This window comes from Bufo bufo, chromosome 5, assembly GCF_905171765.1.
Source record: "Bufo bufo chromosome 5, aBufBuf1.1, whole genome shotgun sequence".
NCBI classification, from domain to species: Eukaryota; Metazoa; Chordata; class Amphibia; order Anura; family Bufonidae; genus Bufo; species Bufo bufo.
Window position 1 is genome coordinate 399,525,704 of NC_053393.1, and position 72,089 is coordinate 399,597,792.

Genomic DNA, 72,089 nt, shown 5'->3' on the forward strand with positions numbered 1-72,089 from the left:
AGTCTCAGTGCTCTTACCGTAAAGAATCCTTTTCTATGTCTGTGTACCAACCTTCTTTCCTCGAGGCGCAGAGGATGTCTTCTTGTCACAGTCACAGTCCTGGGGATAAATAAATGATGGGAGAGATCTCTCTACGGACCCCTGATATATTTATACATAGTAATTAAATCTCCCCTCAGTCATCTTTTTTCTAAAGTGAATAACCCTAATTTTGATAATCTTTCAGGGTACTGTAATTCCCTTATTCCCGTAATTACTTTAGTTGCCCTCCTCTGAACCCTCTCCAGCTCTGCTATGTCTGCCTTGTTCACAGGAGCCCAGAACTGTACACAGTACTCCATGTGTGGTCTGACCAGTGATTTGTAAAGTGGCAGGACTATGTTCTTATCACGGGCATCTATGCACCTTTTGATGCAGCCCATTATCTTATTGGCCTTGGCAGCAGCTGCCTGACACTGGTTTTTGCAGCTTAGTTTGCTGTTTATTAAAATTCCTAGATCCTTTCCCATGTCAGTGTTACCCAGTGTTTTACCATTCAGTATGTACGGGTGACTTGTATTATTCCTTCCCATGTGCATAACTTTACATTTGTCAGTGTTAAACCTCATCTTCCACTTCTCTGCCCAAGCCTCCAATCTATCCAGATCCCTCTGTAGTAGTATACTGTCCTCTTCCGTGTCAATTACTTTACACAGTTTAGTGTCATTTTCAAAAAATGTCATTTTACTGTGCAAGCCTTCTACAAGATCATTGATAAATATATTGAGGACGATAGGGCCCAATACTGACCCCTGAGGTACTCCACTAGTGACAGTGGCCCAATCTGAGTGTGTACCGTTAATGACCACCCTTTGTTTTCTATCACTCAGCCAGTTACTTACCCACATACAGACATTTTCTCCCAGTCCAAGCATGCTCATTTTATATACTAACCTTTAATGTGGTACAGTGTCAAATGCTTTGGAGAAGTCCAGATATACGACATCCATTGATACGCCGCTTTTAAGTCTAGAACTTACCTCCTCATAGAAACTGATTAAAATTGTTTGACATGACCGATCCCTTATGAAGCCATGCTGATATGGAGTTATTTGCTTATTTTTATTGAGGTGCTCCAAGATAGCATCTCTTAGAAAACCTTCAAACAGTTTACCCACGACAGATGTTAAACTTACCGGCCTATAGTTTCCGGGCTCTGTTTTTGGACCCTTTTTGAATATTGCCACCACATTTGCTATACGCCAATCCTGTGGAACACTCCCTGTCACTATAGAGTCTTTAAATATCAGAAATAAGAGTCTGGCTATGACAATACTTAAATCTCTTAGGATACAGGGGTGTGTGCCATCCGGTCCTGGTGATTTGTCTATTTTAATCTTTTAAAGATGCCGCTGTACTTCTTCTTGGGTCAGACAGGACACTTTTAATGGGGAATTTACTATTACATTCTGCATTTCATCTGACTATATGTCTATTTTCTTCAGTGAATACAGTGGAGAAAAAAATATTTAATAGCTTTGCTTTCTCCTCATCGCCCTCTGCAACTCCCCCCTCATCACTCTGTAGAGGGCCGACACCATTTATATAATTGAAGAACATTTTAGGGTTAGTTTTACTCTCTTTGGCAATTAATCTCTCGGTCTCTAGTTTGGCTGCTTTTATTTGTTTTTTACATATTCTATTCTTTTCCTTTTAGTTTTTCAGTGCTTCCTCACTATCGTCCTGTTTTAATGATTTAAATGCTTTCTTTTTGTCATTTATTGCCTTATTTGCAGTTCTATTTATCCACATTGGTTTCTTCTTGCTCCTTAACCTTTTATTCCCATAAGGTATGTACCTCTCCCAATTAGATTTTAGGATGCTTTTAAAAATTCCATTTTGTGGCTGTATTTTTATTTTTGAGGACTTTGTCCCAGTTAGTTAGGCCTATTTAGCTTTTTTGAAGTTTGGTATTTTTGTTCCTCCCTGAAGAAACACTCTTTTGAATGATAATTGGAAGGTTATTACTTTATGGTCACTATTTCCCTGGTGTCTCCCAATCTGCACATCTGTTGTTCTGTCAGGTCTATTGGTTAATACTAAGTCCAGTATGGCCGTCCCTCTAGTCGAGTCCTGAACCAGTTGGTAAAGGTAATTGTCTTCGGTTATTGCCAAGAACCTTTTTCCTTTATAAGATATACAGGTTTCAGTTTCCCAGTCTATATCTGGGTAGTTGAAGTCCCCCATAATAACCACCTCATTATGATTTGCCGCCTCGTCTATTTGGTTTAGTAGCAGATTTTCTATGGACTCTGGTATATTAGGTGGCTTATAATAAACTCCTATTAGTATTTTATTATTGTTTTTAGCTCCATGTATCTCTACCCACAGTGACTCCACATGTTCATGTCCTTCACTTATATATTCCCGGAGTGTAGGCTTTAGACAGGACTTTACATAAAGGCATACTCTTCCTCCTCTCCGGTTTTGGCGATCCTTTCTAAACAGACTGTAACCTTGTACATTAACTGCCCAGTCATAGCTATCATCCAGCCATGTTTCCGTTATTCCCACTATGTCATAGTCCTTCGCACACATCACTAATTCCAGTTCACCAGTTTTATTAGTCAGGCTTCTGGCATTAGTATACATACATTTAAGAGGTTTATGCATATTTTTTACCCTACACCTTTCCTTCTGAACTGTTCTAGTCCCTCCTTCCATTCCTCCTCAGTCCCACTACCTTGCCCCCGGTCTCTATCTGCACTATCTTCCCCTCCTATAACGTAATTACCCTCCCCCCCAGTCCCTAGTTTAAACACTCCTCCAATCTTCTAGTCATCTTCTCCCCCAACACAACTGCCCCATCGAGGTGCAGTTGTGATAATTGTCAATACTCACCCCTTTTCTTGCCTGTTTCTTCCAGCGAAATGCTCCTCCCCACTGCTGTTTTTTTTCCTGGCTGCAGTGGTGAAATTCCATGCCCATAGGTAATAACTGCAGCCAATCCACTGGCCTTAGCAGTGACATACCATGTACTGCTAAGGTCAGTGATTGGTTTCAGCGGTGACTTTTGATCATGGAACATGACTGCTGCAGCCAGAAAAATGATGTCAGAGGTGGGGAGGACCAGTGCTCAGCACTGGAAGGGGCAGTGAGAAAAGGGGTGAGTATTTATTCTTCTATCAATTTATCACATTTACAGGGGCTGCTCAATTTACTTTAAAGGTATTGTCTCACTTTAGCAAGTGGCATTTATCATGTAGAGAAAGTTAATACAAGGCACAAGTGTCAGACTGGGGTACCTAGGGCCCACCAGTGTAACTGATTCTGGGGGCCCATTTAACCACTTCAGCCCCCCTAGCTTAAACACCCTTAATGACCAGGCCACTTTTTACACTTCTGACCTACACTACTTTGACCGTTTATTGTTCGGTCATGCAACTTACCACCCAAATTAATTTTACCTCCTTTTCTTCTCACTAATAGAGCTTTCATTTAGTGGTATTTCATTGCTGCTGACATTTTTACTTTTTTTGTTATTAATCGAAATTTTAACGATTAATGACATTTTTCACTTTCAGTTGTAAAATTTTGCAAAAAAAACGACATCCATATATAAATTTTTCTCTAAATTTATTGTTCTACATGTCTTTGATAAAAAAAAAATGTTTGGGTAAAAAAAAAATGGTTTGGGTAAAAGTTATAGCGTTTACAAACTATGGTACAAAAATGTGAATTTCCGCTTTTTGAAGCAGCTCTGACTTTCTGAGCACCTGTCATGTTTCCTGAGGTTCTACAATGCCCAGACAGTAGAAAAACCCCACAAATGACCCCATTTCGGAAAGTAGACACCCTAAGGTATTCGCTGATGGGCATAATGAGTTCATAGAACTTTTTATTTTTTGTCACAAGTTAGCGGAAAATTATGTTTTTTTTTTCTTTTTTTTTTTTTCTTACAAAGTCTCATATTCCACTAACTTGTGACAAAAAATAAAAACTTCCATGAACTCACTATGCCCATCACGAAATACCCTGGGGTGTCTTCTTTCCAAAATGGGGTCACTTGTGGGGTAGTTATACTGCCCCGGCATTTTAGGAGCCCAAATGCGAAGTAGTTTGAAATCAAAATCTGTAAAAAAGGTGCTCTTTGGAATGTGGGCCCCTTTGCCCACCTAGGCTGCAAAAAAGTGTCACACATCTGGTATTGCCGTACTCAGGAGAAGTTGGGCAATGTGTTTTGGGGTGTCATTTTACATATACCCATGCTGGGTGAGATAAATATCTCGGTCAAATGCCAACTTTGTATAAATAAAATGGGAAAAGTTGTCTTTTGCCAAGATATTTATCTCACCCAGCATGGGTATATGTAAAAAGACACCCCAAAACACATTGCCCAACTTTTCCTGAGTACGGTGATACCAGATGTGTGACACTTTTTTGCAGCCTAGGTTTGCAAAGGGGCCCACATTCCAAAGAGCACCTTTCGGATTTCACCGGCCATTTTTTAGGTATTTCGTGATGGGCATAGTGAGTTCATGGAAGTTTTTATTTTTTGTCACAAGTTAGTGGAATATGAGACTTTGTAAGAAAAAAAATATATAAAATCATCATTTTCCGCTAACTTGTGACAAAAAATAAAAAATTCTAGGAACTCGCCATGCCCCTCACGGAATACCTTGGGGTGTCTTCTTTCCAAAATGGGGTCACTTGTGGGGTAGTTATACTGCCCTGGCATTCTAGGGGCCCTAATGTGTGGCAAGTAGGTAAATGACCTGTGAAATCCTAAAGGTGCTCTTTGGAATGTGGGCCCCTTTGCCCACCTAGGCTGCAAAAAAGTGTCACACATGTGGTATTGCCGTATTCAGGAGAAGTTGGGCAATGTGTTTTGGGGTGTCTTTTTACATATACTCATGCTGGGTGAGAGAAATATCTCAGCAAAAGACAACTTTTCCCATTTTTTATACAAAGTTGGCATTTGACCAAGATATTTCTCTCACCCAGCATGGGTATATGTAAAATGACACCCCAAAAGACATTGCCCAACTTCTCCTGAGTACGGCAATACCAGATGTGTGACACTTTTTTGCAGCCTAGATGCGCAAAGGGGCCCATATTCCTTTTATGAGGGCATTTTCAGACATTTGGATCCCAGACTTCTTCTCACGCTTTAGGGCCCCTAAAATGCCAGGGCAGTATAAATACCCCAAATGTGACCCCATTTTGGAAAGAAGACACCCCAAGGCATTCAATGAGGGGCATGGCGAGTTCATAGAATTTTTTTTTTTTGGCGCAAGTTAGCGGAAAATGATTATTTTTTCTTTTTCCTCACAAAGTCTCCCTTTCCGCTAACTTGGGACAAAAATTTCAATCTTTCATGGACTCAATATGCCCCTCACGGAATACCTTGGGGTGTCTTCTTTCCGAAATGGGGTCACATGTGGGGTATTTATACTGCCCTGGCATTCTAGGGGCCCTAAAGCGTGAGAAGAAGTCTGGAATATAAATGTCTAAAAAATTTTACGCATTTGGATTCTGTGAGGGGTATGGTGAGTTCATGTGAGATTTTATTTTTTGACACAAGCTAGTGGAATATGAGACTTTGTAAGAAAAAAAAAATATTCTGCTAACTTGGGCCCAAAAAATGTCTGAATGGAGCCTTACAGGGGGGGTGATCAATGACAGGGGGGTGATCAATGACAGGGGGGTGATCAGGGAGTCTATATGGGGTGATCACCCCCCTATAAGGCTCCATTCAGATGTCCGTATGTGTTTTGCGGATCCGATCCATGTATCCGTGGATCCGTAAAAAACATACGGACATCTGAATGGAGCCTTACAGGGGGGTGATCAATGACAGGGGGGTGATCAGGGAATCTATATGGGGTGATCACCCCCCTGTCATTGATCACCCCCCTATAAGGCTCCATTCAGATGTCCGTATGTGTTTTGCGGATCCGATCCATGTATCCGTGGATCTGTAAAAATCATACGGACGTCTGAATGGAGCCTTACAGGGGGGTGATCAATGACAGGGGGGTGATCAGGGAGTCTATATGGGGTGATCACCCCCCTGTCATTGATCACCCCCCTATAAGGCTCCATTCAGATGTCCGTATGTGTTTTGCGGATCCGATCCATGTATCCGTGGATCCGTAAAAATCATACGGACGTCTGAATGGAGCCTTACAGCGGGGGTGATCAATGACAGGGGGTGATCAGGGAGTTTATATGGGGTGATCACCCCCCTGTCATTGATCACCCCCCTCTAAGGCTCCATTCAGACGTCCGTATGTGTTTTGCGGATCCGATCCATGTATCCGTGGATCCGTAAAAATCATACGGACGTCTGAATGGAGCCTTACAGGGGGGTGATCAATGACAGGGGGGTGATCAATGACAGGGGGGTTATCAGGGAGTCTATATGGGGTGATCAGTGGTTCATAAGGGGTTAATAAGTGACGGGGGGGTGTGGTGTAGTGTAGTGTAGTGGTGTTTGGTGCTACTTTACTGAGCTGCCTGTGTCCTCTGGTGGTCGATCCAAGCAAAAGGGACCACCAGAGGACCAGGTAGCAGGTATATTAGACGCTGTTATCAAAACAGCATCTAATATACCTGTTAGGGGTTAAAGAAAATCGCATCTCCAGCCTGCCAGCGAACGATCGCCGCTGGCAGGCTGGAGATCCACTCGCTTACCTTCCGATCCTGTGAACGCGCACGCCTGTGTGCGCGCGTTCACAGGAAATCTCGGCTATCGCGAGAGGACGCGTATATGCGTCCACCCAGAAGAGCAGGGCCGCCGCCAGGACGCAATCCTGCGTACGGCGGTCCTGAGCAGGTTAAGGGCTCCTGCACACAAACTTTTTTTTTTTCCTTGTCCGTACCATTTTTTTCTTTGTGATCTGTATGTGAAACCACTCACTTCAATGGGGCCGCAAAAAACGGAAATGACTCCATGTGCATTCCATGTCTGAATTTCCACTTGGTCGTTACGCAAAATTATAGAACATGACCTATTATTGTCGGCATTACAGACACGGATAGGACTGTTCTATTAGAGGCCAGCTACTTTCACTTGCAGCGTTTTGGTGTCCGTCTGACGAAACTGAGCCAAACTGATCCGTTCTGACACACAATGTAAGTCAATGGGAACGGATCCGTTTTCTATGACACAATCTGGCACAATAGAAAACGGATCCGTCCTACATTGACTTTCAATGGTGTTCAAGACAGATCCGTCTTGGCTATGTTAAAGATAATACAAACGGATCCGTTCTGAACGGATGCAGACGGTTTTATTATCTGAACGGATCCGTCTGTTCAGATCCAGGATGGATCTGCACCAAACGTGAGTGTAAAAGTAGCCTTATGTGGAATGCACACACCCAGTTTCCATGTTTTGTAGATCCGCAATTTGCGGACTGCAAAACATCCAACAATCGTGTTCATGAGCCCTTACAGTGATAACAGAAATATTAAAGATGAAGTATGATGGTAGACATTCACAGCAAAATGCACAAACATACATGCGTCAGAATTTAGGCTACTCTTACACTTGCAGTAGCAGGGTCCGTTAGGATGTTCCGGCGGGGAAACAGGCTGCCGCATCCGTGCTAACGCTAGCCCACCATGCCGCTGGAAGTCCGCTGTCATTTTTAATTATATTAATTTAATTAAATCCGTAGTTTCAGGTGCTGCACATCTCGTATCATCTGAAGGCAATCGTCTATGCTGTGAAGATACGAGATGTGCAGCACCTGAAACTACGGATACTAGAAGCCTGTGCTAGCATTTCTCCTGCGGTGTTGCTATCAGTGTGTGAAGAGTGGGAGAAAAGGGTTGTATTGACAATCCAACACAATGGGCAGCACATTGAACACATTTTATAAGTAGTCAGAAACTTGTAAATAACTCATGAAAGAATAAAGTTACGTTAAAACCAAGCACACCATTGTTTTTCTTGTGAAATTACCAATAAGTTTGATGTGTCAAATGACCCTCTTCCTATTGAAAAAACAAAAGTTGGATTCAAAATGGCCGACTTCAAAATGGCCGCCATGGTCACCACCCATCTTGAAAAGTTTCCCCCCTCACATATACTAATGTGCCACAAACAGGAAGTTAATATCACCAACCATTCCAATTTTATTAAGGTGTATCCATATAAATGGCCCACCCTGTATAACACAAGGCGTAAAACCGAATGCGTGAAAAAATATTCAGAGCACTATATCACCCCAATTACAGAATCAATGCATTATAGAATTACGTATGTATAAAACAATGTGGACACACCAATAGCTGTAGTATTAGACATCTTTTTTATTACCCCAATTACAGAATCAAGGCATTATAGAATTTCTTATCAATAACACAATGTGGACACCCCTATAGCAGGAGTATTAGGCCTCTTTTACACGGGCGTCATGTTTTTGGCCCGGAAAAGATGTGTGTGCGTCACGGAAAAATGGGCGATTTTTTTCCGCGCGAGTGCAAAACATTTTACTGCGTTTTGCACGCGCTTGAGAAAAATCAGAAGTTCGGGTTTGGGTTAGGTGTTGTGTAGATTGTATTATTGTCACGGATGATGTTGCAGATAGCTGGAACTTATGAATAAACGTCCGACTGGCTTGATCCCAAACTAAGGAGCATATAGGTGAGCCCTATAAAACCCTAAGAGCTCTCCCTGACTGCTATGCCCATGCAAGGGTCTCTATGGTAGACGATTGCATGCCCACGTACCTAGACTGTGTGACACCTAAAAGCCCTATAACAGTGAGGGGACACGACCACCGGCTCCCTGCACTTAATACGGAAGGAGTCAGGGTCACCTAGATACAAGCCAGCAAGGAAACACAATACATAAAAGACTTATCTGAGTAAACAGTAGCAGCAGCCTCCAGCAGTGAACACTTCATCCAGGAAGTAGTATAAACCGCAAAGTGAGGCAGTATGGGAGGGAATATAAAAGGGAGACAATTAGTCTAAATAGGTGACACCTGGGAGAAGGAAAGGAGATGACAAAATGAAACCAAAACAAAGAACATCATGCAAGAGGTAGAGAAGGACGTCTGCCAGACCTTCTCACAGAACTGGCGGTCACAGTACCCCTCCCTCTACGGGTGGACTCCGGACACTCAGAGCCCACCTTCTCAGGATGAGACTTATGGAAAGCCCTGATGAGACGAGTGGCCTTAATGTCCGCCACTGGGACCCACATCCTTTCCTCAGGACCATAACCCTCCCAATGAACGAGGTACTGGAGAGAACCGCGGATAATGCGAGAATCCACAATCCTAGAGATCTGAAATTCAAGATTACCATCAACAACAATCGGAGGAGGAGGCAAAGAGGAGGGTACAGTGGGTTGGACATAAGGTTTTAATAGGGACCTGTGAAAAACATTATGGATCTTCCAAGTCTGAGGAAGATCATGACGGAAGGCAACGGGATTGATGACGGACAAGATCTTGTAAGGCCCAATAAACTTAGGACCCAACTTCCAGGAGGGAACCTTCAGTTTGATATTCTTTGTAGACAACCACACTAGATCACCCACATTCAGGTCCGAGCCAGGCACGCGTCTCTTATCCGCGACACGCTTATATCTCTCACTCATCCTCTTCAGATTACCCTGAATCTTTTGCCAAATAAATGACAAAGACGAGGAAAATCTCTCCTCATCAGGTAAACCAGAAGACCCCTCTCCAGAGAATGTCCCAAACTGCGGATGAAACCCATATGCACCAAAAAATGGTGACTTATCAGAGGACTCCTGGCGACGGTTATTTAAAGCAAACTCAGCAAGGGACAAAAAAGAATACCAATCCTCCTGATTCTCCACCACAAAACAGCGCAGATACAGTACAGACCAAAAGTTTGGACACACCTTCTCATTCAAAGAGTTTTCTTTATTTTCATGACTATGAAGGCATCAAAACTATGAATTAACACATGTGGAATTATATACATAACAAACAAGTGTGAAACAACTGAAAATATGTCATATTCTAGGTTCTTCAAAGTAGCCACCTTTTGCTTTGATTACTGCTTTGCACACTCTTGGCATTCTCTTGATGAGCTTCAAGAGGTAGTCCCCTGAAATGGTCTTCCAACAGTCTTGAAGGAGTTCCCAGAGATGCTTAGCACTTGTTGGCCCTTTTGCCTTCACTCTGCGGTCCAGCTCACCCCAAACCATCTCGATTGGGTTCAGGTCCGGTGACTGTGGAGGCCAGGTCATCTGGCGCAGCACCCCATCACTCTCCTTCATGGTCAAATAGCCCTTACTTTCAAAGTTTTCCCAATTTTTCGGCTGACTGACTGACCTTCATTTCTTAAAGTAATGATGGCCACTCGTTTTTCTTTACTTAGCTGCTTTTTTCTTGCCATAAAACAAATTCTAACAGTCTATTCAGTAGGACTATCAGCTGTGTATCCACCTGACTTCTCCTCAAAGCAACTGATGGTCCCAACCCCATTTATAAGGCAAGAAATCCCACTTTTTAAACCTGACAGGGCACACCTGTGAAGTGAAGACCATTTCAGGGGACTACCTCTTGAAGCTCATCAAGAGAATGCCAAGAGTGTGCAAAGCAGTAATCAAAGCAAAAGGTGGCTACTTTGAAGAACCTAGAATATGACATATTTTCAGTTGTTTCACACTTGTTTGTTATGTATATAATTCCACATGTGTTAATTCATAGTTTTGATGCCTTCATAGTCATGAAAATAAAGAAAACTCTTTGAATGAGAAGGTGTGTCCAAACTTTTGGTCTGTACTGTATGTCTCCAGATTCTGATTGACGCGTTCGGTCTGACCATTCGACTGCAGGTGAAAAGCAGAAGAGAACGACAACTGAATCCCCAAGCGAGAACAGAAGGCCTTTCAGAATCTGGAAACAAATTGCGTGCCCCTATCAGAAACGATGTCTGCAGGGAAGGAATGCCATGCAATTTAACAATGTGATCAACATACGCTTGCGCCAATATCTTAGCATTGGGTAACCCAGGAAAGGGAATGAAATGTGCCATTTTGCTAAAACGGTCCACTACCACCAGAATCACAGTCTTCCCCGAGGAACGAGGCAGGTCAGTAATAAAGTCCATGGACAGATGCGTCCATGGAGAGGAGAGAACCCGATGGCCGTGAATGAGGGACCTTGGCACGAGTGCAGGTCTCGCAGGCTGCCACAAAACCCTCAACCGTCTTACGAAGAGCTGGCCACAGAATCTCAGAGCAATGAGATCCACTGTGGCTCTTCTCCCCGGGTGCCTAGCAAGGACAGTATCGTGGTGCTCCTTAAAAACCTTGTGTCGTAAAGCGAGAGGCACAAACAACCTCCCAGGAGGACAAAGTCTCTGCCTGGGCTGCCTGAACCTCTGCCTCCAAATCAGGATAAAGAGCAGAGACGACCACCCCTTCACCCAAAATGGGACCCGGGTCTTCAAAGTTCCCCCCTCTCGGAAAACAACGTGACAGGGCATCCGCCATTCACATTTTTAACCCCAGGGCGGAACGTGACAACAAAATTAAACCTAGAAAAGAACAAAGACCATCTGGCCTGTCTCGGGTTCAGACGCTTGGCCGATTCCAAGTAGGCCAGATTCTTATGGTCGGTAAACACGGTAATAGGGTGTCTGGCTCCCTCTAACCAATGGCGCCATTCCTCGAAAGCTAATTTGATGGCCAACAACTCCCTATCTCCCACATTGTAATTTCTCTCTGCAGAGGAGAGTTTCCTTGAGAAAAAGGCACACGGTCGCCATTTGGCAGGAGAGGGACCCTGAGATAAGACCGCACCCACACCTACCTCAGAAGCATCCACCAAAACAATAAAAGGTAGAGAGACATCAGGTTGTACCAAAATGGGAGCGGAAGCAAAACTCTCTTTGATACTAGAAAAGGCTTTAAGCGCATCTACCGACCACGAGGAAAAATCCACCCCCTTTTTAGTCATATCAGTGAGTGGCTTAACAACAGAGGAATAATTCAAAATGAACTTTCTGTAATAACTGGCAAAACCCAAAAACCGCATCAGCGCCTTCTGATTCTCAGGAAACTCCCAATCATGTGATGGACCATCTGATGAGCGCAGTGACGTTACCACAGGTCCTTTACCCAGGTCCTGAAGAAAGAAGACAGAAGAGAAACCGGGCTGCGCGAACAAGTGGATTAAGGTGAGTTAAATTATTTTTAAAAATTTTTAACCCCTCCAGCCTTATTGTACTATGCATTCTGTTTTAAGAATGCTATTATTTTCCCTTATAACCATGTTATAAGGGAAAGTAATAATGATCGGGTCCCCATCCCAATCGTCTCCTAGCAACCGTGCGTGAAAATCGCATCGCATTCGCACTTGCTTGCGATTTTCACGCAGCCCCATTCACTTCTATGGGGCCTGCGTTGCGTGAAAAACGCACAATATAGAGCTTTCTGCGATTTTCACGCAACGCACAAGTGATGCGTGAAAATCACCGCTCATCTGCACAGCCCCATAGAAATGAATGGGTCCGGATTCAGTGAGGGTGCAATGCGTTCACCTCACGCATTGCACTCGTGCGGAAAAACTCGCCCGTGTGAAAGGGGCCTTAGACTGCCTTTTACCCCCAATTAGAGAATCAAGGCATTATAGAATTATGTATGTATAAAACAATGTGGACACCACAATAGCAGTAGTATTAGACCGTTTTTCACCCCGATTAGTGCATCAAGGTGTAATAGAATTGCTTATCTATTAACAAAGGGGGATACTGTTCAATTAGCCCCTACACTCTCCATATGCTCTCCCCTAAGTGTGGATAAAGTCTCCTCCCTATGCTCTCTCTACACTGTCCCTGTTCTGTGCCTGAACAATTCCAAACTAAAATTTTACAAATAAAGGCTTTCTTAATCACTGTAACGTCTCTTCCTGCACTAAATTCACAGTAAAATGGTGGAGACTGGGCAGGGTGAGGCTTTTTACAGGGCTGTGACATCACAGTGGCTGGCTAGCTGCTAATTGGCTGCCTGCACGGCTTTATGGGTTACCCCTTATTCTCAGGCTTCTTAATTTCACTTTGTAACATGTGCATCAGCCATTTTCGAAAAAATCAGATTTGTTACCAGGAAGCGCGGGGAAATTCGGATTTGTGACAAATCCACTTTGTCAACTTTGATTTTCTCAACACTAGTGACTATACAAAATTTATAATTACAAGCAATAACAAAAGTATTCACATCCAGGTGCTGGTTTGAAAAGACCCCTGTTCTGCCACGCAGCTTTTACTGTCTAGCAGTTGTTATTACATGCTATGTTACTATATTATTTGGTATCATCCTTACACCCCTGCTGTTTCTGGCTAGTTGGTTGCTCCCACCCTCCATTTCCTGCTGTAACTCCATTTTGTATAGTTGTTATAAGAGACTGCAGAGTGTGGGAGCTGTGTAACTTCTTTGGAAATTTACCTATGAAAAAGCCTCTATGTTTATACCCCTTGCTACCTTGAAGCATTGGAAAACACCTCTGGAGTATTTATTCATTGAGTAAACTATCTGTTAAGGTGATCATTCAACCTGCTGCACACATCCTTACAGACTGGGTCTACAAGAAGCTTGTGGCAGGTACAACCAATGCTGAGACAGAACAACAGCAAAAGATGGGCTGTAATGTTCACTTGCTTAAGTGTAAGAGCTGTACATATCGAAGTAATCGAGTCAATGGACACTTCGAGTTTTATCAATGCTCTAAGGAGATTTCTTGCTCTAAGAGGTCCAGTAAAGATTTTGAGATCGGATTGTGGAACTAACTTCTCTAGCCTTCTCAAGTCTAAAAGCTAGCTATATTATAGGTCTTGAGTGACTCCCTCACATAACGCTGGATCAGAATTTTTGGAAGCAGGCATAATTAGGACTGTCTCGGTGACTGGTCTCAGAAAGTTTTTTGCGTCCCCGTCCTTAACGATCCTGACTTCCACACTTCGAACTCTTCCATTATCACTGGCAATGGCCTTTGTAATAAGTCCAACTGGCCACTGGATTTGGGGGAGTTTGCTGGTCTTTTAGCAGGACCAGGTCCCCTCTTCCTTTAAGTTTGGCTTCTGGGTTTGCCACTTTTTACGTCCTTGGAGAAGTGTGAGGTATTCCTTCCTGTGACAAATCGAATTTTTCCTGAAATTCGGATCGAATTTCACTTTGTCAACTTCGATTTGCTCAACACTAGTGGCTATACTAAATTTTTAATTACAAGCAATAACAAAAGTATTCAGATCCAGGTGCTGGTTTGAAAAGACCCCAGAATGTCATCTACAATTGTTCTGGACAATTGAAAAACTTTCAATTTGGTTCAAATCTATTCTGACCCGAATCTAATGAACCAATTCAGCTGAACTGAACCTAAATTGAATTTCAAGAAACTTCGTCATCATTAAAGGGGTTGGCCACCTTCTGGTTACTGATGACTAATGTGTTTGTAAGATGATTACATGACACTTACTAATATAGCCTTGGTTGAAATTCTGCATCATTTTCTATATTTCATAAAGTATGCCCCTTTATTTACAAAGACTTTTGTGCTGTCCCCACAGAGGTCCTGTCCATAAAATGGCTGCTGATGGAGAAAGGCTCATAGTAGCCGAAACGCGTCACTTGCCTCCTGTATGTGACCATTAAAATACCTGAAAATTACTACCATAGCGAGTGTCGGTCCTTTCTGTACTAGTTCTGGAGGGTCATGTGACCAGGCAAATCACCTCCATGTCATGTCTTCTCCATTCAAATACACTGCACCTGCCATCTGCAGCAGAAAAGACTTTGTAAACAATGGGCTTACCTTATAAAATATAGAAAATGGTGCAGAATTTCAACAAAGGCTATGTTAGTGTCATACAGACATATTATATACACATTGGTCAACAATAACCAGAAAGTGGCCAACTCCTTTAATCTTCTTTATAGCATAAACAAGCTGGGTAATCCAGAATGTAATCTGCTTCTCTTCACAGCAGTTGTATATGTTTTGGCTTCTGCAGAATGGTCCTAAACAGCAAAACCATATATGTAATATCCATATGCTCTAATAGGGCATCTGAATCGAGGATTTCTAGGGTTGACAACCCCTTTACTCTGCTTTTTCAGCTACAGATAAAGTTATCACATCAAAAGCCAGAACACCTCAAAGGATCCTTTTGTTCTCTACAGAAGTAATAGGGTGTATATGTAACGTAATACAAATAGACCACAATATGAATTATTAATAGTCTGGTAGTTTTAGTAGTGACATTTAAGTGTTCCCCATTCTGATATTTTGTTGACTGCAGTCTTTAGCGCATTATCAACCTAATAAAAGCACGTTCTTAGTGCTATTAAAGATCAAAAAGTCAAAACAAAGTCATCATCACAATTCTGTAAGCATCAACAACGAAGACAACAGGGACTTGAAAAATCTTTAAAAAAAACATTTCTTCTATCTGGAACACTAAATAATATAGGAGATGTGAGTACACATTGCAAGATTAACAAATTAGTTGCCTTTAACATGAGAATGATTGAATATATGAGTCAAGGTCTGAGTTAAAAAAAAGACAGCAGGTATGCTGTCTAGGAGTTATAGTAGAACCACACATTGAACTGAAAATAGCAGGCTTATGCAGTTAAGTAGATGGTGGCAATAAAAGTTCAGATTTTGAAATATTCAGTTGCAGACAGAGAGAGGATATGATGTTAGCGATAGCAGACACTGGTGTCTAATAGTAGTGCAAGGATGATGTTACAGGAAGTGTTTTATAATTGGGTGTCATCAGCATAGAGACAGTACAGAAATCCAAACCTTCTGATAGTTTAACAAAAAAGAGGCAGTGTGAATAGAAAAAAAGGAGAGGACCTAGGTCTGATCCATGACAAACCCCAACATCAAGGGGAAGAGAAGACCTTGAGATAGTGAGCAATGCACTCAATGAGTGGTTAGAGAGGTAGTAAGAAAACCAAGAAAAGCAGCATAAATGTGGCAGAGAGATCCAGAAGAATAAGTATAGAGTATTTGCCATCAGATTTAGTCATCAGGAGATCATTTTGGGACTTTAGTAAATGCAGGTTATGTAGAATGTAAAATGGGGAAACAACATTGTAAGGTGTCTAGCGATGAAGAGGAGATCAGAGGCATACTTAGTGCAAAACAGTTCAAAATATGTTTTTTGTCAGTAATCGGGAGACAACAGCATGTTTTAAAAAGGAGGTAAAGATTACAAATTAAAAACAAAGGATATACCGTATTTTTCGCCCTATAAGACGCACTTTTTCCCCCTCCAAACTGGGGGAAAAATGCCCCTGCGTCTTATGGGGTAAATACTAATGAGCACTTCCATTATGGAAGCGCTCATTAGTACTGGAGGACCAGGAAGGCTCTGTACTCACCGCTTCCTGGTCCTCAGCTGTCTGCTGTGCAGTGGCTGTGCATCGCGTGAGGGCGCTCTGTGACCTCACGTTGTGCGCACCAGTTCACAGCACAGCCGACAGCAGGAGGAAGAGGATCGCAATGTAAGGAGAGGAGCGGCGGCATCCAGGAGCAGGAGAGGTAAGTGGTTTATTTATTTTGTGATCTGAGGCTGAGGGCTGCTGAATAATGGCTAGGGGCTGATGATATATATGGCTGGGGGCTGATTATATATATGGCTGGGGGCTGATTATACATATGACTGGGGGCTGATTATACATATGGCTGGGGGCTGATTATACATATGGCTGGGGGCTGATATGAGGCATGGAGGACTGATATGATGCATGGGGGTCTGACCTGAGGTCTTATTAACATTGGGGGTCTAATTGGGGCTGTCAGCAAAGGTCTGATTAACAATTGGGGTCTGATTGGTGGTCTGATCTGAGGTGTAATGAAAAATATTTTTTTATTATTGTCTTACTCTAAAACCTACGTCTTATGGGTTGAAAAATACGGTATGCTTTATTTAGTTATTAGTTACTATATGTTAGAAAGGGTAAGCCAGGAAGAGAGACTAGACAAGGTGTGAGGGAGTAGGGCCACTATTGAAGGTATTAGGGTGAGAAAAAGAAAGGAGCCTAGAGAATTATTTTTCTGTTTTCTTTTTTTTGTTGTTAAATGCTGAAGGTGAACAAGAGGATGTGTAGGAGGTAAGGGAGTTGATACGACTTGGGTCTTCAGCTCTGATTTCTGAGTTGTACACTAAGTGTTGAACCTGAACTTGTAATGGAGGAAATGTGCTGGCATATGTCATTTTTTTCCACAGCCATTTGGAAAATTTAGGGCGCCACTGAAGAAAATAAGTTTGAAATGTACTAAGGTTGCTACCCTATGTGTCAGGAGGTGTGTGTAGGGGGTGCTACTTCATGCTTTTGAGTGTTTCATTGTAATGTATGGCAGGGACAGGAAAGTGAAGTGATAATGGACTATGAAAATTGTACAATGTGTATAATATATGAGTGCTGATGGTATGTAGATTTTATATAAGTGATAGGTAGGAGTATCCTGTCAAGGCTAAGAATTTTTAAAGGAGAGAAGGTTGTTGCCAAAGAGCAGGGGAGGAGGGTTACTGAAGTCGGAAACCGATGAGAGCTAGTGTAAAACCAGATCAAGTGAATGCCTATCCTCCTATGTAGAAGAATTAGTGGATTTTGAAAGGTTAAGAAGTGGGTTAAAGATAGAACCTTGGGGACAGATAAGTATATTAGATTGTCCACTCTATAGGGATGTGAAAGTCACCCATACTGTAATGAGAGTTGTTATTTCACAAGACAGCAAATGATAGAACAAGTTAGTAAAGTGATCAAGGAACTGGCAAGTTGAGACCTGAGTGTGGTAGACAACCGCAATTCTCAGGGAGGATGGAAAGAAAAGCCTTAGTCACCAGCAGCATGCTTATATTTCTGCCCAACTACGGTACTGCAAAGATGTCCCTGTACTAATTGCCCAGTCATTTTAGAATTCAATTTAAACTTATTACTCTAACAAAGCTGTTCCTAGTGCTCCTCTATCTTGTCTGTCTACTACCTTACACATACTCTATGTTCTGTAGATGATCTAAGATTAACATCCTCAATTATCTGAATCTTCCACTGCTATCTTCAAGGATACGGCAACATGATCAAGTTTCCTAATGCAGGTTTGGAAGCCAAAACCAGAAGTGAATTTTTTTTTAAAAAAGAGGAGAAGTTGTATCTGTCCTTTATACTTTCTCTCCTTTTATTATAAACTCCTGCTTCTGGCTTCCAAAACCGCATCAGGAAACCTGACCATGTGGTTCTCTAAAAATGCATGTTTGCAGACAGAACTTCTCCAATCTGCATCCTTTTCTTTTGCCCAGCTCTGCCTTCCACATTTCTCTTCAGAACCTGATCCCTTCATTCTATATTATCCCCCACGCTGATATCTGGGCACACAGAGATACTGTCTGGTGACTGGCTAGTGCAGCTTTAATTGTACTACCCTGCTTTTATATAAAATATGCTTGGGCCAAACAAGCACTTTTTACTTTTTCTGTCATCATTATCTTCTGGATTAAAAGGTCTTATGAGCAGGGCTGTCACTCCTCTTGCTTCAATTGTTAGTGTACTATTTAGTGCATGATTATGTACAAGTGCTGCGGTATATGTTTGTGCTATATAAAGGTTATGATAATCATTAACAATACTTATTAGGAAAGCTGAATACAGTAAAGACAACTTGCAGAATAACAGGCTGAACTGGATGGACAGATGTTTTTTTCAGAATTATAAACTATGTATAAACTATGTTCCTATTATGTGTATGAAAATATAGCTGTAACAATTTAACAAATCTTGAAATACTGAAGAAATAAGATAAAAAACAACGTATCCTATTAGCATGGCTTCCTAGCCCACTGCGCACTACTCTCCACTAGATGTCCCTGCTGCATGGGAACACAAGGAACACATTCGTTGCTATTTGTTAGTGCTCATATAGGATCCATTTCTCTGTCAGATTAAAGGTAAACAATAAAAAAAATTATCTTCAATTTCATCTATTTTATTTACCCTCTGGCCATGTACCAGTATAAAAGCCATGTATTTTATAGCTTTACTGTGGAAAGCCATAAATGATTTCAAAATTTATATATATATATATATATATACACTGCTCAAAAAAATAAAGGGAACACAAAAATAACACATCCTAGATCTGAATTAATTCAATATTCTTCTGAAATACTTTGTTCTTTACATAGTTGAATGTGCTGAGAACAAAATCACACAAAAAAAAAATATGGAAATCAAATTTTTTAACCCATGGAGGTCTGGATTTGGAGTCACCCTCAAAATTAAAGTGGAAAAACACACTACAGGCTGATCCAACTTTGATGTAATGTCCTTAAAACAAGTCAAAATGAGGCTCAGTAGTGTGTGTGGCCTCCACGTTCCTGTATGACCTCCCTACAACGCCTGTGCATGCTCCTGATGAGATGGCGGACGGTCTCCTGAGGGATCTCCTCCCAGACCTGGACTAAAGCATCTGCCAACTCCTGGACAGTCTGTGGTGCAACGTGACGTTGGTGGATAGAGCGAGACGTGATGTCCCAGATGTGCTCAATTGGATTCAGGTCTGGGGAACGGGCGGGCCAGTCCATAGCATCAATGCCTTCGTCTTGCAGGAACTGCTGACACACTCCAGCCACATGAGGTCTAGCATTGTCTTGCATTAGGAGGAACCCAGGGCCAACCGCACCAGCATATGGTCTCACAAGGGGTCTGAGGATCTCATCTCGGTAACTAATGGAAGTCAGGCTACCTCTGGCGAGCACATGGAGGGCTGTGCGGCCCTCCAAAGAAATGCCACCCCACACCATTACTGACCCAATGCCAAACCGGTCATGCTGGAGGATGTTGCAGGCAGCAGAACGATCTCCACGGCGTCTCCAGACTCTGTCACGTCTGTCACATGTGCTCAGTGTGAACCTGCTTTCATCTGTGAAGAGCACAGGGCGCCAGTGGCGAATTTGCCAATCTTGGTGTTTTCTGGCAAATGCCAAACGTCCTGCACAGTGTTGGGCTGTAAGCACAACCCCCACCTGTGGACGTCGGGCCCTCATATCACCCTCATGGAGTCTGTTTCTGACCGTTTAAGCAGACACATGCACATTTGTGGCCTGCTGGAGGTCATTTTGCAGGGCTCTGGCAGTGCTCCTCCTGTTCCTCCTTGCACAAAGGCGGAGATAGCGGTCCTGCTGCTGGGTTGTTGCCCTCCTACGGCCTCCTCCACGTCTCCTGATGTACTGGCCTGTCTCCTGGTAGCGCCTCCATGCTCTGGACACTACACTGACAGACACAGCAAACCTTCTTGCCACAGCTCGCATTGATGTGCAATCCTGGATAAGCTGCACTACCTGAGCCACTTGTGTGGGTTGTAGACTCCGTTTCATGCTACCACTAGAGTGAAAGCACCGGCAGCATTCAAAAGTGACCAAAACATCAGCCAGGAAGCATAGGAACTGAGAAATGGTCAGGTCACCACCTGCAGAACCACTCCTTTATTGGGGGTGTCTTGCTAATTGACTATAATTTCCACCTGTTGTCTATCCCATTTGCACAACAGCATGTGAAATTGATTGTCACTCAGTGTTGCTTCCTAAGTGGACAGTTTGATTTCACAGAAGTGTGATTGACTTGGAGTTACATTGTGTTGTTTAAGTGTTCCCTTTATTTTTTTGAGCAGTGTATATATATATATATATATTGAATCCCAAATATTGCAGCAGCACAGTCAGACGTTGTGCACTGGGTGCAATTCCTCACAGAGGCCGGCCCCTCCTCCAAGATATATACTTAACAAAATGATGAGGCAGCACTTCCAGCTTTAAGGTGACAGGGTGAAGACCCCAATAGACTTTAATCCGGCAACGTTTCGGCCTGCTCAATGAGGCCTTTATCAAGCTAGATAAAGGCCTCATTGAGCAGGCCGAAACGTTGCCGGATTAAAGTCTATTGGGGTCTTCACCCTGTCACCTTAAAGCTGGAAGTGCTGCCTCATCATTTTGTTAAGTATATATATATTGTATATTATATATGGATTTCTAAAATAACAGTGCTACATGGCAAAATCAGTCTGAAACATATTAGAAATGGGGATTTCAAATTTTTGAATTGACATGTAATGCAAATTACTGTACCTTCAATTGTTATGCACTTTCTATGCATCTCCTGTATTTAGGCTGCAAGAGAGTTAAAAACGTACTTATGCATGTAAAAGGCAGATCACAGTTAATAGGCTGTAATAACCAGCCACTAGGTGGGGCTGCCGGCCTCTAACCATAGACAGGAGTGTAGAGAGAAAACCACCCAGAGAAGCAAAAGTGGAGAACAGAACATCTTAAAAGCATACCAGTGTTAAAAGGAGGTTCTAGTAGTAGCCCTGGGGAGATATGGGTACTTTCACACTAGCGTTAGAAGAATCCGGAAATCCGGATGCAAACGGATATCTTTTTTTTCCAGATCCGGATCCAGTAGACTTAGTCATTGAAATACTGGATCCGTATTTCTGGTATCATCCGGAAAAACGGATCTGGTATTTTTTTTTTTTCACAGCTAGAAAGCACTGCACATGCGCAGACCGGAAAACCGGATCCGGCGATGCGGTAATTTCTGGAACACTTGGTGCTGGATCCGGCATTAATACATTTAAATGGAAATTAATGCCGGATCCGGCAAGTGCGGTAGTGTACCGGGATTTTGGCCAGAAAAAAAACCGCAACATGCTGCGGTATTTTGTCCGGTCAAATACCATACAAGGGACAGAACGAAAGACATCCTGATACATACTGAATGGATTTCTTTCCATTCAGAATGCATTGGGACAAAACTGATGCATTTTGTTCCAGTATTAAGACCCTTTACCGGATTTCAAAACCGGAAAAGAATAACGCTAGTGTGAAAGTACCCTAATCCAGCTAAAAGGACTTTATAGACTCTATAGCAGGGGTGCACAACCTGCGGCCCACGGGCCGCATGCGGCCCCCAGAGCCAAGATTTGCGGCCCCCGTCCTCCTGGACAGAAACACAGCTGATCGTAAAATCAGCTGTGTTTCTGCCCGCAGCGCTGCGTGATGGATCATTACAGCTCATGCCCCTGCACTGTAGCAGGAGTAGGACGGGTCGTCGGCTGTCAGTGAAAGCGGGGGAGCCGAGGAGAAGGCAGAAGCAGTTTATCAGCGCTTCTGCCTTCTCCTCACACAGGTGAGCGCTATGTAGGGTGGACCCAGCTTGGAGGCAGAGGAGCACTGAGCTGCAGGGTTAGGAGACCTGATCAGCTCTGCCTGTGTACAATGCCCCCACCGCAGGCTGGTTTCCCCTGTAACTGGGGCTCCTTTGGATGCCCCAGTTGCAGTGGAAATAGTGCAAAAAAAAAGTCTGTGTCCCCAAAGGTCTTTCAGTGACCTCTTGGGGACAGATTATGTGGAAAAAATATATTAAATAAGTAAAAAAAATATTTAAAAAATATAATAAATCACAAATAAAAGATTAAATAAAATATGATGTGGCAAAAAAATAGAAAATTATTAAAAAAAATACAACACAAATAAAAGGAATAAAATAAAAGGAAAAATTGCTAAGTAAAAGAGTGTTCACTGCCCCCTAACAGTCTTTTTATGATCCCTTGTCATTATGTGGCAAAAATATATTTAAAAAAAATAATAATAATAAAATACAAATAAAAGTTCAAAATAGTAGAGTGTTCATTGTCCCCCAACAGTCTTTTTGTGACCTCTTGGGGCAGATATTATGTGGCAAAAATATATTTAAATAATAAGTAATAAACCAATTATAAAAAAAAGAATACAATAAAATATTATTAAAATACAAATAAAAGTAATAAATAAAAAATAAATAGTGAAAAATTCACAAAAAGTGTCAGTGTCCCCCAAAGGTCTTTTTATGACCTCTTGGGGGATATTATTTGTAGCAGAAATGTATAAAAAATTTAGTTAAAAAGGATGAAAAATAATAAAATACATAAAAGAAAAAACACCCACACCATCCAAAACCGTTGCCATTATCGCCCCATTCATGTGAAACTAACTATACATATAAATATAACAAAATGACCGACACAAAATAGGGAACTAATTATAATAATTTATTTTGGTGTCAGTTTGCATATTTAAAGAATAAGGAGCTATAGTTTGAAAAAAAAATATTTTAAAAATGTTTTGTGCAGTAAAACAAAAAAAAAAAAATTATAAGTCCCTATCTGTCAAGTGAGAAATTGTTGCAAAAATTATTTTGATAGTCCCAACACATAAAAAAAGATACAACCGTTCGAACCACCAGGTACACAAAAACACAAAAAAAGTGTCTTTTCAGGCCTGGTTATTAAAGTGTTAACCAATAAGCGCTTTCCCCACTAGTAAGAGAAAGTGCTTACTGGTTATTGCAGGGCGCCTGTAACTGGCAGGAGGCGGTAATAACCAGGGAGCACGGCCTCTGCAGTGAGGAAAATCACTTATTTATGAACAAGCTCCTTCAGTGTAGCCCCTGAAGCAGAAGATGCATACTTACCTGCTCCATTCCGCCCTGCTCCATGCCGCCCTGCCCCCGCTGCCTCCATCTTCCGGTTCCTGCACTTTTACACCTGTCCGTGCATGACCATGGTCACATACACCGCTCCAGTCAATGACTGGCTGCAGCAGTGACACTCTGCTTGTGGCCACATCACCGCTGAAGCCAGTGATTGGCTGCAGAGGTAAATGTGACCATGGCCATGCACTGACAGGTGTAATCAGTGCCGGGAGCAGGTAAGTATAACTCTTCGGTTTAAGGGGCCATGCTGCCAAAACATGTTAAAAATTCATTTTTACTGGGAAATTCCTTTAAGCCAGGGTGGATTAGCCATAGATCTCACAGGGAAACTTCCCAGGGGGCTGCCTGGGCCCTCCTCACTGCAAGCCAGTGAGAGTTTTTGGGGATGTATTTTGTGCTCATGGGGGCAGTATTGTGTGATTAACTGTGGGGCGGTATAATGTGCCACAATATGGTATTGCTGGCCCGGACTTCCATCAATTTGTACCCGACTACAAAACGGGGCCACTGTTAGTATTTTTCCAGGGCCAGCAGCGAGATATTCAGGTCAATTATTGGAAAAACGTCTTCATAGGGACACTCACTCATGAAAAGTGGCGGTATAATCGTGCCGCACATCTCTGTGTGATCAGGGATGTGCTACTAATAGTCAATGTAACTAAATGAAGGAGGAATGACTGTGATAGCGATCATTCCTCCCCAGTCACTTTACATCGGCCTGTGTACATTGCGGCCCCTTGAAATAGAGCGATGTGACAATGCGGCCCTCAGACCAAAAAAGGTTGTGCACCCCTGCTCTATAGCAAACATTGTCCAGAAGAGAAAGGCTTTTGGCCCTGGACAAATCTAAATGACAGAATCCAGACATGCCCACCATACTATATCCAACACTGGAAACCTGTAGTAACTTAAACTGTTAGTATGGCAAACTGTAAAAAAGATGCAGAGCTTAGTCTGACATTGGAGTCCACCTCGTAGTTGCATAGTGAGAAAAAGTTGCACCCCTATTTTGGATTCTTATGCAAAAGTCAGCTAGAGAAGTGCAGTGTGATGAGAATTGGTTTAAAGAGACATCTTGGCCTAGTAATTGTTACTGCAGCCATGTACCCTGTAAGAACTGTAGAAAATGTGCATTGTGTAAGAACTGTGGAAAATCCCTCATCAGCAGGCATTTTTGGACGCAGAGCCGTCGGCATCTGTTTGCTAGGGAGGCAGCCCGGTCTCCCTGTGAAGGAGCACTGGCCAATCAGAACAAGCACACTTACATTAGACGGGCTGATGTCACTGGTCACTTGATGTCAGGTGCGTCATGTGACTAGGAAACACAGCCTATTAGAACAGGCAACTTGCTGTTATTTGTCTCCCTTGTTTCCCTTTCCTGATTTGGACCCTGCACTTATTTAGGAAGGGACTGCTGTCCAGTTGTGGGCCATCGTTTAAGGTAGATTGTGCAAAAAGGTAGGGACAGTGCTAGGCAGAAATTCAGGGCTCGCTTTTCCCTGTCCATGCATGCTGAGAATTGAAACTGATGTGTTTAAACCTGATTCTTCAGTAGAGAACTGTTCTACTGCACAACTACCTCATCATTGCCTCCTCTAAACAGGGGACCCTGCTTTGCACCTCACCACCTATGACCACTATTCTTGCTGCTATCATTCCTATCCGCTCATTTGCTCTCATCTCCTGGGCATGCTGCACCTTTAAGTTTTATATTTAATGCAAAAACCACAGAATACAGTTTAACGTGAATGTCCACTATGCCTTTTTCTCTTCTTTTTATTTTATTTAAAATGATCCAAAATTCTCTCTTGGTGAGTTTCTTAAAATATCTTTACAGAGATAGAACCTATCGTTTTTTTATATAGAGCTCAAAATCCTCACAAACACAGACAAAATGAAATGGTAAAATTAATTCAGTTTGTAGCCCACAATAGGAGGATTTAGGAGCTTACTATATATGTTATCATTGAATTTAATATTGATATACAGTATATTGTATGCAGTAAACTTGTACTTTCCCTGTGATGACCAGTTATGAGAATTATATATAGCTTCAGCGCTATAGCTCTACAGGTTTAACCACTTCAGCCCCCAGTGCTTAAACACCCTGAAAGACCAGGCCACTTTTTACACTTCTGACCTACACTACTTTCACCATTTATTGCTCGGTCATGCAACTTACCACCCAAATGAATTTTACCTCCTTTTCTTCTCACTAATAGAGCTTTCATTTGGTGGTATTTCTTTGCTGCTGACATTTTTACTTTTTTTGTTATTAATCGAAATTTAACGATTTTTTTGCAAAAAAATGACATTTTTCACTTTCAGTTGTCAAATTTTGCAAAAAAAACTACATCCATATATAAATTTTGCTCTAAATTTATTGTTCTACATGTCTTTGATAAAAAAAAAATGTTTGGGTAAAAAAAAAATGGTTTGGGTAAAAGTTATAGCGTTTACAAACTATGGTACAAAAATGTGAATTTCCGTTTTTTGAAGCAGCTCTGACTTTCTGAGCACCTGTCATGTTTCCTGAGGTTCTACAATGCCCAGACAGTACAAACACCCCACAAATGACCCCATTTCAGAAAGTACACACCCTAAGGTATTCGCTGATGGGCATAGTGAGTTCATAGAACTTTTTATTTTTTGTCACAAGTTAGCGGAAAATGATGATTTTTTTTTTTTTTTTTTTTCTTACAAAGTCTCATATTCCACTAACTTGTGACAAAAAATAAAAACTTCCATGAACTCACTATGCCCATCAGCGAATACCTTGGGGTCTCTTCTTTCCAAAATGGGGTCACTTGTGGGGTAGTTATACTGCCCTGGCACTCCAGCGGCCCCAAATGTGTGGTAAGGAGTTTGAAATCAAATTCAGTAAAAAATGACCTGTGAAATCCGAAAGGTGCTCTTTGGAATGTGGGCCCCTTTGCCCACCTAGGCTGCAAAAAAGTGTCACACATCTGGTATCCCCGTACTCAGGAGAAGTTGAGGAATGTGTTTTGGGGTGTCTTTTTACATATACCCATGCTGGGTGAGAGAAATATCTTGGTCAAATGCCAACTTTGTATAAAAAAATGGGAAAAGTTGTCTTTTGCCAAGATATTTCTCTCACCCAGTATGGGTATATATAAAATGACACCCCAAAACACATTCCCCACCTTCTCCTGAGTACGGAGATACCAGATGTGTGACACTTTTTTGCAGCCTAGGTGGGCAAAGGGGCCCATATTCCAAAGAGCACCTTTCGGATTTCACAGGTCATTTTTTACAGAATTTGATTTCAAACTCCTTACCACACATTTGGGCCCCTAGAATGCCAGGGCAGTATAACTACCCCACAAGTGACCCCATTTTAAAAAAGAAGACACCCCAAGGTATTCCGTGAGGGGCATGGCGAGTTCCTAGAATTTTTTATTTTTTGTCACAAGTTAGTGGAAAATGATGATTTTTTTTTTTTTTTTCATATAAAATCTCATCTTCCACTAACTTGTGACAAAAAATAAAAACTTCCATGAACTCACTATGCCCATCAGCGAATACCTTGGGGTCTCTTCTTTCCAAAATAGGGTCACTTGTGGGGTAGTTATACTGCCCTGGCATTCTAGGGGCCCAAATGTGTGGTAAGGAGTTTGAAATCAAATTCAGTAAAAAATGACCTGTGAAATCCGAAAGGTGCTCTTTGGAATGTGGGCCCCTTTGCCCACCTAGGCTGCAAAAAAGTGTCACACATCTGGTATCCCCGTACTCAGGAGAAGTTGAGGAATGTGTTTTGGGGTGTCTTTTTACATATACCCATGCTGGGTGAGATAAATATCTTGGTCAAATGCCAACTTTGTATAAAAAAATGGGAAAAGTTGTCTTTTGCCAAGATATTTCTCTCACCCAGTATGGGTATATATAAAATGACACCCCAAAACACATTCCCCACCTTCTCCTGAGTACGGAGATACCAGATGTGTGACACTTTTTTGCAGCCTAGGTGGGCAAAGGGGCCCATATTCCAAAGAGCACCTTTCGGATTTCACAGGTCATTTTTTACAGAATTTGATTTCAAACTCCTTACCACACATTTGGGCCCCTAGAATGCCACGGCAGTATAACTACCCCACAAGTGACCCCATTTTGGAAAGAACACACCCCAAGGTATTCCGTGAGGGGCATGGCGAGTTCCTAGAATTTTTTATTTTTTGTCACAAGTTAGTGGAAAATGATGTGTTTTTTTTTGGGTTTTTTTTCATACAAAGTCTCATATTTCACTAACTTGTGACAAAAAATAAAAACTTCCATGAACTCACTATGCCCATCAGCGAATACCTTGGGGTCTCTTCTTTCCAAAATGGGGTCACTTGTGGGGTAGTTATACTGCCCTGGCACTCCAGCGGCCCCAAATGTGTGGTAAGGAGTTTGAAATCAAATTCAGTAAAAAATGACCTGTGAAATCCGAAAGGTGCTCTTTGGAATGTGGGCCCCTTTGCCCAGCTAGGCTGCAAAAAAGTGTCACACATCTGGTATCCCCGTACTCAGGAGAAGTTGAGGAATGTGTTTTGGGGTGTCTTTTTACATATACCCATGCTGGGTGAGAGAAATATCTTGGTCAAATGCCAACTTTGTATAAAAAAATTGGAAAAGTTGTCTTTTGCCAAGATATTTCTCTCACCCAGCATGGGTATATGTAAAATGACACCCCAAAACACATTCCCCACCTTCTCCTGAGTACGGAGATACCAGATGTGTGACACTTTTTTGCAGCCTAGGTGGGCAAAGGGGCCCATATTCCAAAGAGCACCTTTCGGATTTCACAGGTCATTTTTTACAGAATTTGATTTCAAACTCCTTACCACACATTTGGGCCCCTAGAATGCCAGGGCAGTATAACTACCCCACAAGTGACCCCATTTTGGAAAGAAGAGACCCCAAGGTATTCGCTGATGGGCATAGTGAGTTCATGGAAATTTTTATTTTTTGTCACAAGTTAGTGGAATATGAGACTTTGTATGAAAAAAAAAAAAAAATCATCATTTTCCACTAACTTGTGACAAAAAATAAAAAATTTGAGGAACTCGCCATGCCCCTCACGGAATACCTTGGGGTGTCTTCTTTCCAAAATGTTGTCACTTGTGGGGTAGTTATACTGCCCTGGCATTTTCCAGGGGCCCTAATGTCTGGTAAGTAGGTAAATGACCTGTGAAATCCGAAAGGTGCTCTTTGGAATGTGGGCCCCTTTGCCCACCTAGGCTGCAAAAAAGTGTCACACATCTGGTATCTCCGTACTCAGGAGAAGGTGGGGAATGTGTTTTGGGGTGTCATTTTACATATACCCATGCTGGGTGAGAGAAATATCTTGGCAAAAGACAACTTTTCCCATTTTTTTTATACTAAGTTGGCATTTGACCAAGATATTTATCTCACCCAGCATGGGTATATGTAAAATGACACCCCAAAACATATTCCCCAACTTCTGCTGAATACGGAGATACCACATGTGTGACACTTTTTTGCAGCCTAGGTGGGCAAAGGTGCCCAAATTCCTTTTAGGAGGGCATTTTTAGACATTTGGATACCAGACTTCTTCTCACGCTTTGGGGCCCCTAAAATGCCAGGGCAGTATAAATACCCCACATGTGACCCCATTTTGGAAAGAAGACACCCCAAGGTATTCAATGAGGGGCATGGCGAGTTCATAGAAAAAAAAAAATTTTGGCACAAGTTAGCGGAAATTGATTTTTTTGATTTTGTTCTCACAAAGTCTCCCTTTCCGCTAACTTGGGACAAAAATTTCAATCTTTCATGGACTCAATAAGCCCCTCAGCGAATACCTTGGGGTGTCTTCTTTCCAAAATGGTGTTATTTGTGGGGTGTTTGTACTGCCCTGGCATTTGAGGGTCTCCGCAATCATTACATGTATGCCCAGCATTAGGAGTTTCTGCTATTCTCCTTATATTGAGCATACGGGTAATGAGATTTTTTTTTTCCGTTCAGCCTCTGGGCTGAAAAAAAAAAATGAACGGCACAGATTTCTTCATTCGCATCGATCAATGTGGATGAAAAAATCTCTGCCAAAAAAAGAAAAAGGAGGGGAAAGGCGTCTGCCAGGACATAGGAGCTCCGCCCAACATCCATACCCACTTCAGCTCGTATGCCCTGGCAAACCAGATTTCTCCATTCACATCAATCGATGTGGATGAATAAATCATTGCCGGGATTTTTTTTTTTATATATACAAAGTGTTTGCCAAAGTATATGAACACCGCCACCTCCTCAGCTCATATGCCTCGGCAAACGTATCTTTTACTGCAGAGGAGAAATCTCGTCTTGCAGCGCCGCATACACCGACTTGCGTGTAATCTGACAGCAGCGCAATGCTTCTGTCCGAATGCACATCAGTGCTGCAGCTGGTCGATCGGTTGGTCCACCTGAAAGGTAAAAAAAAAAAAAAAAAAAGAAAAAACCAGGCCGCAAAGCAATAACTTTATTAACTGTTGAACAGAACATAGAAACTTTTTTTAAACTTTTTTAACTGAACGTTTAACTTTTTTACTTACCGGTATTTTTTTTTTTGTTTAGTTTTTTTTACCTTTATAGAACAAACCTCTCCTTCCCCATGGGACAATGTGCGAAGCGCAAATCGCCCAAAGATGTGGCGAAGTACGTTATGCACTTTATCCCAGGTGAAAGGAGAGGTTTGCAGCAGCTGTGAGTGAATGGGCCCTAATAGCCCTGTGTGCCTGTCCTGGTGAGATGTGATCCCTATGCTAGGTGTACCTGTGTGTGGTACTTCCGGAAACACTCTCCATAGCATAGGGCAGGGTGGTCAGCACAGTCAGGACAGAAATAGCGGGTGTCACGCCTTATTCCACTCCTGCTACAGACACGACATCTTTTTCGGGGTGACGGTTGGGTTGAGGTACCAGGAACGACACTGGGGAAATGACGCTCGTGTAGACGGCTAACTACACTGGTGGATGGGGCCACGGAACCTCCTGGGTAAAGGAGGTTCTCGATGATCTCTTCCTGGAATTTGAGGAAGGATCCTGTTCTCCCAGCCTTACTGTAGAGAACAAAACTATTGTAGAGCGCCAATTGAATTAAATATACAGACACCTTCTTATACCAGCGTCTGGTTCTGCGGGAAACTAAATACGGAGACAACATCTGGTCATTGAAGTCCACCCCTCCCATGAGCGCATTATAGTCGTGGACACAGAGGGGCTTTTCAATGACACGGGTTGCTCGCTCAATTTGGATTGTCGTGTCTGCGTGAATGGAGGAGAGCATGTAAACGTCACGCTTGTCTCTCCATTTCACCGCGAGCAGTTCTTCGTTACACAAGGCAGCCCTCTGCCCCCTTGCAAGACGGGTGGTTACAAGCCGTTGGGGGAAGCCCACGCGACTAGTTCGCGCGGTGCCACAGGCGCAAATCCGTTCTAGAAACAAATGCCTAAAGAGGGCCACACTTGTGTAGAAATTGTCCACATAAAGATGGTACCCCTTGCCGAATAAGGGTGACACCAAGTCCCAGACTGTCTTCCCACTGCTCCCCAGGTAGTCAGGGCAACCGACCGGCTCCAGGGTCTGATCTTTTCCCTCATAGATACGAAATTTGTGGGTATAGCCTGTGGCCCTTTCACAGAGCTTATACAATTTGACCCCATACCGGGCACGCTTGCTTGGGATGTATTGTTTGAAGCCAAGGCGCCCGGTAAAATGTATTAGGGACTCGTCTACGCAGATGTTTTGCTCAGGGGTATACAAATCTGCAAATTTCAGGTTGAAATGGTCTATGAGGGGCCGAATTTTGTGGAGCCGGTCAAAAGCAGGGTGGCCTCTGGGACGGGAGGTGGTGTTGTCGCTAAAGTGCAGGAAACGCAGGATGGTCTCAAATCGTGTCCTGGACATAGCAGCAGAGAACATGGGCATGTGATGAATTGGGTGCGTTGACCAATATGACCGCAATTCATGCTTTTTTGTCAGGCCCATGTTGAGGAGAAGGCCCAAAAAAATTTTAAGTTCGGAAACTTGGACTGGTTTCCACCGGAAAGGCTGGGCATAATAGCTTCCCGGGTTAGCGGTTATAAATTGTGTGGCATACTGGTTGGTCTCTGCCACGACTAAGTCCAAGAGCTCCGCAGTCAAGAACAGCTCAAAAAATCCCAGGGCCGAACCGATTTGAGCCGTCTCAACCCGAACTCCAGACTGGGCGGTGAAAGGGGGAACTACTGGTGCGGCTGAAGTTGGTGACTGCCAATCAGGATTTGCCAGCACCTCAGGGACTCTAGGGGCTCTACGGGCCTGTCTGTGCGGTGGCTGCGACGGGGTAACTATTGCACGTGCCACCGTACCAGCTTCAACTGCCCTTCTGGTGCTCGCTACTTCACCAGGTTGTACGGCAGTGCTGGTACTAGGTCCAGGAAGGGCTGCGCTGCTGGTGTATGCCTCACCACGTGATCCGGCAGCGACAGCCCCACTCTGCTGCTCTTGAAGCGGATCCTGCGTAACCTGTGGTCTAGCGACATGGGGCCGGGTACGCCTGGTGCTGCCAGGGACCTCCACCTCCTCGTCCGAACTTTGGGTCAGAGAGCCACTGCTTTCCACAGGTTCATATTCTGACCCGCTAGATTCGTCAGATGAGGGTTCCCACTCCTCATCCGACTGGGTCAGAATCCTGTAGGCCTCTTCAGAAGAATACCCCCTGTTTGACATTTTGGACTACTAAATTTAGGGGTATTCCCTGAGACTACCCAAGAAAAAAAGCAAACCTGTCTTACAAAGGGGAGGCTAGCGAAGTACCGGAGGCCGCTGCGGTTGATAAAAAATATCAAAACTGATTTTTTTATCGCCGCAGTGCGTGTGAAATGAATGTGCAGTGATCAAAAAATATATATTTTTTGTCACTGCGGTGGGGCGGGCGTGGGTGAACGCACGTGTGGGCGACCGATCAGGCCTGATCGGGCAAACACTGCGTTTTGGGTGGAGGGCGAACTAAAGTGACACTAATACTATTATAGATCTGACCGTGATCAGTTTTGATCACTTACAGATACTATAAAAGTACAAATGCTGATTAGCGATACGCTAAACAGCGAATAAAAGTGACTGCGGTGCGGTGGGGTGGGCGCTAACTGACGCTAACTACCTAACCAAGGGGCCTAAACTATCCCTAAAACCTAACAGCCAATACCAGTGAAAAAAAAAAAGTGACAGTTTACACTGATCACTTTTTTTCCTTTCACTAGTGATTGACAGGGGCGATCAAAGGGGTGATCAAAGGGTTAATTGGGGTGCAGGTGGGTGATCTGGGGCTAAGGTGTAGTGTTGGTGCTACTCACAGTTCAGTCTGCTCCTGTGCTGGATCCAACCGACGAAAAGGACCAGCACAGGAGCAGACAAGCCATATAACAGATCATATTTACTAATATGATCTGTTATATGACTTTGGATTGGATTTTTTGAAAATCGCCAGCCTGCCAGCCAATGATCGTTGCTGGCAGGCTGGTGACGAAATACTTCTTTTAATTTTGCCGGCCCGCGATGCGCATGCGCGGGCCGGCTTTGAGCAAAATCTCGCGTCTCGCGAGATGACGCGTATATGCGTGACTCTGCGCAGCGCTGCCACCTCCGGAACGCAATCCTGCGTTAGGCGGTCCGGAGGTGGTTAAGCTCTGTATCAGATAAAAAAAATGGAGTGCCGACCAAAATAAAAAAAAATTATCAAGAAAATAATCAAATGTTATGAGAAGTATAGAATGAGGACGTTTACTTAAAGGGTTTCTATCACTTTGTTTCACCTATTTAGCTTTCAGACACTAGCGATCCGCTAGTGTCTGCTTTATCTAACCATCCTAATATAAGAGCTTATTGTCCTGCCGTTTAGCTAAAAAAATAACTTATATAGATATGCAAATGAGCCTCTAGGTGCTATGGGGGCGTGATTAGCACCTAGAGGCTCCGTCTACCTTAACAAACTGCCGCCGCCCAGCGCGTCCCTCCAGCCCGCCCATCTCCTCCGGAATGCGATCCTCTCCGTGCGCGTCTCTGTTCTGCGCATGCGCAGTGAATGTCTGATGCTTCCCTGCTCAGACATCTCCACTGCGCCTGTTCCTCGGAGCACTATGACGTCATCGGCGCAGGCGCAGTGGAGATGTCTGAGCAGGGAAGCGATCAGACATTCACTGCGCATGCGCCGAATACGAGGAGCATCGCATTCCGGAGGAGATGGGCGGGCTGGAGGGACGCGCTGGGCGGCGGCAGTTTGTTAAGGTAGACGGAGCCTCTAGGTGCTAATCACGCCCCCATAGCACCTAGAGGCTCATTTGCATATCTATATAAGTTATTTTTTTAGCTAAACGGCAGGACAATAAGCTCTTATATTAGGATGGTTAGATAAAGCAGACACTAGCGGATCGCTAGTGTCTGAAAGCTAAATAGGTGAAACGAAGTGATAGAAACCCTTTAAAGGATAGCCTGATGTTTCAAAGCTAAAATATGTATAGAACTTAAAAATAATACACATCAATACAATAGTCCTATTGACATCAAAAAGCTTACAGTACTTTTAAAGCAAATTATATTTTTTACAGAATCCTAAGAGTTTGTATAGACATAACAAATTACAATGAAATGAAATCTTTTACATTTGCAATGAAATGTAAAAATATTGTGTATATTATTGTGAGTCAGCAAGAAAAAGAAACAAGCAACAAATACATTGGAAAAGGTAAAAGAAGGAGGGAGGTGACGCCCTAGAATTGATCTTTTAAGAAGTGTACACACTGTGTCAAGATCCTGTTAGACTGAGTGATTTTTGGCAAATTATCAGGAACAAGCAGTTATTGGAAGGAATGCTCTTTCCCAAGAATTGGCCAGTATAATGATGCCGCCGATCAGCCGATAAACAAGTTAGTTTATTGGCTGATTTGCATCTTTCATCAGAATGAAAAATGTATGATTATCGGCTTTCTCCCCCATTCACTTTGCATTTGTCTGAGTAATGGGCCAAGGCAAACAAGAGCCAACTGATGTGTTTATCATTGATCGGCGCTCATCCTACCCAAACATCAGGCAGTCTAATTAGGTCTTAAATCTATGAATGCAATTTATCTAAAAGATGTAACAATCATCAATTTGACACTCCGAACACATAAAATAAACCATTCAAGCTAACTTTAACCTGACTTTCAATGCCATTATGTTGAGTGTCAATTTAAGGTTCACTGCAGTTTTTATTTAATGTGTTGTGTCAAGTTAAAGATTGCTGTATACTTTTTGCATAATGAGCGCATTCTTATTCCGGAACCCGGAATGATTATACACCCATATAGGGTGTCATTGTAAATTCCTGATTTAGTGTGAATTAAATTGGTTTTGCACTAGATAACATAGGAAAAGAGCTAGCATTAATCTATTTGACTAATTAAAAAGGTTTTTGCTGAACTCGGCAGGTCCAAAAAAGTGACCTTAATTACACAGAACACACCTGTAGGAGAAAGTATGAAATAGATTTATTTCCAAAGTTGTGTGGATCGGCCAGAATAGCAGTTTTTGGTCTCTTTACCACTCAGTATATATACTAACCTAAGATGGTATCAATAAAAAAACTGCAGCTCACACCGGAAACAAAAAACCATTACACTGAGTGCTGCTACTTAGCTTACTTGTAACCAGAATAACCAGACCCTTCTTCTGCACTGTTGTCTCCAGTTTTATTCCATTTATGCAGTAATAGTGCATTACTTTAATTTTCTCTGCCATGTTGTTGCCCATGCTGGCAGTATATCTAGGCCTTTTTGTAATATTTGAGGTAATCAACAGTGTTATGTCACTGGCAAAAACTGGCACTTACTCTCCATCCCATCCACAAAATATTAGTAAATTGATTAAAAAGAATTGGGCCTAACACATATCCTTGTGGTCCCCCACTGCTGACAGTAGCCCATTTTGGTTATATACCATTTACAACATCTCTTTGTTTTCTGTCCTTTAAGCAACTTTTTATTCATTCGCATATTCTGTCCCAGTCCTCTCTTTGAATGCCTTCAAATATTTTACATACCACAGACTTACAGGGCGGTAGTTACATTGTTCCATTTTTTTACCTTTGTTTAATATTGGAACAACATCAGCCATCCTCCAATTGCTTTGGGACTTTCTGTCTATGCACTGAGAAGTTAGAAATCTTCCACAATTACTGTAAGGGATTATGTAAAGTTTTGGAGGGAAAAAACAGACACACTAACCATTTGGCTGTCTGGTTTAACTCTGTTATTTAACTCTAAAGACTTTATGTCTGGAAAAACTGCTTAGTCATTCCATAGACTTGTACTGAAAATCTATGCAAGTATATCTATGACAGACTAAATTTGCAACATTGTTTCTGATTCTCCACCCCTCCCATTAGAATGTTCTAGTCCAGCTAGAAACTACATATGAGAAGAACAATTAGAGCCCCTAGTTATTTGCAGATAGAAACAAGTGTTTAGCAGGAAAGACACATACTAGGCTGAATGAGTGACCAGAGGAAGGCACTGAGATGGGGATACTCTGCCACAGATCCTGGGTCACCAACCAGTTGACTGGAGTGCCAGGCAGAAGACTGATCCACAGACCCTGGGCCACCAGCCCTTTGTCCAGGTTACTGGCCTTCTTAGAGAGAGAGAGATTGAGCGAGACAGCTAGCTGAGGCCTTTTCTCAGCACAGAACCTTCTTCTGCCAGAGAGGAGACTCAAGAAGCCAGCCCAGAGCCTTATTTGTATTGTTTTGCACTTTTGTTCCTACAGTAAAGAAGCACTGATTTACTGCAAACCCTGAGTCTCTGGACTTATTTCCCATTGGGGTGCACCACACCTTACCACCCCCTTCGGAGAGCAGCAACATGCAGTGACAGCTCGACGGTGTCTGGTTGCCCCAGCGTGGCATTGGAACCACCCTAAACCCGGCAAATGCATGTACCATTTACAACAACTCTTTATTTTCTGTCTCGTAACCAAATGTCATAACCGTATCAAATGCCACATGACCAACATTCAGATTTGCAGTCACCTCCTAGAAACCCAGCATGTTGGTTAGGCATGACCTGTTTTTCATTAATTCATGCTGGTGATCAGTAATCAGTCCTGTGGCACTGACCCTGTTACAGAAGAGTGTAAGAAAATAGAATACAATGGTCTATCAGCTACTGAGCTCAATTCCCTCAGTACCCGTGGATGTATGCCATCTGGGCCAGGGGCTTCATCAATATTTAATTTGCTTTGATGCCCTGCATTTCTTCTTTTATTAACACAGTGAGATTTGACAGAGAACCTTGTTTACTGCCCCTCTGAATGAGATCTGGTACTGGCAGGTTGCTGGTGAACCCAGATAAAAGAGTTTAATATGTCTGTTTTCTCTTTGTCTTCTACAATCATATTCCCTTGGTTTTATTTTAGAGGGACAGAATTATTAAATTTTTTCTTTTAGGCATTTATACATTTATAAAAGATTTTGGGATTAATTTTGATGTTTGCAATTAATTTTTCTGTTGCTAATTTATTTATTTATTTTTTACATTTCCTATTGAGCTTTTGATAAGTTTGGAATGATGTTTCTGAACCCTCAGCCTTCAATGTTTTAAATGTTCTTTGCTTTTGTCTTAGGATGAGTTCACATCACCGTTTAGCTCTCTGTTGTTCTAATCCATCAGACGAAGAAAGAGAAAAAAAAAAACAGGATCCTGTAAAAAATCGGATCCTGTTGCATCAGTTGTCATCTGTCTAAAAAAACAGATCTCAGACGAAAATGGCTCAAACGGATGACAACAGAGAGCGGGTTCACATCACCATTATGAATTCCATTATTGCTTTCCATTATAACATGCTTATAATGAAAAATAACTGAATTCATAAGGCGGAATTCAAAACAGAAACCTTTAGAGGCATTCTATTTTGTCATAATAGAGGTCTATGGGCAAGCATTATGGAACCATCTGGTTCTGTTAAGCAGGACGGAAAATAAAGTTCTGTCGACAGAACTATCTGACAAACAAGCAGCTTATCTACTGGTGGAACATCCTATCCTCCCAATTTTTCATGGCCTATCAAAGGTTCACAAACAGGAACATCCTCCTCTCCTCAGGCCAATTATATCAGGCATCGGGTCTCTTAATGAAAGACTATGCCAATGGCTTGATGAATGTTTACAACCACTGGTATTGAGAACTCCAGGATACATAAAAGACAGCAATGAAATCCTGAGGATCTTTGATACTTTTATACGGGATCCGGCATACACATGGATTGCTTGCAATGTTGTTCACTATACTCATGAATCCCCCATGATCTAGCCATTTCAGCAGTGTTTTATCATCTATACAGATATGGACAGTATACAGAAGAATTATGTGAGTGTATTATCGATGTGCTCAACTATCTTCTAACGCACAATTATTTTTCATTTGACCAGACCTTTTTCTTCCAAATCAGAGGGGCTCCAATGAAAGTGAAGTTTTCACTGTCACTGGGCAATTTATCTATGTCTTCAGCCATTCTTATACTTCAGTGGTAACCCCTATGGCAGCAAGATATGGTACAGATGCTACATCGATGACATTTTGATCGTGTGGGACGGTGATGTGGCGTCCATACCAGCTTTCTTTGATTCAATCAATAACAACAAATGCAACCTTTAACTCACTGGGAAGAGTGAGGGTGAGGGTTTTGATTCCTAGATCTTGAATTAGTTGGTGACATAAAACAGGGTAGAGTACTTCATCACATCACTTTACCATAAGAAATCTGCTGGTAACACAGTTTTACATGCCACAAGCAACCACCCAATACACCCTCAAAGCCATCCCTGTTGGCAAATTACCTTGAGTAAAAAGATCTTGCTCCTCTGGCTCCTCATACACGCAACAGAGTCAGGAAATGTACATACGATCACAGCAAAGAGGTTATCCTAAATGGTCCATACAACATGCTTAAAAACTTGTCCCAAAAATAGAGCAGGAAAGAAATGATTCGTCATAAAACTCAAAATACTTAAAATGAACTACGTGTCACTTTTTCCACTACCTACAACAAGGACTATAAAAAAGTCACCGATATCATGCATAAAAACATACACATTTTGTATCAGGATTCAATTCTGGCAGATATCCTAAAAAATGGATGCAACTTTGTGGCCAGAAGGAGCAAAACTCTGGGGCACCAACTCTCACCAAGCTTATTTTTGTTGCACCCTAAAGTCAATCTGGATAACTGGCTCTCGTATACAGGCTCAGTACAATGTGGGTTGCCCAGATGTAATATTTGTCAATATATGTTTCGCAAGAACTCTTTCACCTCTAGTGATAACAAATTCCGCTATGAGATCAAACAACACATTAATTGTGAAAGTCAATGTGTCATCTACATTATCGAGTGCATTCCTTGCAATCTCAAAGATGTAGCATGTACCATTAGAAAACTATAAATATGTATAGCAGTGCACTTACCAAAAATATCCTCTTTATCCAACACTGTGTCAGGTGCAACAAAACATTTTAATTTACAACATAATGGCAATATTTCCTCATTGCGGTGTTATGGAATATAGAAAGTCTCAAAACCAGGGGAGGGGATTGGAGGAAAAAATTGCTTCACCGAGAAGCTTTCTGGATTTTCCAATTGGATACTAGGTTTCCAGGAGATCTTAATTACAGGTCTGGTCTGTTGTATCATCAATTTTAAAACTAATATATACTACTGAAGGTTTGAATATCACTCCCTATTAATAATTAATGGCTAGGCTTCTTTATGTTTAATTACCAAGTTATCATTTTTGTTTACATTTTTTGTCCATATAACAATTTCATATGTCCATATGGCAATTCCGGACTTTGTCAATTAGCCTGGCACGTGGGGGTCCATAATGCCTTCTGGCCACAATGTGGATGTAGGGCAGCGTCGACCTATTTGCGTTTCACAGTGTTACTGATTTGTACTAGGTCTCAATTCAGACTACATTCCTGGACACAATTTGGAGTTATTGTTCTGGTTGGTTGTTTACTATTTCCTCAAAATATATCTGCACATTTTGCATCGTTGTCTCTATATTCTATAGACACACATTTCTCTATTGACTTTGCATTATGGTGCGATATTTTTACATCTAAATTTTTTACTTTACATATATATTTTTTCATTCAATAGGAATTTTGATGTTGCTATGTCAGTATACTTTACTTACCTATATAAATTTTTTTTTATTTAGCTCTCTGTTAACCCTTAGCATACCGGAGGTTTTTTCATTTTTTGTCTTTTTCATTGTTCTTCCCTATCTTTCTTGAGCCATAACTTTTTTATTTTTCTGTTCACATAGTTGTATGAGGGCTTATTTTTTGTGGAACAAGTTGTACTTTCTAATGCCACCATTTAATATAGCATACAATGTAGTGGGAAGCTGGAAAAAATTCTAAATGGGGTGGAATTGGATAAAAACACAATTCCTCCGCAGGTTTTGTTCCCACAGCATTCCCTTTGCAGTAAAACTGATGTGTGCCTTTTATTCTTTGGGTCAGTATGATTACAATGATACTACATTTCGAAGGAAGGTACAAGGAATCATTGTGGATGATAGGTACGTGTCACCGAGGTTCCTGGCCTCGGTGGAGTAAGAGACTGTTTTTATGTGTCAGCAGCAGTTGCTGTTTGACACCTTAATACTTAGTATGGCTGTATTGCTGATCAGGGATGGCTCTTACTGGGAGTAGTCAAAGTGCTGGGTGGGTGACTACGCCCCATGTTCTAGGCCGGGTTTTGCCAGGCCTCAAAACCAGCCAGCACTGCCAGGTGAGGAGGATTACCTCAGTCTGACAGTGGAGCTCAGGAGGTGTGTGTGCTGGGATATGAGGCTTGTGCCGTGCTGGAGGGCTGAGACCCGTCTGTAAGGGAAACGGGCCCCTTAAAAGCCTGCTATGGACTGCTGGAGGCAGAACTGCCAACAAGGTGATTTTTGCTATGTGGACTTTCCATTGTGTGTAAACTAACACCAAGACTGCAAAGTGACGTTTTGTTTTTGCTCTATGTGTGAATAAACACAGAAGTTTGATTTAAGAATTGGTACTTTGCCTCTATACTGCGTCCGCACATCCTGTCTACCAGAGCGAATCCCCACAATATGTATAGTTTTTTTTATGTCTAAATAGTGTAAAAATAAATTTTAACTTTGAAAACAAAATTTTTGTTTTACATCACCATATTCTGACCCCCATAACCTTTTTAATAGCTATATCTACTGAGCTGTGTGAGGGATCATTTTTGGGGAATAATCTGTAGTTTTTATTGATACCATTTTGGAGTGTGTGTGATATTTTGACCACATTTCATTTTATTTTTTTGTTAAGAGAATCAATGAAAAAATTGCAAATTGGTCATTTTGACCCTTTTTTCCGTTACGCCATTTTCCGTTTTGAAAAAATATTTTTATATAGCATGAGTGTTTTTGGACGTGGACATGAGTGATTTAAAGGTTTATATTTTTTACATTTTTAGATATATTTTTTCAGTTTTTTTAACTTTTTTATTATTTTGAAGCTCTTATTTGAGCCTACAAAATCCTTTCTTTTTTTAATTCTGAACAATCATGGGTCTTTTAGACCCAATATTTGTACAGAATTGTTCATTTCTTAAGTTGGCCTGCCACCTGCTGGCCAAAATAAGAATTGCAAATTCAATACCCTTGGTCTCTTCAGAGAGACTCAGCGTATTGAATTCAATTACCTGCATGCTCATTGGCTGCAGAGAAAGCATGGATGCCGTGATCTCACTTGATCGCGACATCTAAAGGATTTAATGACTGCGATCTGCATTATTGCAGGTCGCGGTCATTAGCCGCGGGTCTCCGCTGTTTCAGTGCCGGCTATTACGCCCAATGCATGCGCCATGTTTTGCCATCACTCCAGCACCATACATGTACGGCGCTGGCAGCGAACAGGTTAATATTACTTTATTTATTTACATACCAATATATCTCTCTTAGGCTACTTTCACACCAGGGAACAGAGTGCACCAGAATGCATTCCGTTCCGTTTTATTGCGTTCCCATGACGCACACAAAAACGCAGCAAGCAGTGTTTTTGAGTGCGTCCTGGGATGCAGGAAAGAAAACGGATCCGTCTCTAAAACCATTGTAAGTCAATGGGGGACAGATCTGTCATTGCTATATTAAAGATAATACAACCATCAAAAAAACATTGCTTTGCTTACCAACATGTTGGAGCAACTCAGTATTTTGTTGTGTTGTTTTATTTTTGTTTCTTATACCACAAGTTACATACAACAGGACTATTTCAACTATTAAATTTTCATGACTTTCCTGTATCCACTTCAACTATTGTGTGTCACGGTAGGTAAGATAAAGGAAGGAAACAGAACATGACAAGGCAAACAAAACAACTGACTAGCCCCCAAATGCTAGGGAACAAAGGGGTCACCTCCTAGCAATCCCTAAAACACTTTCCCTAAGATGCTCGATGGTAGATATGCACATGCCCACGTACCTAAGACTGTAACACACTGAACCAAAACTTCAGCTGTAGGGAAGAGGGAAAGAGACACCCAGCTCCTTCAACAACCAAAGGAGCTAGCGTCACCCTAGAGGCCTAGTAAAAACAGACACAGAAGGAAAAAAGGAAAAGGACTTATCTAGAGATGTGTTGGAGCAGACGATCCACCAAACTTCCAGAGCTCACACAAGGCAGAACTATAACCCGCAAAGGCTATAGGGAGAGGGAGGAATAAATAGCCTCACCAATTACCTAAAGAACAACACCTGGGAGGAGGTGGGATTCAGTTCAAACCCACAACAAAACAAACTGTCAGATCGAGTCACGTGCAGCAACTCTGACAGATCTCCTCAGAACACCCACAGGGCAGGGCGTGACATTGTGTTGTTTTTTGATTATGCAAACAGGTGCTGCTTCTTTGGCTTTTAAATGTTTCCCCATGTGTGACCTTCCATGGGTTTTGATAAAGTGCTATATGCGCGAAATGCATAGCTTTTAATCTTAATCTAGTAAAAGTTATGTTTTATTATCCAAGGTGCTGGATCGCAATTTGGTAGCCCAAGACACCTTCTCCTGCCTTTGGATTGGCTCATGAGTTCAATGCTGGCCAGGGCTAGACAAGTAGGAAGTGTCTTGGGGTACAGTTGTACAGTGTGCATCAGATGGTCTGAGAAGTGGTGTATTCATCTTGGATGGCAAAAAAGAAGCCCAATATTTAGTGGATCTGCAAATAAAAATATGAAAAGAGGTCAGTGTTCCTCTCCTTCCCTCATACACACGGCAGTAGTTTTGATCTGCATCCGATCTGCATTATTTGAAGAAAAGATGTGGAACTGTTCATCTCAACGGGGTCACAAAAGATGCGGAGAGCACACCCGTAAGTCTGTAAGTCCATTCTGTGACCCCACAAATAAATAGAACATGTCCTATTCTTGTCCGTTTTGCAGACAAGGATCAGACAATTGTGGAGGAGTAAAAAAAATGGCGGCAAGCTCTCGGTCAATATCCGTATTTTGCAGATCCATGATTTGCGGACTGCAAAAGCGGATACGGTCGTGTGCAGGAGCACTTAATGTGAGCGGAAAAGACAATCTCAGCAGACAAGACGGATTCTGGTTTGGAATCCGACAAATTAATGCCACAGTAGCTTATAAATATGGCATTTGCCTTAATATTATTTGACCCAGACCTAAATGTACAGGTATTGCCATATTTAGTTCTCCATTTCTCCATCTCACCAGAAGTCCAATTAATAACATGATAATGCAGATCACAAGATCACATTAATTTTCTATTACAAATTGCGAACAAAACTCAGAATGCATATCACTAATGAGCATAGAGTTGGTAACGGAATACCCATAGAACAGGATAGGACTGGTGTAGATGGCCAGCGTCACCACAATAGAAACATAGAAACAATAAGATCCACGGCCAACGCAGGGCCTTACTAAATTATTATTAAATTATTAAAACACCGGTCTTTATAAATGACCCCCATAATGCATTTCTCCTTCTGAAGCTTCCTCTGTCTTGAGGAAACATAGTTACACCCAGCTGCCAGAGGTCATCCATGGAAGCAGCTACCTTGGAAAAAGTGGATGGCCAATCTGGACTGGAAAGGATGTGGATGATGTGCATTTTTATGTTCTTATAGTCCTTTGTCTAAATGCACAGCTAATGTCATGATCTCGTCAAGAGAAGCAGGTGAAGGATAACTTAAAAGCAAGTCCTTAAGTGTGTCAAAAAGACCCTGGCAGAGTTAAAATCACAGAGCTGGTTAATTTCATTGGGAGGCCACACACCATTTACGAAAATCGCACAACAGTTCTAGACAGGTCTGTGTCCCTGACGCAGTCCTGTCAGGTTGACTATAGAGCAAACCAAGAGCAGAAAAAAATATCAACAGAAGACAGCTCAGGAGAGTCAGGGGAAGAGAGAATACCCATTCCTGGGGATCTCCTTGCAGAAGCGAAATAATACCTACTCTCTGTTGCTCTGACCCCGAGGAGTGAGGTCTGAGACAAAAATATAATTTGCAACTCTCCCTGAAAGACACAAACTGCTTCCTATTACCCACAAATCAATCAGGCAACTTAACTTGGGGTTCTAGGAGCTGTGAGGGAACTGTTGCAAGGGGTGGAGATTGAGCATTCTCTTGGCGCTGGACCCTTTTTGCAGGATCCTGGACCAGCTCGGTGAGACCTTGCATTTGGTCTACCAAGGCCTGCATAGGATCTATACCAGCTAAAGTTGACACCGCAGAGAAATTTTGTTCAGCCTGTGAAAGCGTAGGGAACAGTGCAGCCCTGTGCTCCACCTGCATCACTGTTCGTACCTACTTGCATGATCTGTCCTAAGTAACGGCCCACAACTGGACGGCAGTCCCTTCTTAACTACGTGCAGGGGCCTAAACCAAAATGTAAAAAAAGTAACAAGACAGAAATAGAAGAAAACCAAACAAGCAAAATCAGGACCAGATCAGGTGAAACCAGGAGATAATGACAGAGACAAAGTCAGCAGGCAAAGGAGAGGTCACAACAAGCAGAGTCAAATACCAGGAGGTCACATCAGAGACAAAATCAATAATCAGAAGCAATGCCAGAGAAATAGGCAAATGTCAATGATCCAAAGTAACAAACTCACAACTAGCTAGTCAGGCTTAGAAAGCCAATCATAGGCACCTGCTTCCAGCAGTGGCTTGTTTAAATAGCCCACCTCAGGAGGCATGTGACGTCGGCACAGAGCCTGATTGGTCCAGCATCCCAGCTCCCTGATGAAACCTAATCAAATTTTCCACTTTAACTACCGTTTTAGTCATCACACATTGACTAATCTGGCATCTTTAACATATTCACTATTGTTTTAACACCATTTAGAATCTCCAATGGTTTCCTTCATGCTAGGATTTATAACCATCCTCATCTGACCAAGTTGTGACCATGTATTGTAAAGGACCAGGTAGTCAAGCAACAGGTCTTCATTTTTCTCTATTCTATTTTCACTTGGTTGGTAGGTATACAATGGCAGATATTATGCAACTGAGCTGGTATTATGTGGACGTTATGACTGAAACAATATGGACCCCAATAGCTGGTATTAGTTGGCCATTGCATCTGGAGTTATGAGGTACTTTGGCTGGTATTTTTAATAAATAGTCACTCTGATTGTGATTATTATTATTCTATACAAACTATACTTTATTTAATACCATATATAATATACATACTGTAGCTGATGCACTATGCATCCAATTCTGCACTAGGACTACAGGCTGCCAAATAATTTGCGCCAGTTATTAATAAGAGTAGGTTCACATGTTCTAGATTTGTCGTTGATAAAATCCACAAAAAAATTGCACCAACTGCACAAAAAATCTGCAACATACTTGTCAGACTCTGATTTGATTGCAGATTTAGACCCCTTTAAACTTAATTCATTCAAATTCACAACTAATCCGCCAGATAATGGGCGTGCTGTAGATTTGGAGCAAATCTGCATGTAAAAAAAATTGACATGGCATGTACTAAATGGAGACTGGAAAATCCCATAGACTTATATTATACTGTACTTGGCTGTGGATTTGAGGATCGAAAACCACAATGTGTGAACAGAATTGTCACAGTGAATAAAGAAGAATTTGTCTGACTGGGGTACTCAAGAGTAAATGTTTTCACTTTGCATAGAGAAGCCATACATGTGCAAATACATTGGAAATGACTTGCTGCAATTGCTTACATATGTTCGAGCATGTGTTAGATGGAGACAGGACAATTCCATAGACTTATACTGTACTGTACTTTGCAGTGGATTTGAGGATCAAAACCCGCAACATGGGAACATAATTGTCACGGTGAATAAAGAAGAGTTTTTCTGACTAGGCTACTCCATGACAGCTGTTACTAGCACAGTACTGTAAATGTTTTCACTTTGCATAGATAAGCCATATATGTGCAAATACATTGGAAATTACTTGCTGCAATTGCTTACCGTGAATGTAGATATGTAAAAGTATGTATCAGATGGGGACTAGACAATCCCATAGACTTATACTGTACTGTACTTTGCAGCAGATTTGAGGCAAGAAATCCGCAATGTGTAAACATACTGTAATTGTCACGGTAAGTAATGAAGGGTTTTTCTGACTAGGGTACTCAAGAGGGCTATTGCTAGTAGAGAAAATGTTTTCACTTTGCATAGATAAGCCATACATGTGCAAATACATGGGGAATGACTTGCTGCTATTGCTTACTGTGAATGTAGATGATAGTGCTACATATGTTAAAGCACAATCATTCCATTTAGATAACATTTATGCTGTGGGTCATGTAGAAAAGTACACGATCCACCGGATATACCGCGAGTAATGTCAGCAACATAGCACATTATCTCAAGCTGGGCTTTTCTAAAGGCTTTTACGGCTGAATTAAGTTGCTCTGTTGCCTTGGCAACTGTTAGTTTGATGCTAATAGATTCTACGAAGGACATACTGTGAAAGGCTTAACAAATAAATTTGTTTGACATGAGAAACATCATGTCAAATCTAACACAGCTATGTAATATTTTACTATGACTGCTCAAAATTTAAACATGGCTAATTTACTATCAATTCAATAAAAGGGGCAATTTGGCTGCAGTGCAAAAACGACTTAATTATCTGCAGCAATAATTAAAATGCAGCAATTTATCCCCTTGGTCTTGAAAAGGATTCATTTATACAGGGCTTACTGAATGGTGCCAAATTTCTGATGTTCAGAAGTAAATGGTAGGAAGAATTAAGAAGGCTCCCTGGGTTGAACATCATTGTTATCAGTTTTATCCGATTTTTTATGTTTTTTATGTTTTAGGAAAATGTAAAATGTCAGAAGGTGACATTTTACGCTCATGCTAGCGATGCCACAAAATGCCAACATTTGTGGTATAATATTTTGTTAAAAATGAATGTAATCCATCTCTGTGTAGCCTCCACCACTGGTTATGGCACACAGGAACTTTTGGAAATGATTACACAATGACTGTGTGAAAGCAGCCTAATAGTTGTCTATTTATATTATTATTACAGGGATGGATGTTCCGTCAAATTAAAATTTAACAAGAAATAACAGAAATGACAGCACCTAAACCCCTAAAAGAAAATCAAATGAACAATAGACACAAACCTTAAATCCCAAATATGCAGTAGAGCTGGAGTAAATTAGTATGTACACATATTAAATACAGCAAAAGCATGGACCTCATTTCCTCTTCTACCCCCACCCCAATACCCTTTTCTCACTATATATCTGTACAATTCTAGTTTCCATCTTCAGAGGCTAAAACATATCTATGTGGCCCCACCAGCATGACACTCATACTTGTAGTAGCTCAAAATAACTCTAGTGACATAAGTAAATCTTAAATAGTGATTTTTAATTATTATGCGGCTGAAATGTGATGTTTCGGCCAACACACCCTTTTTCAAACTAGTGCCGCTCTGTGAGGAACTTGGAAGGTGATGGCTTAGTCTCACCAAATGTGCTGCTGTACTACCGGAGGTTGCCAGGTTATTCTCCGGTAGTGCAGCAGCACATTTGGTGAGACTAAGCCATCGCCTTCCAAGTTCCTCACAGAGCGGCACCAGTCTGAAAAAGGTTGTGTTGGCTGAAACGTCACATCTAACCCGCATAATAATTAAAAATCACTATTCAAGAAGATTTACTTATGTCACTGGAGTTATTTTGAGCTACATCTAACGGGGTAGGAACCCTACTTCCAGGGACAAGGCTCAGCATCTGCTGACTGCATCCAAGCTACTGTTTACTTATACTTGTAGTGTCAGGAGGAGCTGTTGCAGTGCTGGAACATAGAGGTTTGCTGTTATCATTTCAGTCCAGCAGAGTGAGCCAGTTCACAGCTAGAGATAACAAGTGAAGACAAAAGAGTTCAGCCAGGGCTTGGGGAAGAAGAGGAGTGCAGTGCCAAAAATACAGGGCAAGGCTGGTGTGATATGGCCACCCAAGTAAAGAAGTACAGCACAGTGCAGCAGGCAGGGCATTGTATGACACTGAAGAAAGAGTGCAACATGAACCAGAGCAAGGGAGCAGATTGTGGACCACAGATGACAAGCAAGCAAGGCCTCAGAAGTGTCCTGCCAGATTCTCCGCTGCAGCAAAGAGAGGGGTCCTAATGTGAAGAGTAAGTGGTCGAGCACCAGAAGGGTCTATTGCCCACTAGCAGATCAGTAAGGGAGAGACTGTATATATAGGTTATACACTTATAAATAGGTTAAACTTATTTTACAGAGACTTTAGTTATACCTTCCCTGTTCTCAACACATCTTCTTAAAAAGACAGCGCCCCTACTGAATACAAGTTTACCTGTTCAAGAGTTTATGACCGTACTGCAAAGTCATCATCAGTAAAGCCATTCCCGTGTTACTCAGTTGTCAGAGTGAGTTTGTCGCCATCCACTTGTACCCTTACATACTCACATTTTAGAAGAAACGTGTTTGGCATACAGAGTATTTCATGCAAAAGGGAGTATCACTGCAGTGCCATCCAAGTTACATTTATAATGGCAAGATGTGCCAGGAAACAAACACAACTGGAAACATCAAAGCAAGAATGACTATGATATCTGCACAATTTCAGCACCCCGGGCAGAGGAGGATTGTCTTCTACCTGTAAGGACACATGCTACATAGGGGGAGCTAGTGAGCAGCATTTCTGGGTGATCAGCATAGAGATTTCCATTCAGCAGCCTGATTAATTACTACTCTTGGTCAGGAGCTTAGCTAAAGGCTTATGGGCCCTGGTGCAAGAGTTCAGCCTGAGCCCCCCTTCCCTCAGCAATTTGTGGCAACGGGGAGGGTTACACCTAGCCTTTCGGCCTGAGGCAAAAATTGAAAAATTCTCAGCATAACTCCTTTCCTCCAGCCCTACTGCTAAAGACTTAAATACTTAGAAAACATTACATACAGCACTACAAAACATACAGGCTAATTGTCACGGATGGTTTTGCAGAAAGCTGGAACTTATAAATAAACATCCGACTGGCTTGATCACAAACAAAGGAGCATATGGGTGAGCCCTATAAAACCCCTAGAGCTCTCCCTGACTGCTATGCCCATGCAAAGGTCTTTATGGTAGAAGATTGCATGCCCACGTACCTTATACTGTGTGACATCTGAAAACTCTATAATAGTGAGGGGACTCGACCACCGCCTCCCTGCACTTAACACGGACGGAGTCAGGGTCACCTAGAATCAAGCCAGCAAGGAAACACAAATAAAGGAAAAGGACTTATCTGAGGAATCAACAGTAGCAGCCTTCAGCAGTGAACAACTCATCCAGGAAGAAGTATAAACCGCAAAGTGAGGCAGTATGGGAGGGAATATAAAGGGAGACAATTAGTGTAAATAGGTGACAGCTGGGAGAAGGAAAGGAGATGACAAAGTGAAACCAAAACAAAGAACCTCATGCAAGAGGTAGAGAAGAATGTCTAACAGATCTTCTCACAGAACTGGCGGTGACAGTACCCCTCCCTCTACGGGTGGACTCTGGACACTCAGAGCCCACCTTCTCAGGATGAGACCTATGGAAAGCCCTGATTAGACGAGTGGCCTTAATGTCCGCCACTGGGACCCACATCCTCTCCTCAGGACCATAACCCTCCCAATGAATGAGGTACTGGAGAGAACCGCGGATAATGCGAGAATCTACAATCCTAGAGACCTGAAATTCAAGATTACCATCAACAACAATCGGAGGAGGAGGCAAAGAGGAGGGTACAGTGGGTTGGACATACGGTTTTAATAGGGACCTGTGAAAAACATTATGGATCTTCCAAATCTGAGGAAGATCAAGATGGAAGACAACCACACCAGATCACCCACATTCAGGTCCGGACCAGGCACACGTCTCTTATCCACCACACGCTTATATCTCTCACTCATCCTCTTCAGATTACCCTGAATCTTTTGCCAAATAAATGACAAAGACGAGGAAAATCTCTCCTCATCAGGTAAACCAGAAGACCCCTCTCCAGAGAATGTCCCAAACTGCGGATGAAACCCATATGCACCAAAAAATTGTGACTTATCAGAAGACTCCTGGCGACGGTTATTTAAAGCAAACTCAGCAAGGGACAAAAAAGAACACCAATCCTCCTGATTCTCTGCCACAAAACAGCACAGATATGTCTCCAGATTATGATTGACGCGTTCGGTCTGACCATTCGACTGCGGGTGAAAAGCAGAAGAGAACGTATAAACGTGATTTTGGCAGTTTGGCGCCTGGGATGAGATTAATAGGGCAGTCGTACTCCCGGTGAGGGGGCAACTCCTGGACACCACTCTCGGAAAACACATCCGAAAATTCAGAGAGAAAAGATGGCACAGTCTTGGTAGAAACCTCTGAAAGAGACGCCGTGAGGCAATTCTCTCTGCAAAACTCACTCCAACCATTTATTTGCCATTTATTGCAAATCAATGGTGGGGTTATGTTTAGTGAGCCAGGGTAGCCCCAACACTAGAGGAGTAGGTAATCCGCTTAAGACGAAACATGACATATCCTCAACATGAGTGTCACCCACAGTCAAACGGATATTGTGAACTATGCCCTTTAACGATCTTTGAGAAAGTGGACCGGAATCGATAGCAAAAACAGGTATATCCTTATCCAAAGTGCATACCTGGAAACCATGCGTTATTGCAAATTGATTATCAATGAGATTGAGAGCTGCTCCACTATCTACAAAAATCTCACAAACAATGTTCTTGCCATCTAGCGCCACCCTGGCAGGTAGGAGAAAACGGGAACTACAAGTAAACAGCAAACCTTCAATTTCCGCATCAACCTTGCCAATAGTAGCAAATGGAAAGTATTTAGAGGGTTTTTTTCTTTTTGTTTTTCTTTTATTACCCTCAGAAAACTCCATGAATCTCCTAGAGGGGCAAACATTAGCCAAATGATTTATACCCCCTCAACAGAAACAAACCCTCCTCTGAGAGCTGAATCCTCTACTATCAGAGGCAAGCAAACCCAGCTGCATGGCCTCCTCCTCAGAGGGGATTGAGAGAGACTGAGACCCCTGCGCACTGAATGAGACAGCCCCACTGTCCTTGGACTGAATATGACAGGAAGGAGTAGTCTCCTCTCTCTCTCTCTAAGACGCCTGTCAATACAAACAGCTAGAGACATGGCAGATTCTAACGAGGCTGGTCTCTCATGAAAAGGAAATGCATCTTTCAATCTTTCCGAAAGACCATGGCAAAATTGACTTCGGAGTGCAGCATCATTCCAACCAGTATCAGCTGCCCATCTCCGAAATTCTGAACAATATATCTCTGCGGACTGTTTACCCTGGCATAAAAGACGCAGTTTAGATTCAGCCAGAGCAATACGATCCGGGTCATCATATATATGCCCCAGGGCTACAAAAAATTCATCCACCGATCGGAGGGGCCATGCCCGCACTGGCAGCGAAAAGGCCCAAGACTAAGCGTTATCTCTGAGCAGCGAGATGATGATCCCCACCCTCTGCTCCTCATCACCAGAGGAATGGGGAAGTAGGAGAAAATGGAGTTTGCAAGCCTCTCTAAAGCGAACTAAATTCTCTCTACCCCCGGAGAACGCATACGGAAGCGAGATCTTAGGCACGGAACAAACTCCATGAACGCCAGCAGAACTGGTCACCTGAAACTGAGACACAGTTTTACGGAGATCTGCTACCTCCAGCGAAAGACCTTGCATGCGGTCAATCAAGGCTGAAACCGGATCCATGCTTAAGACGGTTGTGGCGGTTTATAATGTCACGGATGGTGTTTCAGAAAGCTGGAACTTATAAATAAACATCCGACTGGCTTGATCACAAACTAAGGAGCATAATGGTGAGCCCTATAAAACCCCTAGAGCTCTCCCTGACTGCTATGCCCATGCAAAGGTCTTTATGGTAGACGATTGCATGCCCACGTACCTTATACTGTGTGACACCTGAAAACCCTATAATAGTGAGGGGACACGACCACCGGCTCCCTGCACTTAATACGGACGGAGTCAGGGTCACCTAGAATCAAGCCAGCAAGGAAACACAAATAAAGGAAAAGGACTTATCTGAGGAATCAGCAGTAGCAGCCTCCAGCAGTGAACAACTCAATCAGGAAGAAGTATAAACCGCAAAGTGAGGCAGTATGGGAGGGAATATAAAGGGAGACAATTAGTGTAAATAGGTGACAGCTGGGAGAAGGAAAGGAGATGACAAAGTGAAACCAAAACAAAGAACCTCATGCAAGAGGTAGAGAAGAACGTCTAACAGACCTTCTCACAGAACTGGCGGTGACACTAATACAGCGGTACATACCTCTTACATCCAGTGACATCTCCTCTGATGTAGGTGCTCTATTTTCTTATCTTCTCCATTCAGACCAGACCACAATGATGATTTCTTTCAGCAATATCTTGCCTCTGCTGAGTTTGACAAATAGATATCTTAGTTCCCTACTTTAAATATATTGCAGCACTCTATCTGCATATAAAGCCATTGTAATGTTCTGCTTTGCCAACCATTTTCTCCAGTCTCAGGAAACTTATACCAGCATGAAAAATGTAGCATAAGGGTACCCACGTCTGTATTTCACGCGTATTACGCAAATATTACATTGCTGATTTTTGCAATCAAGAATACAATCGCGAATTCGCGAATATATGATGAATATTCTAAAAAATATTCGTGAAATATTGCGTATTCGGATATTGCCTCTGCCGCTCATCACTATAGTTATCTGCTTACTTTTCATAAATCTTTATTTTCTCTTATCTTGGATGACATTTTGGGGCTTTGGAACAAATTACTCAACTTAGGGCACTTTCACACTAGTGTTTTTCTTTTCCGACGCTGAGTTCCGTCCTAGGGGCTCAAATCCGGAAAAGAACTGATCAGTTTTATCCTAATGCATTCTGAATGGAGAGTAATCCGTTCAGGATGCAACAGGATGTCTTCAGTTCAGTCTTTTTGACTGATCAGGCTTTTCAGAAAACCGTAGCATGTTGTATTTTTACCTCCGGCTAAAAATCCTGAACACTTTGACTAAACGCCGGATCCGGTCTTTTTCCCATTGACTTGCATTAACGCCGGATCCGGCGCCGTGTGTTCAGTTAAACCGGATCCGGCTTTTGCATGTTGAACCCAAAAAATGTGAAAAAAAAGTTAAAGTCCATAAATGGCGGATCTGTTTTTTCCAATGCATATTTTCATTGTGATCAAAATCCTGATCAGGATTCTAATGTAATCCGTTTTCACACGTTTTTCCGGATCCGGCGGGCAGTTCCGGTGTTGGAATTGAACGCCGGATTTAAACAACGCTAGTGTGAAAGTAGCCTTACAATGGTTTCAACATACAATGGTTTACCTGGAACCAATTAATATTGTATCTTGAGGGACCATTGTATTAATAATTATTAATAAAAAATATGATTTTTTAATTTAATTGCTATTTGCCACTATAGTGCAATTTTATTACATAGTGCAATGATATAATTACATTACTTATACTGCTTTTAGACAATAGTATACAATAGTTTATTATGTGCATGCAATTTTAATATTTTATTGACAATATTAAATTGACACATTACACCCTTCAGTCTCTGATGTTTTATATATGCATGTCTAATAGGATTGAGTCTACTCTCTCCCCTATTGGTTGACTGCATATTTAGTATTACAATAAGAATTTTATGATTGGATTCTATGGCGTGAGGGATAATATGCTTCAATGATACATTTCATGAAATAAGTTCATTATTATGAAATCAGTTTATGTACTATTATTTCAAACTAGACCCATAGAAGTGAATGGAGTGGTAGTCACACATGTGCGCTACTATGCGAGACACATGGGGACTCAGGGAACTCTATTCTCATAAATGCTAAGGGTCCCAGCAATTTGACCCCAGAAATCAAATGCTTAGATAAGGGATTTGTGTTATTTATGGGAAAACCCCTTTAAGTGATAACTTTAGTCCATTAGAAAGGGAATCTATTTGAAAGCACATGGTCCTTTGCCGGAGACACTCTGGATTCACAAAGTCGCCTCAATCTCCAGACTAGAAGAACTGTCTCATTGGGAATTGAGGTCACACCACAAATACAAGATAATCTGGTCCCCGTGGCACAAATGGAGATCCTCAATACCTTAATCCTTACTATACTGTTTTGGACCCACTAGTTCACAAACACTAATATTATATAAGCAGACATCTCTCCTGAACTATACTGACCTAGTTCATTACCTCCTCTTTCATACCCGACACTCACATATCTTGTTCTCAATCAGGTACTTCCACCTTCCTTTCACCTCCCTTCCCCCTCCCTCCTCCACTTGTTATGTTTTGTTCTTATTATGTCTCCGGTCTTGATATCCTAATCATTAGATCTTGACCACAATAAAAACATGAGAAAATGTGGTAACATATTCCAGTTACCCCCACGGACATCCCTCCCTAACAGATTAGTAACAGCCTGAGCTGTAGTTGCCTCTGGTAACTATAGGAAACGGATGACAGTGGGGATACTAGGATGTGGTGAATTCTTTCCAAATTTGTTAAATTAATAACACTTGACTTTTAAGATATTGTTTCTTTCTTGCTCTTAACTTCCCTGTTACTCAATATAAGTCAACGAATCGAACACCCTTGTTCACCTACTTTCTGTGGGCGTAAAAGTCCCTTGTATTCTTTTCTTGATAAATAGGGTTTGATATTATCTTTGATTATTCACCATTATGTCTCTGTTACTACTTAAGTGTAATTTGGAATGTGGCTTTGCAAGCTTGATTTGCAAGACTGTTTGTAACCCCCCCCCCCCTTCTATCTTTGAAAATCAATAAAAAGATATAAAAAAAAAAAAAGGGAATCTATTTGCTATTGCCAGTTTAAAGTTGTCTGCATTATTTGCACAGGTAAATACATGTTACTTACCATTAAGGCCCCTTTACACTGACCGAGAATCAGACAGATAATCCCTACCAATCTTTCGTAGGAACGCTCATTAGTGATTATCTGCCGGTGTAAAGGTGCCATCGATTACCCAATGAATGAGCAAAACACCAACTCATCAGGTAATATGATCATTTGTGCAGTCACCAAAATCATTGTTTGCCGGTAGAAGATCGTGCCATGTAAACAGCCTCTTCTGCCGGCAAACAATGATTCTGTATGGGGACCAGCAATACTATTAGTGATGGCTCCTTCTCATACTGTAGAGCGGATTGCTGCCTATCAGTGCATCTTTCTCCTCCACTGACGAGCAGGCGATAGTTGGGAGTGAACTCTTCCTTCCCGACAATCATCTGATAAATCTACCAGTGTAAAGGGGCCTTTCGAAATGTTTATTAGATCTACCTTGGTCGAAAGTCATAGATACTTAAGTGAAGAAAGAGACTTGGATAAGGCATTGTTAGCTAGAATCCCTTTTATATTATTCTTTATTTTGAAAGAACATCTTTCACCCAAAATTAATTTTAAGTAATCAAGTAAATTAAAGCCATTTTTGCAAACATGACAACGGGAGTTGCAATACCAGGCACAGCCACTACAAAATGAATGAAGGTGTGGTCTGTAAACAATAAAGAGGATGGAGCACTACTATGGCTCCTTCTATCAGAAGATGAGAATACAGGGAGTCAGACCCAACCTAAGTGATATTCATGGCTATCTTAATTAAGTGCACAACCATATTTTCTGTAATATCTTCTATACTGCCCATTTATATCATATCATAAAGATATCTCTTTAGCAGAAGTATATGATATCCAAAAGCCTTACATTTTAGCATATTGAAAATTTCTAGCATGGAGTGTATCTCTCATAGAGGACCCCCAATCTATCATCTGTCACACCGGACATTTTTAATACTCAATGCTCCCAGCTCCAAGGCTGGGGCCAGTTGCCCCATTTTTCCCTTGAAACTATATGGGGGGGTGCAGAGGACAGACATTCACATATCAGTGTTTTAAAGTAAAGGTGATCAGTCTTGTGTCTAAATTTGGTGGCTGTCTACCTAGAAATCTCAGCAACAGCAGTTATGTGCAGTGGGTGTGGGACCACTGCATCAACCAAACTGTTTGACTTTGGGCTATACTAGGAGCATTATTCTGGTGGTCTCCTGGTTTTCATCCCTTAACCTCTATACAGGAATCTGGTCTCTTCACTAGGAAACGGATGACAGTGGGGATACTAGGATGTGGTGAATTCTTTCCAAATTTGTTAAATTAATAACACTTGACTTTTAAGATATTGTTTCTTTCTTGCTCTTAACTTCCCTGTTACTCAATATAAGTCAACGAATCGAACACCCTTGTTCACCTACTTTCTGTGGGCGTAAAAGTCCCTTGTATTCTTTTCTTGATAAATAGGGTTTGATATTATCTTTGATTATTCACCATTATGTCTCTGTTACTACTTAAGTGTAATTTGGAATGTGGCTTTGCAAGCTTGATTTGCAAGACTGTTTGTAACCCCCCCCCCCCCCCCCCCCTTCTATCTTTGAAAATCAATAAAAATTATTAAAAATAAAAAGAAAGGGAATCTATTTGCTATTGCCAGTTTAAAGTTGTCTGCATTATTTGCACAGGTAAATACATGTTACTTACCATTAAGGCCCCTTTACACTGACCGAGAATCAGACAGATAATCCCTACCAATCTTTCGTAGGAACGCTCATTAGTGATTATCTGCCGGTGTAAAGGTGCCATCGATTACCCAATGAATGAGCAAAACACCAACTCATCAGGTAATATGATCATTTGTGCAGTCACCAAAATCATTGTTTGCCGGTAGAAGATCGTGCCATGTAAACAGACTCTTCTGCCGGCAAACAATGATTCTGTATGGGGACCAGCAATACTATTAGTGATGGCTCCTTCTCATACTGTAGAGCGGATTGCTGCCTATCAGTGCATCTTTCTCCTCCACTGACGAGCATGGAGTGTATCTCTCATAGAGGACCCCCAATCTATCATCTGTCACACCGGACATTTTTAATACTCAATGCTCCCAGCTCCAAGGCTGGGGCCAGTTGCCCCATTTTTCCCTTGAAACTATATGGGGGGGGGGTGCAGAGGACAGACATTCACATATCAGTGGTTTAAAGTAAAGGTGATCAGTCTTGTGTCTAAATTTGGTGGCTGTCTACCTAGAAATCTCAGCAACAGCAGTTATGTGCAGTGGGTGTGGGACCACTGCATCAACCAAACTGTTTGACTTTAAGCTATACTAGGAGCATAATTCTGGTGGTCTCCTGGTTTCCATCCCTTAACCTCTATACAGGAATCTGGTCTCTTCACTGCAGGGAACCAACAGGCTGCTACCCCCTGGAATAGTCCCAATGTGGTTGACAGCTGACCCAGGGGGTCAGAGACACCGGTGTGGAACATCAAGGGATCAGGTGTGAGCATAGTCAGGAACAGGCCGAGATCAGGGCAGACAGCATGCAGGCAATCCAATATAACAGTCCAAGGTCAGGGCAGGCAGAAAAATGCCAAAACGATGGCCAGGCATGGTTCAGAGGGTCATACACAGGTAACAAGCAGAAGTCGATACACAGGCCAACAGAGTAGAAAACCTTTGTAGGACTAGTTACTAATCTAACCTATTGCTCAATCACTCTCCCCTAGAGGAAGGTGCCTTAGGTGCCCCAGTGGCCGGAGAAGATCAGGGTTAGCATGTGCTGGCCCTTTAAAAGCCAGAGAGTCTGACTTCTCTAAGGGCCAGCAGTGTAAACAAGCACAGGCCATGGCTTTCAGGACTCCGGCGACTGGGCCGACTATTGGGGGGCAGAGGGCAACAAGTCAGGATAGCCATAAAGCAGGACCAGCCAAGTATGTTAGTGGTGCTTGCACCCAAGGAGTAGGTTGGCATTGACATGGACCACCAACATAACATCAGCATTATAAATGTTTTTCTCTTCAACTTCTAAATAGTGATGAGCGGCAGGGGCAATATTCGAATTCGCGATATTTCGCGAATATTTTTTAGAATATTCATCATATATTCGTGAATTCCAGATTATATTCTTGATTGCGAAAATTGACAATGTATTATTCGCGTAATGCATGCGAAATACCGCCGTGGGTCACTTATTCTACATTTTTCAAGCTGGTATAAGTTTCCTGAGACTGGAGAAAATGGTTGACACGGCAGAACATTAGAATAGCTTTAAATGCAGATCGAGTGCTCCAATATATTTGTGCATGCAAATTTTCTGCAATTAATGATGCGCATGTTTTTTCGCAATACGTGCAACTTGTATAGTACGGGGCAGGCAACTTTTCTATTGGTTGCTAGGGATGTTGCTAAGCTGTGATGTGTACTGTGTTAAAAAAAAATATATAATATTAGTCATTACGAATATATAGCACTATATTCTAAATATTCGCGAATTCTCGAAGTGCCGATATTCACGATAAAAATTCGCTTTTCAAATATTCGTGCTCAACGCTACTTCTAAAATGATATTTTACAATGAGAATATTGTGACACAAAATCTGACATTACATGAAAATCAAACAACCTTTTTGATTAACTATTGACCACTTAACCTTTAAAGTTCATCTAAAATCAACATTTGTATAGATCAATAAACTTTTATTTAGGCGATAAAAGGTTTTTCCATGCTACCACAAAGCTTTTTGCAAACATGGTATGGTGTGAATGTCAATTTAGATTAACTATTTACCGAACTCAATATAGGGTAAAAATACAAAAAAGGTAACATTGCCAAAATTCAAACATACTATGCCACTGATTAATCACTAAGGAATTGAGCACAGAAACTGAAAAAAGACACTAGTCAAAAACAGAGGTTACTCCTGAATTAAGCCAAAATATCTTAATAGTGCTATAGATATGCAGGGAAAAAATGAAAAAGCTATTTCCACAGCACTGTTGGATTGAAGACTGTATTACAAGGCAGGACTGGTCCCTTTATCAGGATTTCACACCATCCTAATAGGATACTTGAAAATGGGTTCTTGAAATTAGACAACTCCTTTAAGATGCATGGTACAATTACGTTTAAAGGGGTTGTGCAACCAGTAATATTGATGACCTATCCTCAAAAAACATCTTTGTCGCATATGCAAATGAGGGCTCGCAAGTGCCCAGGGGCGGCGTTACGCTCGTAGGTGCCCTGCTAGCTCAGCCTTTTCTTCGCTTCCGCCCGCCCATCCTTTCCCTCTGACCGCCTATCTACTAACTTGTTGTTTCGCCGAGATCCCGCGCCTGCACAGTCAGTCCGTCGCCCGGTGCATGCGCACTGCGATGCCCATTCCTTGTACGGCAGCACAGTAACTATTGCGCATGCCCCGGCTAACGGACTGACTACCCAGGCGCGGGAAACAACAAGTTAGTAGATAGGCGGTCAGAGGGAAAGGATGGGCGGGGGGAAGCGAAGAAAAGGCTGAGCTAGCAGGGCACCTATGAGCATAACGCCACCCCTGGGCACTTGCGAGCCCTCATTTGCATACATATGCCACAAAGATGTTTTTTGACGGTTTTATAAGTCCAGGATTGATGCCAAAGGTAACGTTTTTATTAACTGTAAGCATGCTTGAAAGCTATGGGAAGGGTTACAAACGTGAAATGCTGATGACAGACTCCGTTTAAGGAACCAAAAGTAATAGGACATAATAATAATCATAAATCAAACGTTCACTTTTTAATACTTGGTTGCAAATCCTTTGCAGTCAATTACAGTCTGAAGTCTGGAACGCATAGACCTCACCAGACGCTGGGTTTCATCCCTGGTGATGCTCTGCCAGGCCTCTACTGCAACTGTCTTCAGTTCCTGCTTGTCTTGGGGCATTTTCCCTTCAGTTTTGTCTTCAGCAAGTGAAATGCATGCTCAATCGGATTCAGGTCAGGTGATTGACTTGGCCATTGCATAGAATTCCACTTCTTTCCCTTAAAAAAACTCTTTGGTTGCTTTTGCAGTATGCTTTGGGTCATTGTCCATCTGCACTGTGAAGCGCCGTCCAATGAGTTCTGAAGCATTTGGCTGAATACGAGCAGATAATATTGCCCGAAACACTTCAGAATTCATCCTGCTGCTTTTGTCAGCAGTCACATCATCAATAAATACAAGAGAACCAGTTCCATTGGCAGCCATACATGATCACGCCATGACACTACTACCACGGTGCTTCACTGATGAGGTGGTATGCTTAGGATCATGAGCAGTTCCTTTCCTTCTCCATACTCTTCTCTTCCTATCACTTTGGTACAAGTTGATCTTGGTCCATAGGATGTTGTTTCTGAACTGTGAAGGCTTTTTCAGATGTCGTTTGGCAAACTCTAATCTGGCCTTCCTGTTTTTGAGGCTCACCAATGGTTTACATCTTGTTGTGAACCCTCTGTATTCACTCTGGTGAAGTCTTCTCTTGATTGTTGACTTTGACACACATACACCTACCCCCTGGAGAGTGTTCTTGATCTGGCCAACTGTTGTGAAGGGTGTTTTCTTCACCAGGGAAAGAATTCTTCGGTCATCCAACACAGTTGTTTTCCGTGGTCTTCCGGGTCTTTTGGTAATGCTGAGCTCACCGGTGCGTTCCTTCTTTTTAAGAATGTTCCAAACAGTTGTTTTGGCCACTCCTAATGTTTTTGCTATCTCTCTGATGGGTTTGTTTTGTTTTTTCAGACTAATGATGGCTTGCTTCACTGATAGTGACAGCTCTTTGGATCTCATCTTTAGAGTTGACAGCAACAGATTCCAAATGCAAATAGCACACTTGAAATGAACTCTGGACCTTTTATCTGTTCATTGTAATTGGGATAATGAGGGAATAACACACATGCCTGGCCATGGAACAGCTGAGAAGCCAATTGTCCCATTACTTTTGGTCCCTTAACAAGTGGGAGGCACATATGCAAACTGTTGTAATTCCTACACGTTCACCTGATTTGGATGTAAATACCTTCAAATTAAAGCTGACGCCGGAAAATACAGTATTTATTTCACTGTAACAAAATTTCCAGAATTGCTGCTTTCACCCACCAAAAAAACCAACACTGACATAGCTCCATCAATGGAAAAAAAATTTTAAGTTATGGGTGTCAAATGGTGAAAGAATGCAATAAGTGCTTTTAATTTTTTTGTTTTTGTAGTTGAAGATAACAAAAACTAAAAATTGGATATCACTGTAATCCTACTTAACTCCAGATAAAAGTTATCATACTCTGTTCACCACGGAGGCCCACCACAGTGGTGTTATGCCAGTGGACTCTTCTGACCCATTCTGGCCATGTAAACCAATTACTGTGGTTTGTTTCCATCCTGTATGTAGCACTTCCTCTATCTGTATCCCATCTGTATTCCACCAAACCCATGATGTACTTCTCCTTTCTCTGCCACAGCTCCAGCACCGCCCCTAACAACACCCAGCTAGTTTATAGCACTTCCCACCCATCCAGTTGCATAGACACTCCCCTCTCAATGCCCCTGTTGACACTCCCATGGACTTTACATCACAGGAAATAAGAAAGAGCTGTATGAACATGGTCGTGTGACCACAGACAGAATGGAAGACAGGAGCAATAAAAGTAAAAAAAAAAAAAAATAATACATTACCCAATTACAATTACCTTCATTATTATAAAGAATGTTGATTGAAAACATTAGAATACAAACAATAAATATTTCTAATATTAACAGAAGTAATGGGATGTGTAAGGCGCAGAGGATATCCACAAAATGTCCTAGCTGGGGCATACCAACATTCCCTAGCCGTGGATCGGAATACATTGTTGGCTCTCAAAGTGACATCAATGGAGAACGACAAGCTCCGCATCATTGCTACATATGATGAGGCACATGAGGAGGTTAGAGATATCCTTACACAATTCTGGGGAATACTGACATCTGACCCGGATGTGGGACATCTCCTTGAAGATAGACCGGCGATTACGTATCACCGTGGGCATAATTTGAAGGATCGCCTGGTACACAGTTTTTTCAAGCTCCTATGAATACTACCTGGCTCAGTACCGATCTCAAAGGTACATTTCGATGCGGGGGATGCGTGGCGTGCAGTGCCATATTATTGGGCAATGAATTCACGAGTACAGTTACGCGCAGAACCTTTGACATTAGATCTTTTGTGAACTGCAGAACTAAGGGGCTGGTGTACTTGGCCACATGTAAATGTGGTAAACAATATGTAGGAAAGACGTTTCGCCAATTCCGGAGAAGAATTGGAGAGCACCTTGGTGACATCCGAAAGGATGCTGATACGGCAATTGCGCGACATGTAGCCTCCCTACATAAGGATGATAGGAATGCGATCAAATTCCAAGGGATTGAAGTTGTGAGAAGGTCGCCAAGAGGGGTTGACTTTGACAGAAAATTATTACAGAAGGAGGCGCAATGGATATTCAGACTGCGAACGGTTCAACCGCAGGGTCTGAATGAGCACATCTCATATGTGTGCTTCTTGTAAACCACTGGAGTAGCATGTGTATCCATCCCCACTTGTCACATATCACCATCTTCATTAGTGATATTCCTCATAGCCTTAATGGATTTGAGGCTTCCAAACCTCCCTATGGTTTTACATACGCCCCAGTTATCTTCCTACATTCATGTATTCATATGGATATATCCTTACAATTTTTGCCTCAGCGCTGTCTTAATATGAGCGTTATGGCAGTAAGAAAATCAGCTGTCGGAACTTCAGTGCATGGATAGTATGAATTTTCTCTTTTTGTGTACTTAACTTGCCTTGATTACCATCCTTGCCGTGCTGCCGCAGTATGAAATACCACCGTTTGGTCCCTGGTTATCTTGGGAGTGTTTTGACACTCCAGCTGGTATCGCTCCGTTCAGTGAGCGGGTTGTGTGGGAGGGGTTGAGTTGCGGTTAACCGCGCCCCCTCCACCCTATTGGCCGGCCCAGGGGCTCGATCCAACCTAGGGGAGGTGCCTCCTCATCATAACCTGAGCGTCTTAGCGGCCTCGTACGGCCATTCTAGCACAGCTGCCGCCGGCCTCAGAACACGAGGCGGTTGGCGTTTTTGTTTGTCGGCAGCCCAGATATTTCATACTCCTGAGGATCCCAACCTAGGGTGAAACGGTTAGAGCAGGACTGGGGGCTTAGATGCTAGAAACTTAATGGGAGATTGATTCGTGCTCACATCTAAGATACTGGGTGCATCCCGTCACTGTAATGTGGATGCATACCAGGATGTGAGCAGATGTTTCTCAATCTCCTATAGGACATAGGGCAGAGAGTCTCTTTTGGTAGGGTACCTACTGCCAGAATTGCAGCCCATATTTCAGCGTGATTAGCCGCTTGCACCAGCAGGTAATACTGTGACCACACTTAGCTAGTGGTGTTGACCTTTTGTAACCGGACTGGTTCATTAGAGGTTTAATAACCACAACTTGTTAATGCCTATGGTGTGGTCATAGTTCTAAGTGGTGTATATGGTTGACTTGCTGTTTCACATGTAGATGTCCAGTTACACTGATTTTCAGCGACACAGCTGTTCAGTACATCAGACTCACTTCTGAACTGGCCTCTCATGTGTGGATAGTCGTCCATTAATTAGTTATAATTTGTGTTGTCCCTCCTTGTATTTTAATAATATTTAATAAAGGTGATTTTATCATTTCTTTACAATGTTCCGTCATTTAGTGATATTTAAGGTGAAATGCATCTACATTGGTAAAACTTTTTAATATGCACTCATTCTAACTATATCTATAAACAGGGACCAAAGCACATGTTATGAGGAAGCTGAGTGCTGCATGCAGCTCTACTTTTCCTGTCCAAACAACTGACACGGCAGCAATGGTGTCCGGTGAGCAAAGGATCTGGCACTGCATGTGGTTTCCATTTATGATGGAGGGCTGTATTTATATAGGTGGTGCTTCTCTAGGCAAATATGGAAAATTGGAGGTAGTAACTTACTTAAAACTTAACATTTAATCACAAAATGAATAAAATTATGGGATGCTTTTAACCGCTTGCCGCCACACTAACGCCGAAAGGCATCATCGCGGCGGCTCCCCCAGGCTACGCTAACGCCAATTGGCGTCATCTCGCGTGAGCCGAGATTTCCTGTGAACGCACGCACACAGGCGCGCGCGCTCACAGGAACGGAAGGTAAGAGAGTTGATCTCCAGCCTGCCAGCGGCGATCGTTCGCTGGCAGGCTGGAGATGTGTTTTTTTTAACCCCTAACAGGTATATTAGACGCTGTTTTGATAACAGCGTCTAATATACCTGCTACCTGGTCCTCTGGTGGTCCCCTTTGTTTGGATCGACCACCAGAGGACACAGGTAGCTCAGTAAAGTAGCACCAAGCACCACTACACTACACTACACCACCCCCCCCGTCACTTATTAACCCCTTATTAGCCCCTGATCACCCCCCTGTCATTGATTACCCCCCTGTCATTGATCACACCCCTGTAAAGCTCCATTCAGACGTCCGCATGATTTTTACGGATCCACTGATAGATGGATCAGATCCGCAAAACGCACACGGACGTCTGAATGGAGCCTTACAGGGGCGTGATCAATGACTGTGGTGATCACCCCATATAGACTCCCTCATCACCCCCCTGTCATTGATCACACCCCTGTAAAGTTCCATTCAGACGTCCGCATGATTTTTACGGATCCACTGATAGATGGATCGGATCCGCAAAACGCACACGGACGTCTGAATGGAGCCTTACAGGGGCGTGATCAATGACTGTGGTGATCACCCCTCATAGACTCCCTGATCACCCCCCTGTCATTGATCACACCCCTGTAAAGCTCCATTCAGACGTCCGCATGATTTTTACGGATCCACTGATAGATGGATCGGATCCGCAAAACGCATACGGACGTCTGAATGGAGCCTTACAGGGGCGTGATCAATGACTGTGGTGATCACCCCATATAGACTCCCTCATCACCCCCCTGTCATTGATCACACCCCTGTAAAGCTCCATTCAGACGTCCGCATGATTTTTACGGATCCACTGATAGATGGATCGGATCCGCAAAACGCACACGGACGTCTGAATGGAGCCTTACAGGGGCGTGATCAATGACTGTGGTGATCACCCCATATAGACTCCCTGATCACCCCCCTGTCATTGATTACCCCCCTGTCATTGATCACACCCCTGTAAAGCTCCATTCAGACGTCCGCATGATTTTTACGGATCCACTGATACATGGATCGGATCCGCAAAACACATACGGATATCTGAATGGAGCCTCATAGGGGGGTGATCAATGACAGGGGGGTGATCACCCCATATAGACTCCCTGATCACCCCCCCTGTCCTTGATCACCCCCCCTGTCATTGATCACCCCCCTGTCATTGATCACCCCCCTGTCAGGCTCCATTCAGACATTTTTTTGGCCCAAGTGAGCGGAAATTATTTTTTTTTTCTGACAAAGTCTCATATTCCACTAACTTGTGTCAAAAAATTAAATCTCACATGAACTCACCATACCCCTCACGGAATCCAAATGCGTAAAATTTTTTAGACATTTATATTCCAGACTTCTTCTCACGCTTTAGGGCCCCTAGAATGCCAGGGCAGTATAAATACCCCACATGTGACCCCATTTCGGAAAGAAGACACCCCCAGGTATTCCGTGAGGGGCATATTGAGTCCATGAAAGATTGAAATTTTTGTCCCAAGTTAGCGGAATGGGAGACTTTGTGAGAAAAAAATAAAAAATATCAATTTCCGCTAACTTGTGCCAAAAAAAAAAAAATTCTATGAACTCGCCATGCCCCTCATTGAATACCTTGGGGTGTCTTCTTTCCAAAATGGGGTCACATGTGGGGTATTTATACTGCCCTGGCATTCTAGGGGCCCCAAAGCGTGAGAAGAAGTCTGGTATCCAAATGTCTAAAAATGCCATCCTAAAAGGAATTTGGGCACCTTTGCGCATCTAGGCTGCAAAAAAAGTGTCACACATCTGGTATCGCCGTACTCAGGAGAAGTTGGGGAATGTGTTTTGGCGTGTCATTTTACATATACCCATGCTGGGTGAGAGAAATATCTTGGTCAAATGCCAACTTTGTATAAAAAAATGGGAAAAGTTGTCTTTTGCCAAGATATTTCTCTCACCCAGCATGGGTATATGTAAAAAGACACCCCAAAACACATTCCCCAACTTCTCCTGAATACGGCGATACCACATGTGTGACACTTTTTTGCAGCCTAGGTGGGCAAAGGGGCCCATATTCCAAAGAGCACCTTTAGGATTTCACAGGTCATTTACCTACTTACCACACATTAGGGCCCCTGGAAAATGCCAGGGCAGTATAACTACCCCACAAGTGACCCCATTTTGGAAAGAAGACACCCCAAGGTATTCCGTGAGGGGCATGGCGAGTTCCTAGAATTTTTTATTTTTTGTCACAAGTTAGTGGAAAATGATGATTTTTTTTTTTGATTTTTTTTTCTTACAAAGTCTCATATTCCACTAACTTGTGACAAAAAATAAAAACTTCCACGAACTCACTATGCCCATCAGCGAATACCTTGGGGTGTCCTCTTTCCAAAATGGGGTCACTTGTGGGGTAGTTATACTGCCCTGGCATTTTCCAGGGGCCCTAATGTGTGGTAAGTAGGTAAATGACCTGTGAAATCCTAAAGGTGCTCTTTGGAATATGGGCCCCTTTGCCCACCTAGGCTGCAAAAAAGTGTCACACATGTGGTATCGCCGTATTCAGGAGAAGTTGGAGAATGTGTTTTGGGGTGTCTTTTTACATATACCCATGCTGGGTGAGAGAAATATCTTGGCAAAAGACAACTTTTCCCATTTTTTTATACAAAGTTGGCATTTGACCAAGATATTTCTCTCACCCAGCATGGGTATATGTAAAATGACACGCCAAAACACATTCCCCAACTTCTCCTGAGTACGGCGATACCAGATGTGTGACACTTTTTTTGCAGCCTAGATGCGCAAAGGTGCCCAAATTCCTTTTAGGATGGCATTTTTAGACATTTGGATACCAGACTTCTTCTCACGCTTTGGGGCCCCTAGAATGCCAGGGCAGTATAAATACCCCACATGTGACCCCATTTTGGAAAGAAGACACCCCAAGGTATTCAATGAGGGGCATGGCGAGTTCATAGAATTTTTTTTTTTTTGGCACAAGTTAGCGGAAATTGATATTTTTTATTTTTTTCTCACAAAGTCTCCCATTCCGCTAACTTGGGACAAAAATTTCAATCTTTCCAAAATGGGGTCACTTGTGGGGTAGTTATACTGCCCTGGCATTCTAGGGGCCCAAATGTGTGGTAAGGAGTTTGAAATCAAATTCTGTAAAAAATGACCAGTGAAATCCGAAAGGTGCTCTTTGGAATATGGGCCCCTTTGCCCACCTAGGCTGCAAAAAAGTGTCACACATGTGGTATCTCCGTATTCAGGAGAAGTTGGGGAATGTGTTTTGGGGTGTCATTTTACATATACCCATGCTGGGTGAGAGAAATATCTTGGCAAAAGACAACTTTTACCATTTTTTTATACAAAGTTGTCTTTTGCCAAGATATTTCTCTCACCCAGCATGGGTATATGTAAAATGACACCCCAAAACACATTCCCCAACTTCTCCTGAATACGGAGATACCACATGTGTGACACTTTTTTGCAGCCTAGGTGGGCAAAGGGGCCCATATTCCAAAGAGCACCTTTCGGATTTCACTGGCCATTTTTTACAGAATTTGATTTCAAACTCCTTACCACACATTTGGGCCCCTAGAATGCCAGGGCAGTATAACTACCCTACAAGTGACCCCATTTTGGAAAGAAGACATCCCAAGGTATTCGCTGATGGGCATAGTGAGTTCATGGAAGTTTTTATTTTTTGTCACAAGTTAGTGGAAAATGATGATTTTTTTTTTTTTTTTCTTACAAAGTCTCATATTCCACTAACTTGTGACAAAAAATAAAAACTTTCATGAACTCACTATGCCCATCAGCGAATACCTTGGGGTGTCTTCTTTCCAAAATGGGGTCACTTGTGGGGTAGTTATACTGCCCTGGCATTCTAGGGGCCCAAATGTGTGGTAAGGAGTTTGAAATCAAATTCTGTAAAAAATGACCAGTGAAATCCGAAAGGTGCTCTTTGGAATATGGGCCCCTTTGCCCACCTAGGCTGCAAAAAAGTGTCACACATGTGGTATCTCCGTATTCAGGAGAAGTTGGGGAATGTGTTTTGGGGTGTCATTTTACATATTCCCATGCTGGGTGAGAGAAATATCTTGGCAAAAGATAACTTTTACCATTTTTTTTATACAAAGTTGTTTTTTGCCAAGATATTTCTCTCACCCAGCATAGGTATATGTAAAATGACACCCCAAAACACATTCCCCAACTTCTCCTGAATACGGAGATACCACATGTGTGACACTTTTTTGCAGCCTAGATGGGCAAAGGGGCCCACATTCCAAAGAGCACCTTTCGGATTTCACCAGCCATTTTTTACAGAATTTGATTTCAAACTCCTTACCACACATTTGGGCCCCTAGAATGCCAGGGCAGTATAACTACCCCACAAGTGACCCCATTTTGGAAAGAAGACATCCCAAGGTATTCGCTGATGGGCATAGTGAGTTCATGGAAGCTTTTATTTTTTGTCAGAAGTTAGTGGAATATGAGACTTTGTAAGGAAAAAAAAATAAAAATAAAAAATCATCATTTTCCGCTAACTTGTGACAAAAAATAAAAAGTTCTATGAACTCACTATGCCCATCAGCGAATACCTTAGGGTGTCTACTTTCCGAAATGGGGTCATTTGTGGGGTGTTTGTACTGTCTGGGCATTGTAGAACCTCAGGAAACATGACAGGTGCTCAGAAAGTCAGAGCTGCTTCAAAAAGCGGAAATTCACATTTTTGTACCATAGTTTGTAAACGCTATAACTTTTACCCAAACCATTTTTTTTTTACCCAAACATTTTTTTTTTATCAAAGACATGTAGAACAATAAATTTAGAGCAAAATTTATATATGGATCTCGTTTTTTTGCAAAATTTTACAACTGAAAGTGAAAAATTTCATTTTTTTGCAAAAAAATCGTTAAATTTCGATTCATAACAAAAAAAGTAAAAATGTCAGCAGCAATGAAATACCACCAAATGAAAGCTCTATTAGTGAGAAGAAAAGGAGGTAAAATTCATTTGGGTGGTAAGTTGCATGACCGAGCAATAAACCGCTAAAGTTGTGGAGTGCCGATTTGTAAAAAAGGGCCTGGTCTTTAGGGGGGTGTAAACCTGTGGTCCTTAAGTGGTTAACTTACACCACAATGATAACAACAACAATAAACGGTGTGTACACACCATCACACATGCCACAAACACAAAACAAAAAGTGTTAAATGTCCTCTTAGTGAGCAAATGTCAAGGTCAAAGTAACACAAAAAGTTTTTCGTCCTTTGATGTAGAGATAACCGGATATATAAATAAAAGAAAAAAGAACAGTCTTACCAGTAGGCAGAAGTTGTCTGAAGTCACACTTGAGGACTCTGCCCGCTACCTTTAAGGAAGGTAGCGAGCAGGGTCCTGGTATTGAAGCTGTCCCTAAACCGCACTGCCAGAACTGGTATGCCCTGATGTCCTCCTAATACGGAGTCATTACCCTAACAAGAGCAGCCATGTCCAGAACCTTTCCCTAGAATAGGAGGCCTTGGACGTCCCTACCCAAGGAGAAAGATGAAGGACCCCCAGGAAGGGAGAGTTATCCCTATGCGTTTCGTCTTGATCTTTTAAAGCCCCAGACTCATCAGGGGATAAGGGGCATCAGTATAGTTGGTCAGGGGTGGGCTGGGACGGGGGGCAGAAAGGCAATTGCCCCTAGGCAGCCCTAAAGCATGTTAAAAATGGCCGCTGGGCCGTCTTTAAAGCAGGACAATTGACAGCTTCCCCGGCCCAGTTATTCCTGGGGGCCACCAAGCAGGGCCGTCTTTAACACGGGGGAAAAGGGGCAGCTGCCCCGGGCCCAGTTGCTCCTGGGGGGCCCAAGGCAGCTGCCTCTTGAGCCCCTCTGGTCATTCGTAAATTATCACCAGAGGACCAGGAAGTGGTGAAGGCTTTGTACTCACCGCTTCCTGGTCCTCGGCTGTGGGCTGTGCAGGGCTGCACAGCACAGCTGATAGCAGTAGGATGCAGATCGCGTTGGAGGAGAGGAGCAGCGGCGTCCAGGAGCAAGAAGGGTAAGCGTTTTTTATTTTATTTTATAGTTATGAGGCTGATGGATGGGGGCTGGTGAGAGGCATTGGGCTGATGGAGAGGTTGCTGGGGGCTGAGAAGCTACTGGGGGCTGATGGAGAGGCTGATGGGGGCTGATGAGAGGCACTGGGGGCTGATGAGAGGCACTGGGGGCTGATGAGAGGCTGCTGGGGGCCGAGAAGCTACTGGGGGCTGATGGAGAGGCTGTTGGGGGCTGATGAAAGGCACTAGGGGCTGATGAGAGACACTGGGGGCTGACGGAGAGGCTGCTGGGGCTGATGTAGAGGCTGCTGGGGGCTGATGTAGAGGCTGCTGGGGGATGATGAGAGGCACTGGGGGCTGATGAAGAGGCTACTGGGGGCTGATGGAGAGGCTGCTGGGGGCTGATGAGAGGCACTGGGGGCTGATGGAGAGGCTGCTGGGGCTGATGTTGAGGCTGCTGGGGGCTGATGTAGATGCTGCTGGGGGGTGATGAGAGGCACTGGGGGCTGATGAAGAGGCTGCTGGGGGCTGATGGAGGGGCTGCTGGGGGCTGATAAGAGGCACTGGGGGCTGATGAGAGGCACTGGGGGCTGATGAGAGGAACTGGGGGCTGATGGAGAGGCTGCTGGGGGCTAAGAAGCTACTGGGGGCTGATGAAGAGACACTGGGGGCTGATGGAGAGGCTGCTGGGGGCTGATGTAGAGGCTGCTGAGGGCTGATGGAGAGGCTGCTGTGGGCTGATAAGAGGCACTGGGGCTGATGAGAGGCACTGGGGCTGATGGAGAGGCTGCTGGGGGCTAAGAAGCTATTGGGGGCTGATGGAGAGACACTGGGGGCTGATGCAGAGGCTGCTGGGGGCTGATGTTGAGGCTGCTGGGGGCTGATGTAGAGGCTGCTGGGGGCTGATGTAGAGGCTTCTGGGGGATGATGAGAGGCACTGGGGGCTGATGGAGAGGCTGCTGGGGGCTGATAAAAGGCACTGGGGGCTGATGAGAGGCACTGGGGGCTGATGGAGAGGCTGCTGGGGGCTAAGAAGCTACTGGAGGCTGATGGAGAGGCTACTGGGGGCTGATGAGAGGAACTGGGGGCTGATGAGAGGCACTGGGGGATGATGGAGAGGCTGCTGGGGGCTTAGAAGCTACTGGGGGCTAATGGAGGTGCTGCTGGGGGCTGATGAGAGGCACTGGGGGCTGATGAGAGGCACTGGGGGCTGATGATAGGCACTGGGGGCTGATGGAGAGGCACTGGGGGCTGATAATAGGCACTGGGGGCTGATGGAGAGGCTGCTGGGGGCTGATAAAATGCACTGGGGGCTGATGGAGAGGCTGCTGGGGGGCTGAGAAGCTACTGGGGGCTGATATGAGGCTACTGGGGGATGATGAGAGGCATGGGGCTCTTATCTGAGGTCTGATTGGGGGTCATTCATATTAGGGTCTGAGCTGAGGTCTGATTGGGGGTCTGATCTGAGGTCTTATTGGGGTCTTATTAACATTGGGGATCTTATTAGGGCCCGTTAGCTGAGGTCTTATTAACATTGGGGGTCTGATTGGTGGTCTGACCCGAGGTATAATGAAAAATATTTTTTTCTTATTGTCCCCATCTAAAACCTAGGTGCGTCTTATGGGCTGGTGCGTCTTATAGGGCGAAAAATACGGTACTTGCTTGCTCCTCCTCCCGATCTCCCCTGCCCTTTGCATACGCCGCACGCCGTGACGTCACACGGAGGCACTGCAATTCTAGGGTGAGCCCCGGTCTCCTTACTGAACTGCAGAGCGGTGTTCACTTCCAGCCCTGAGCCCAGCTGCCCAGAGCACTGATCCTGAGCCTGCTGGAGTCTTCAG

General features: G+C 42.7%; 1 long non-coding RNA gene across 1 annotated transcript; it reads left to right on the forward strand.

The window, feature by feature from the left end:
- The first annotated feature begins 17,606 nt into the window (after positions 1–17,606).
- Positions 17,607–36,897, forward strand: LOC121001924. Its single transcript, XR_005779186.1, has 4 exons — positions 17,607–17,618; positions 23,926–23,929; positions 24,262–24,267; positions 36,805–36,897. It is a non-coding gene; the product is annotated as an uncharacterized LOC121001924 (long non-coding RNA).
- Positions 36,898–72,089: the final 35,192 nt, after the last annotated feature.